The sequence below is a fragment of the Pteronotus mesoamericanus genome, unplaced genomic scaffold (genome assembly GCF_021234165.1).
Source record: "Pteronotus mesoamericanus isolate MK-2021 breed Mesoamerican mustached bat unplaced genomic scaffold, CSHL_Meso_final contig_591, whole genome shotgun sequence".
Classification (NCBI taxonomy): Eukaryota; Metazoa; Chordata; class Mammalia; order Chiroptera; family Mormoopidae; genus Pteronotus; species Pteronotus mesoamericanus.
The window spans coordinates 1,302,636-1,374,724 of NW_026555208.1; the positions used below are offsets into that span (position 1 = coordinate 1,302,636).

General features: G+C 34.3%; 5 protein-coding genes and 2 pseudogenes across 5 annotated transcripts; all 7 read left to right on the plus strand.

Annotated features, from left to right (window-relative positions):
• Positions 1–7,472: 7,472 nt before the first annotated feature.
• Positions 7,473–8,438, plus strand: LOC129076513 (olfactory receptor 52N4). The gene has a single exon (XM_054580671.1). It carries the CDS (start codon positions 7,473–7,475, stop codon positions 8,436–8,438), a length of 966 nt encoding a protein of 321 aa, XP_054436646.1.
• An 8,986-nt stretch (positions 8,439–17,424) lies between these two features.
• LOC129076449 (olfactory receptor 52N4-like) lies at positions 17,425–18,390 on the plus strand. Its single transcript, XM_054580616.1, has one exon. The coding sequence runs from the start codon at positions 17,425–17,427 to the stop codon at positions 18,388–18,390; it is 966 nt and encodes a 321-aa protein (XP_054436591.1).
• Positions 18,391–37,479: 19,089 nt separating this feature from the next.
• On the plus strand, positions 37,480–39,855 carry LOC129076450 (putative olfactory receptor 56B2; annotated as a pseudogene).
• A 2,107-nt stretch (positions 39,856–41,962) lies between these two features.
• Positions 41,963–42,925, plus strand: LOC129076451 (putative olfactory receptor 56B2). The gene has a single exon (XM_054580617.1). It carries the CDS (start codon positions 41,963–41,965, stop codon positions 42,923–42,925), a length of 963 nt encoding a protein of 320 aa, XP_054436592.1.
• A 14,320-nt stretch (positions 42,926–57,245) lies between these two features.
• LOC129076514 (olfactory receptor 52N2-like) lies at positions 57,246–58,208 on the plus strand. Its single transcript, XM_054580672.1, has one exon. It carries the CDS (start codon positions 57,246–57,248, stop codon positions 58,206–58,208), a length of 963 nt encoding a protein of 320 aa, XP_054436647.1.
• Positions 58,209–70,268: 12,060 nt separating this feature from the next.
• On the plus strand, positions 70,269–71,234 carry LOC129076515 (olfactory receptor 52N2). Its single transcript, XM_054580674.1, has one exon. The coding sequence runs from the start codon at positions 70,269–70,271 to the stop codon at positions 71,232–71,234; it is 966 nt and encodes a 321-aa protein (XP_054436649.1).
• Positions 71,235–71,341: 107 nt separating this feature from the next.
• Positions 71,342–72,089, plus strand: part of LOC129076452 (olfactory receptor 52N1-like) — a 13,013-nt pseudogene continuing 12,265 nt past the window's right edge.

Genomic DNA, 72,089 nt, shown 5'->3' on the forward strand with positions numbered 1-72,089 from the left:
CATTTTTTGTTAAAACATATAATAAATACATATTAATACATTTACATATATGTATATTTTATTTTTTTGTGTCTACATCAGTTTATTATTGTTATAACATTCTACCTCTTAACTGAACACATTTCTTAAAATATCCCCTAAATGGGAAAATGTTACAATTATTCTATTTTTAATAAAGTAAACCATAAAAATTGAATGGAGATCTCATAGAAAAAGATTGCTGTAGAAACAAACAGTAGTGGGTACATGGTAATAAAGTCATAGGTGTTTGTCACTCACAAAGATGGTAACCCACCTAAACTCTGTTCTGAAAAACTGCTAAAAATAAAAAAAGACCCTCCATCTAACCCTCCACAATGGGTAAGTAAGCAGAAAACCATGAATTTATGAGTGACAGGAATTCATGCTAGAGCAATACTATGACTATTTTTATTTATGTATCATTTGTACTCAAAATTTTAAATATTTTATGTTATACTTGAAAAATTAAAATATAGCTTCTTTATGAAAGAAATAAATCTTTTTTTTAGGTTCTTTTTCTTTCCTTTTTTTTTTTTTTTTGGTTGTTGCTCAGGTACAGTTGTCTCCATTTCCCCCCACCACTTTCTCCTGCCCCACCCACCCGCACCTCCCATGCTCAATCCTACCCCGCTTTGGCTTTGTCCGTGGGTCTTTTATACATATTCCTTGACAACCTTTCTTGTTCTTTGCCCCATTATTCCCTTCCCATCTCCCCTCTGGTTACTGTCAGTTTGTTCTTTATTTCCATGTGTCTGGTTACATTTTGCTCACTTACTTGTTTTGTTGATTAGATTCCACTTATAGGTGAGATCATATGGTATGTGTCTATCACTGCCTGGCTTATTTCACTTAGCGTCTTTCTAAATTGATATTTATGAATCAGAATATTGCAGCTTTAAAGTTTGTCAGTTTTGGTTCTTTTTTTCATTGTTGTTCAAGTACAGTTGTCTTCATTTCCTCCCCATCATTTCCCACCTCCCCGCCCAGATCCACCTTCCACCTTTGATCCTATCTTCCTTTGTCTTTGTCCATGTGTCTTTTAACATGCATGTATTTTTTAATCAAGATAAAAATATTAAAATATTCAAGATAAAGATAAAAAGTCCTAAGTCATAGAATTCTGAATGCTTTTTAGTCACTTTTAAAATACCTTTCTATTTTTCCAAATATATGGTGGCATTACATCCATCTATTTTAAGTAGATAAGAAATTAGAATCAGTTACTTTTTAAAATTATTGTTATCATGATAATCTTTATTTTAATGTATATATATTCATCTAACTCTTCTTCTAACTTCACAAGTAATTTCAATAAGCCTAAACTTTTGATTACTTGCTTTTCTACACTACCATATTATTCATCTTATTCCTCTCTTGAAAATAAGCTTTTTAAATCAGGAGCTATGTTTATGTATAATTTCCTAGCCTACCTTGGAGGGTAAAAAACTCTCAATAAATATTAATTAAATGGAGAGATGAAACAACACATAAATTTTTAAAAAAACAGAAGATGAATAAGAGTATGAATTTTAAAAGTACTATATTTCAATTTTTTTAATCTATTTTTTACAGAGCACTGAGCAAATAAATGGAGACAACAATGCTTGACCAATGATAAAAATAAAAATAAATTTAAAAAGATATAAATTGGTAATAAATATTAAATCATAGTTTTATTTAAAATAACTGTTCATTTTCATACTCTATCTTCTCAAATATACATGCTAATATACAAACACACACACAAATGTTTATTCACACATATGTGTATCATTATTTGGGCACTAGGAATGGAAATTTCTTGCTGTTTTTCTTCTTCCCATAGAGGTTAGCTTGATTCCCACATCAACACCTGTGTCTATAATACTTTGAAATAACCCCTTGGGACACATAACACATATTTTCATTTAAAGGCTCAGTTTAATAGTACAGCAAAAAAGGAAGTTAAGAATTTGGCGACTACATATACACATGTGTTCTAGAATTGTGATTTTTATAAACAAGATCCTGAATTATCTGGACAAGATTGTATTCAGCTATTTTGCTATCCAGAAACTAAGGTATTTAAGACATACAAAAGAGAGAGTAGTTGCAGGATTTTCTTTTCTTTCTTTCTTTTTCTTTTTTTTTGGAGTCAGTAAGATAAAGTGGAGAGAGGATTTGGATATATATCAATTGCTTAGTATTTTTTTTCAGATATGAATTTTTTATTTCATTCACACAATTTGAAGGCAGAAAGTGTGAAATTGGGTATTATCGGAAAATGGGTGTTTTCCAAAATATGGCAATAAAATGCAGTTGAATATTATACTGATCATGACTGTCTGTGTTATTTCTCCATACAAACAGGAATCTTTATTTCAGTAGTAGTGGAAGTCAGGGGTGAATCACCCTCCTATGACAAGGAAAAATAGGATACGAGAAAATAGTTCTTGATCATTAGACCAATCTTCAGATTACTTTTGCTTCTTGCTTGTCCCAGCCTTATTCCTCAAAATTATACTCTAGTTTCCTTTGATTATTTTGTAGAGAGATTAAGCAACAAATTTGTTTCATTTATTTGGGATAGTAAAAACTACAAGAAGCAAAAAGTCCTCATACGAAAAGAAAAACATGGTCCTAAAGGATCAAAGATGGTTTTATTAAAAAAAAAAAATAACGAAATGTTTACCTATGGGATTTAAGAATGAAGATCAGCAGGAGATATCAAAGTTGTATTTTATAAGTGATGATAGTCACGTGTTAGCTAATACTACTATTCTAGTAACCCTGTCTACATGCCAGCATGGTACGAGTCACGTTCTTTTCAGAAGAAATTAAATTCTGATGTATCAAAATTATTTTAAATTTGCTTTGAAAAATAAAACTACCTAAATTTGTATTTAATACCCAAATATTTAACTTAGATCTTGGAAAGCTTTGCAAATTTAAGGAAGGAGGGACCTAAATTATTATGTAAGCATAAAGCCAGCTTTTGTGGCTAAATCTATATGTATAAAAAGAAAATTGAGAAGTAAAAATAGAATGTTTAGTTAATATGAAAAAATACATCAGAAAGCCCATATGTAGTCCCAGAAAAATACTTCCAATTTTCAGTTAGTGGTACTTATGCTTACCTTATTTCCTCTACTTGTTTTTCATACATGGATCTATAATTAAAATGAAACAGACTAAGGAAACATACTTGGATAAAAACATAGTACCTTTTCTTCTAACCTAAGTAGTTTTTCTTTATGGGCAGAAATTATTAAGACACTGAACTAATATTGTCTGTTCTTGTTATGAGACCTTAAGTCTAATAGCTGTGATATTACATTAGGCCCTCCTATTTATAAAACAATGTATAGACAAAGTAGATATTGAACACAGTTAAGAGATACTGTTCAATGTATTAAAGTGGGATGGGGGAGAAAAGAATAGTGATTCTATTGACTAGTTTATACTAAATCATACATTATTGAAAAACTATAAATATTGCATTACAAATATAATTGTATGTGAGTATGTTCATATGTGTATACTGTTATGAACAGTACACATATATGTATACATATGTACATATACCTATATGTAAAACAGTATGAACATACATGCATACTGTTTTAAACTTATATAAATATCTTAATGATATGTGTGTAATAAAACTAGAAGATGCAATAATATCAGTATGAATTATGAATTTATGAACTCTAAAGACAGAACATTGTCAGCAGCCTTGAACTTCAAGAAAAAGTGTTTTTGATATCGTGAGGATCACATATTATGCTTTTATATAAAATGGGTATTAATACACGCCTTGAAACTCCAGAGTTAAACTTTAAATTAAAAATAAACTGCTTATTATAAGTAGGAAATTTAAAGTCAGTTTAATAAGCTGTCATGTGCTTTAAGTATAAATTTGAGTTCTCATTTCAGGACTTTCCCTCTGTATTATTAAAGTGAGAAAATGAATTTACTTGCTTTTCATGATCTGAGTTGTGAAGAAACCTTATCAAACCTGACAATGAAACAAATTTGTTACAATTAGCTTAAATTGCACACCACCAAACATTTTCTTTCCCCAAAGTGATCTTGACCCAAGTGATTTTGCTTTGAATTCTCTTTTTCTGCTATGAATAGATCCTCTTTAATTTTTTGGTATCTGTTCACCTAAAGTACATGTATGTATATACATTATTAAATCTTTTTGTATACTCTTCATTCTGATATAGTCTTGTAGTATATGTATAATTTTTAATTATGTTCAAATTAATAGTTTAAGTAATTAGTATTTGTTGCCAAAACCAAGATATTTGTTCTTCCTTTGTCTTCTTACTTTTTCTACCCTTTTTGTATTTTTTTGTTTCTCTAGTTTGCAGTAGAAATACTTTATCTTTTCTGATAAACTTGAGAAAGGCATTCTGTATTATTTTCCTCACAGTTTTTTTTTATCCATTCTAAGTAATATTGTTTAGATTATAATTCAATAACTCTAAAAGTAAGTATAAAATGTTACTCATTTCTTTATTCATTCATCCATGTATTTATTTATTATCTGATATGTACCAAATGATTTCTCAGACAGGATGCAAACATAAATAATATTTGCATATAAACAATATAAAAATATGAATTGATATTAAAGACAGTGTGTGATTATATTTGTCAACTGAGTTTGTCAATTGTCTTGAAATTATAGTCAAGGACATAGAATTGTCCTTGAAGAGCATGCTTACTGACATGTTCAATCTGTGTTTCCTTCTTATTTCCAAATCAAGCCAACTTTTGAAAAATCTGAGCTATCTTGGTGTCATTTTATGATGTAGAATTTTTCTTTGACTATATTTCTTGTCAGATGATGATTTTAAAATAGTTGGTTTTATTAATGAAGGATAGAATGACTATTTCCTCTGATGGAACACAATTCATTTAGTGGCACGCAATAGCTTTCTATGATGTTAGTTTTTGTAAGCATGCCAGGAATCTGCTCAGGTTGAGAGAATTTATAAAATTGCAATTTTAACTTAATTTAATCTACTTTTTTTTTAATGAGTAGCATTTTTTTTGTTTGTGTTTGGTTTTCAAATATTTGCCAACTACAGATATCAAAGAGGATGTTTGTTTTGCATTTTGCCTTTAGTTCTAATGTTTTTCTAAAATTGCTTTGTGTATGTCAGGGACCATAATGTGTTTTTTTTTTCCCCCACATATGTTCATTGTTTATTAACCCAGTAATACTTTTTTAAAAGATTTTATTTATTTTTAGAGAGGAGGAAGGGAGGGAGAAAGAGAAAAAGAAACATCATTGTGTGGTTGCCTCTTGTGCACCCCCAACTAGGAACCTGACCCACAATTCAGGCATGTGCCCTGACTGGGAATCTAACTGGCGACCCTTTGGTTCTCAGGCTGGCACTCAATCCACTGTGGCACACCAAGCAGGGCCCAGTAATACTTATTGAAAATAACATTTTTCCCCCCCATAATCTGCAGAAAAATCAGATTCACCATTTTCTGTTTCTGGTAACTCTAGTTTTTTGGGAAGATGTTTAATGGAAGCCAATTGGGTTATTTGGTAAATTTGGTCACAGTTTCTTTCTAGAATTCTACTGAGTAGAAAGCTTACATAAATTTCTTGTTGCATTATCAAAATAGTTATCTGCCATTCTAATCAACCTGAACCTCCCATTAATACTTATTTTGCTTTTTGTTGAAAGAGACTACAATAACTCAATAATTTTCCCCTTCCTTTTGTTCTCTAAGATGTGTGGATGGAGGGTGTTCTCTTGAGGTGTGGGTAGAAAGCGGATTCTGAATTCTTCAATGCTTAACAAGTTTTTTAAGCACCATTGAGTTAACTCATGGCCCTCTGGATTCTTGTGAATTATTTATTATTTATTCTCCATTACCAAGATATTTCTTATTACTTGATAATTATAAGATTCTTTATGATGTAGCTCCTGGCCAAATGTCTAACTTATCATTTTTCTTCAGTCAGTGAATTCTCACACACTTAATTGTTTTGATTTCTACATTTTAAGTGTTGATTCTTCTTTCCAAAAATCCTTTTACAAATATGTCCTCTCACAATTTGTCTTCCTTCAAAATAAGTATCAAATACTTTCTCTTCAACATAGTCAATAGTCTAGTCCTCATTTAGGGCCTTGCACATACTTCTCATTTAGCTCTTGTTACATTTGTTGTGATTATTTGTATGCATCTTGATCTCTCCATTAAATTCTGAGTTCCTTAAAAGATAAAAATGAGTCTGGTTCTCCATAATGTCTCATTGTAGGTGCTCAATAAATATTTCTGAGAAATACAGAGATTAATACCATTTCTTTACCCCCAAAACTGGAAAATAAGGTTATAGAATTTGAAATTAATTAATTTTGCTCTTGAGTGAAAAATTTGATGTGTGGTTAGAAATAAAAATGCAAAATTACATTACATTAACTCTCACTAAAACCCAAATAAGATAGTTTCCATTGTTAAAGTTATAAAAATGTAAACCCCAAAGATCAGAAAGAACAAGTGAGAAAATAATAAAAATTGTTATTTTAATATGAATGATAAATATTACTGGAGGAACTAGCATAACTGAGATAAAATACATCAGTCTTTCCAGTATGCTATAATAATATCATTTTACTTTTTTGTTTGTTTGTTTGATCTTTTGTTTTTGTATTTACTGTAGACACAAGATGATTTCAGAGAACAATGCCTGAAGATAAATCAGGAAGATTGCTGAAAAGACAGAATGAAAGAGATATTTGTTAGCTTCTTTCTGTTATTACTAAAAGTTTTTTCTGAGTAGTAATTTAAAAGTATTCCTATAAATTCATCTAGATGAGTTATAAAATGAGGTGTCTTAAAGTTGAAAAGACTAAATTAAACATTTTACTGAATTGTGAAACTTCAAGCTCAATAGAAGAATAAATAATTTAATATTTACAAATGCTTAGAACAGTATGTTAGTAATCAAAAATTTTCATCAGCTATTAATTAACAGTAAGAATAAAATTGTAATATTTGTTGGGTCTTTGATGAGGTGATCAAGGAACTTTTCTTCAAGACTACATCAACAGGGAGATGCATATAGTCATTAATAGTTGAGTAAGGTATCCTCAAAAAAATTCCTCTACAAAAGTCATAACATAATTACACTTTAATATAAATCTATGAGGATGAGAATCTTTCTTTCTTAAAGGTTAAAGTAAAATTATTGTCTTTAATGAGAACTTGGATTGCCTGACAATTTTTTTGAATGAACAGAAGAATTAGTCAAAAAATGGGACACAAATAAACAAAAGGGCTACTCCCTGGCACTAAGAAAATATGGTCATTTGATCATTAAAAGGCATTATAAAATTTTAAATCATGGAGTGAGAAGGGCATAGTAACCATAAATTATATTTCTCTCTTTTTTTTTTACTCTAGAAAAAAATCAACATAAATTTTAAGCCTAATTGATCATGTTAACACTGAATAAAACAGAACTGAACCCAACCTCATTTATTCTTAATGGAGTCCCAGGACTTGAAGACATACACATCTGGATTTCCTTCCCATTCTGCTCCATGTATGTTGTGGCTGTAGTGGGGAACTGTGGACTCCTTTACCTTATCTGGTATGAAGACTCACTGCATAAGCCCATGTACTACTTCCTGGCCATGCTTTCCCTAACTGACCTTGTCATGTGTTCTAGTACAATCCCGAAAGCCCTCTGCATCTTCTGGTTTCATCTCAAGAAAATTAGCTTTGATGAATGCCTCGTCCAGATGTTCTTCATCCACACCTTCACAGGAATGGAGTCTGGGGTGCTCATGCTTATGGCCTTGGACCGTTATGTAGCCATCTGTTACCCTCTGCACTATTCAACTATCCTCACCAATTCTGTCATTGCGAAGGCTGGGCTTGTCACTTTCCTGAGAGGGGTGTTGCTCATCATTCCCTTCGCTTTCCTCACCAAGCGCCTTCCCTATTGCAGAGGAAATATAATAGACCATACTTACTGTGACCACATGTCGTTAGCCAAGTTATCCTGTGGCAATGTCAAGGTCAATGCTATCTATGGTCTGATGGTTGCACTCCTGATTGGAGGCTTTGACATCCTGTGCATCACAGTCTCCTACACCATGATCCTCCGGGCAGTGGTCAGCCTTTCCTCAGCAGATGCTCGGCAGAAGGCCTTCAGCACCTGCACTGCCCACATCTGTGCCATCATCTTCTCCTACAGCCCAGCCTTTTTCTCCTTCTTTTCCCACCGCTTTGGGGGCCATACAATCCCTCCATCTTGTCACATCATTGTGGCCAATATTTATCTGCTCCTACCTCCCACTATGAATCCTGTTGTTTATGGGGTGAAAACCAAGCAGATACGAGACTGTGTCATCAGGATCCTTTCACGTTCTAAAGATACCAAATCCCATAGCATATGAAAGGAACATTTTCCAGGAGAAAGAAGAGCTCCTTTTCAGACAGGAGCCAGTAAAATATTTTGAGAAGTACTATTTTGAACATAGTAATAGAGCATGTTGAATGATGTATTTCTCAATAGTCTTTCTGTGCTTCCATTTGTAACCAAAAATTGCTTCTGCCAATTTCACTAGTGACTCCCATGTTAACAGGTTAAATAGACCTCTTCCTGGGCTCATCTAACACTACCTACCAAGAATATAAAATTCAATCCTGTATTACCCATATCTTGAAACATTTTTGTTTTTTCACTTTAAAAATTTATTTTTTATGTTTTTCTTCACTCCTAGTTAACTGGAAGACATACAAACGACCATCAGGTATATGAAAAGATGTTCAACATCACTAATTATCAAGGAAATTAAAATTAAAATCATAATGAAATATCACCTTACATCCTGTTAAGATGGCAATTATAAAATCAAACAAATTGTTGACAAAGATGTGGAGATATTAGAGCTCTTGTGCACATCAGTGGAAATGTAAAACTGTGCATCCACCATGGGAAATTGTATGGATGTTCCTCAAAAAATTAAAAATACAATTACCGTATGATCCAACAATCCCACCTCTGAGTATTTACCCAAAAGAATTGAAAGCAGGATCTCAATGAAATGTATATATTTCCATATTCATTGCAGTCTCATTCACAATATCCAAGATGTGGAAGCAACCTAAATGTCTATGTATGGATGAATCAGTAAAGAAATGTGGTATATACATACAATGGAATATCATTCAGGCATAAAAATAAGGATATTCTGTCATATGCTACATCATGTATGGACTATAAGGATATTATGCTAAGTTAAACAATCCAGTCATAAAGCATATGTTATATGATTCCACTTACATGAGGTACTTAATGTAGTCAAACTCATACAAATAGAAAGTAGAATAGTAATCTTTATATATTATATTTAAACTATATATTATAGTAGTATGTTATAATAATATTAATATTACTGTTAACAAAACTATATATTGCTCATGGAAAAAAATTAAAGATCCAATTAAATGGAGATTTATACAGTGTTCAGATATCAATTCTGCCCAAACTGATACATAAATGTGATGCAATTCCTATAAAAATTACAGGAAGATTTTTTTTGTTGACACAAATAAGATTATTCTAAAATTTATTTGGAACATCAAAAGAACTACAACAGCTAAAACAAGAAAACCACATAATAAAATGACAAAACAGTCTTCACAATCTCAAGACTTATATAGCTAAAGTAATCAATACTGTGGCATTGGCAGAGGATAGGCACACAGATCAATAGAACAGAATAGAGAGTCTAAAAATAGATACCCACAAATATACCAAAGAAAATTTTCGACAAATATGCCAAAACAATTCAATAAAGAAAATGTAGCCCAAAAAAAGGAAATAAAGCTCCTGGACTAGTTTGGCATCCTCAGTAAAAAACAAACAAAAAAACCCCCTTTTGACCTAAATCTCATTTGTGTCTTATACAAAAATGAACTCAAATAATGGATTATGAACTTAAATGTAAAATTTAAAGCTCAAAAAATATTCACAAGACACACACACACACACACACACAGTAAAAGAGATCCAATTAGAAAATGGACAAATATTATGAAGAGACAGTTACTGATAAGAATATACAAATGGCAGACACATGAAAAGTGTTCAACATCATTAGCCATAAACAAATGCAAATTGAGATCAGTATAGAACATCACTACACAATCACAACTATGGATAAAATAGGACCTAGTAACAACATGAAATTTTGGCAAGTATATGGAGAAAATAAATCACACTAGTGGGAATATAAAATGGTGCAACCATGCTGGAAAATATTTTGCCAGTTTCTTAAAAGACACAAATGTGAACTACCGTATGTTGCTACTTACACTTCCAAGCATTTTTCCTAGAAAAATGAATACTAAGGTTCACACAAAACCAGAAAATAGATGACATCAATGAAAATTGCAAACTAAGGATATTAAAAGTTGTTCTTAATAAAAGCGATAGATAAACTGGGATGGGGGAAACCTGTCATAATCAACTTTCTCATAACTCTAATCCTTTTTTTAAACTTTATTTTTATTTTTACACAATTAGAGTTGTCCCCATTTTCCCCCTTAGCCCACCTCCACCCAGTCCCCAACCCCCATTCCCTCTGGCCATCACCACACTGTTGTCTGTGTTTATGGGTTATGCATATATGTTCTTTGACTAATCCCTTTCCCTCCTTTCAAACAGCCTCCTCTTCCCCCTGCTCTCTAACAACTGTTCGTCTCTTCCTTGAATTTATGCCTCTGTTTCTATTTTGTTTGTCAGTTTATTTCATTCATCAGATTCAACATATAAGTGAGATCATATGATATTTGTCTTTCACTGCCTGGCTTATTTCATTTAGCATAATAATTTTCAGGTCTATCCATGTTGTCATGAAACTCCTGATACTAATCAAAAGCTTGCAGCAATTAGAGAAATGCTTAATCAAAAAATAGATGAGTCTCAGTAAGAGAACTTTATGGCATTTTACAAAATTGTGTTAAAAGTCGCAACATAAATTTGACCATTTTAATCATTTTAAATGTACAGATCAGCGATTTTTAGTACTTTCACAATGTTGTGCAGCCATCACCACTAATTCCACAACATTTTAATAATTCTCCTTAAAAGTAGCCCATGCATTTAAAACAGTCACTCCCTTTCCCCAGTTCCTTAAAACCATATATCTACTTTCTATTCTATGGATTTGTCTATTCTTAACACTTCATACAAGTGGAATAGTTCAATATGTGGCTGTTTGTCTCTGGGTTTTTTGACCTAGCATAAAATTTTCAAGGTTATGTTATTTGACCCATTTTCATAGTTCCTAGCCTTAGTTGGGAAGTACTAAGATATTTAATAATGTCATTTAATTAGAGGAATGAAAAAAAATAAACAAATAAAAGAAAAAATGGATGGATGTGTGAGTGACTGAAACATACTCTGCCTAAGTGTTCTCATCATGTGTCCAACAAGGCCTTACATAGAAAGTTACATTACTCTGCAATAAATACTGAAATCACCCATTTTCACTAAAATTAGTTTGCATTTATTTTAATTCCTTTCCATTAAATACATGCTCACACACATGTGGATACCTGCATTTGAAATAATTCACTTATTTCAAGTACTGTAACATAGCAGGTACAAACGGAAAGCTGTTATCCTTTTTCCTTGTCCCATAAGGGTCAGCATGATTGCTGCACAAGCACCTGTGTCTCTAATGTTTTGAAGTATCCCTTTGGAATAATAACACACATTTTCCTTCAATACTCTGTTCAATTGTATAAATATTATGGGATTTGATGCTGGGGACTGTGCATATACATATATTATGGAATCGTAATGTTATTGACCAAAATCTTAAACACCTGAACCAGTTTGTCTTCAGCTCACTGTTTTCCTATGTAGAAACGAAGGTTCTAAAGAATATATTAAGGTGGGACTACTAACAGGATATTTTTTAGTCAGAAAGATGAAGTGGAGAAAGGTTGTGAATGCATATGAATTGTTAATGATATTCTCAGAAATACTGATTTTAGTCCATTCATTATATTTGAAAGCAGACGTGTGTGTGTGGGGGCGGGGGGTGGTAACAGAAAATGCTTATTTCCCCAACTCTCAAATTACTATTCAGTTTCATCTTTCATCAAGATTATGAATATCTATGTCATTTCCTTAACTAAATCGGAGTCATTGGTTCTGTTATAGTGGAAGTCAGATATCAATCACCCCCATGACACAAAGAAATGGGAGAATAGCTAGAAAATAGCTCTCAGTTACGCTCAGAACACTATTGCTTTTTACCTGCCTTTCCTTGTTTCTCCAAATTAAAGTCTAATTTTTTTGTTCATTTCTAGAGAGAGTTAAGACTGTATTTCAATCATTTAAAATGTTTAGATTACTTTTTAATTTTTTAAATTTATTTTTAAATTAAATCTATTGGGTTGACATTGGTTAATAAAATTATAGGTTTCAAGTATAGAATTCTATGATACATCATCTGTATATTACATTGTGTGTCCACCATTCAATCATTTTAGAGAAGAACATAATCCTGGAAGGACCCACTGTCATATGAAGAGAAGACCATGGGTTTTAAAGGTTGAAGACAGTGTAATGATAAAACAAACTCATTCTCTATGGGGTTTGAGAATGAGATTAGACAGCAGATGATACCAATGTTGCACTTTATAAGTGATGGCATTCATGTGTCAATGTTCAATTTCAACATATAGATGCCCACACCCATAGCAAAATATTAGTTAATTTTCCTTGAAAGAAAAGTTGTGATGTTTTGAAATAATTTTAAATTTGTTTCAAAAAATTTCTTACTTATGGTTAATATGATATTACCTTGGTATAAGTGTGTATCTCTAAAAGAGTTTTACAGTGTATTAAAGATAAGACCTAAAATTATGTGCAACAAGAAAGTCAGTTTTAACAATTAAAGGTATATCTATAAAAAGAAAACACAAGGGATATAAATAAGATATTTATTTTATATTCATGAAAGATATTCTTCATAATCTCAAATAAATTGCCTATTTTAAAATTATGGATACCTCTAATTTTTAAAATTTACCTATTGTTTCTATTTCATGAATACATAGAGTTAAGAGTTGACTATTTACCAGTAAGTGTTTTAATAAAGGAAAAATAAATATTGATATTTTTCAACAATTTATGACAATTTTTATACACTAGTCTAAAATTTATCAAAATTAGATTTTAATGTCTATTTTATCTCAATGGTAATCAAAATATAAACATATATACCTATATAATTTTATATCTTTAATTTATTGTAATTATCTCTGTGAAAGTAATCAAGAAAATATTAAGTTGCATTCAAACATACATTATGTATTTACAAACCTAGCAGAAATAGGCTTCATGACGATTTTGGTGTTCATGGAAATACTATTCTTACATTGTAAATCCATAGTATTATGTTATCCAAAATGCAGATTTTAAAGCTTTTGTTGGCCTTTCATTAATATTTGAAGGCCTCACCAATGACATTAAAATAGGAAATTTAGGATCAGCTAATGCGCAGCTATATAATTTAAGTTATTGCCTCATTTTTAAATCTTCTATGATGCACAAAAAATAGTGAATTATTTCAGTAATGCTTTGGTTGTGGAGAAACTTTGCCCGTCCTGGATAGGAGAACATATAGTAATCATCTTTAATTGCACTGCATCAATTTTTCTCAAAAGTGATCTTGATCCAACTTTTTTTACTTTTATTCTTGCATTGTCTGAAATTAATCTTTCTTCCCAGAATTTTGGGTATGTTTTTATTCTTTTGGTACATTTTCTGTTTGCCAAACCCCCCCCCCTCAAAAACCCTTTATGTATGTTTTGAGTGTGGTCTTCTTTTTGATAAACCCTTTTTAAAAAAATACAAGGGGAGGCCTCCTCAAACTAACCAAAATTATGTTCTAGAGAGTGGGCCCCTTGAAGTACAGGCTTCCCCAACTAGGTGAGTGTTCTAGGAACCCATCTGTATCAGTGCACCAGCAGGTGTTGTGAGAGGCTATGTTTGGCTTCAGTGATTTTTTTTTTTTTGAAGACTTTTTCAGTGTGTTTGCTTATTTCATGATGGATGATTTATGAGGGCACCTGCCCACACAGTCCTGAGTGTTCAGCAGTTTTTGACCAAAAATGGCATGACCCCTGTTTCTTACCCTCCCCATTCACCCAATCTCTCCCTGAGAGACATTTTTGTTTCCCTGGATGAAAAAATTCCTTAAATGGAAGCATTTTGCCATATGGAAAAGTGAAACAAAAAACAGTGGAAGCACTGAAAGGTATCAAAATCAATGAGTTCAAAGACTGTTTTTGAGCAGTGGAAAAAATGTCTCAATAGGTGTATTGCATCAAATGGAGACTACTTTGAAGGTGACTGAAATTTAAAAGTGTAAGAATAAATACACAATTTTTTAAAATAAATATTGTTTTGGGGACGACCCCTTTGTACACAGATTTTATTTTAAAAATCACTCTTAATTAATACCAATGTATAGTATCATTTAAATAATTAATCCTTACTTGCAAATCAGTGTATTTATTTTGCCTAGCACATTATTTGCTTTCTTTTTTCTTAGGATTTCCTTTCTTTTGTCTTTTTCATGAATTTTTGGTAGTTTATGATTTCTGGTGTCTTATGAGTTAGACATTGTGGTTTTGTTTCTTCTTGTGGTTCCTTTGTGCTTCCTAGGTAATATTATTTAGACCACAGTATTTAATTTAATAATTCTTAAATTCAAGTATAAGTTATGATTTCTTAATTCATTAATCTGTTCATTCATTCAAAACATTTAGTGATATCCAATATGTATTCTCTTGATATTTGCTGCAGGTTTAAAATACAATCTGTTCTTATATGAGGGTTTTATAAAACTGTGGATGATGAAAGAATATAGATTTTTATAATACTATGATGTTAAAATAGTGAACGAAGTTGATTACATTAACAAATCTATTCTTTAATTGTAAGCCTGGTACTTTGCTAATTACGTTATATGAAAAGGCTTTAGAAGTTGGCTCTCTAATCTGTTCAGACAGTTGAATCTTCCAGAAATATGTTGCACTAGAATGTATTTTGGAGAGTCACAAACAGGGTAGATGATTGAAAAATCATAAAGTTAAAAACAACAACTTGAGTAGGAAAGAGCAACAAGAGAGAACAGCCCATTTTGATCTGCCAGAAACCTAAGTATGCTTCAAGTTTAAGAACAATTGTCCATTCCTCTTAGAAACTTTTCTTGATATGCTTCAGTTTACTTAGTTGTCATTTCTTTCTACTCTAAGATTTCTGTAATTGCAAAGAAAGGGCTTTGAAGAGCACTATTATGAATATGTTCATTCTGCATTGCTTTAATATTTCCAAAAATTTGTCTTTTGCAGTATTTAACCTGTCATAGTGAGGTGTAAATACATAAAGGTAATACATAATACATAAAGATAATACATAAGTAAAAACTAAATAAGGAAAAACTTGATATCTCTGTTTCATCAACCATCTTATTGTAAACTATCCTCTCATGATGACTGAACATGATTCTGGGAAGAAACTTTAATACTGTGAATGTGCATGTATCAGGTGTGATGAAAGTTAAGGATGATTATTAAAAGATGAGTGGTTTTAATCCAATACTTTTATTTAAATGTGAGACCCCCAGTTCCTTCTATTACTTAACTCAGAGAAGAGTTGCAGCCAGTCATAGAATCCTTGAGAGTTCAGATTAGTGTTTTTTTTTTTAATTAAAAATCCTTGGAGAAAAAACCTATGAACACTACTTACTAAGAATGTCTACAGTGAAGCAGAGGTCTCTTCTTGAGCATTCTAAGTAAATCGTATCAATGATGAAATTCACTCATAACCTGGAGTTTCAAATCAGCTTTTTAAAGGCTCTTCCTAAGTACAGGTTAATCATAAATGCATACCAGATATTTGAAAAACTCCAAAGCAAAATTTTAAAAATATATAAAACTAAATAATTAAAACTTAGATAATACATAAAAAATATGAAGCATATAATGTTATATATTACATATTATTGTCAATACATTACTCTGTAATTTATATTATAAAACATATAATTATATATAACATACAATTATATATAACAATTATATATCTGATGTTATCAAATATTATTATTATTAGATTCACAAGTTTCAGACAAAAATATGATCTTGGAAATTGGCAATATTAGACAACTAAAAAATGCCAAGATATTTGGAAGATATAGTTTAAGATTTTTTAAGGAAAATGGATAAAAAAACATATAATAAAAACATTCTTTTTAAAGAAAAGGACAGCATAAGCCCAGATGATCCATTATGTGACTAGAGGTAATTGTAAAATAATGAGGATACAGTTGGGAAGAAATTATCAAAAGTTAATGTAAGAATTATTCCAAAAATCAAAGGTTATGGATTTCCAAACTCAATAAGCCTTGTAAATGCCTGCTTTAAAAAAACCATACATGAACATATATACTTGTGTTATCACCATAATTGCCATTAAATACAAAAATATGGAAATTTTTAAATGTTTGTAAATATTGTAGAGCCAAAAAAAAACATTAAATGAAGAAAAAACAAGACAGATCAGTTCTTGTAAAAACGTTCAAAATCAGAACTGTGTTTTCAATATCTATATCTGTAGCTGGGAGATTGACTCTGTCTTTGAAATTCAAGCATAAGAAAGCTCATCTACATAAGGTTTCTATTAACTCAATTACAAACAGCTGATTGATAAAAATGCTTCCTGGCCTTGTAGTGAGGATTAGTGAGGTAATGTTTCTAAGATTCTTAAACTGTACCTGGTACATAGAAAGCATAAATAACACAAACTCTTATTAAGAATAGGAACAATAAAAACTTATCCTCATATCTGTTGTGTCACTGATGAGGTAATCAATGAGCTTTATCTTAACAAATTACCCAAAGGGGGTTTACATAGTAATTAACATTTAAATAAGATATAATAACAAATGTTAATCAGAAAGATCATAACATAATTACACTTGAGTATAAATTTATGAGAATTGTATCTATGTTCTTTTGTTTTAAAATAAGGTGGACACAATATCTGTGATAGAATCTCGCCCATAATAGTTGCTAAATATGTATTTGTTGAATGAATTGGTAAATTAATGAATTAACAAATAAGGCATACTTGGTTTAAACTATGTTTAAATAAACATTTCTTTGTATTTAAAATAATTGGTTCTTTGATTGAAAGTGCAATATTTAACAGAGGTGGGAGGGGAGAGAGCAGGAGAAAGTGAGAGACCACAACTAAGACTTTCTTTTCTATTTTTCCAAATCTAGGAGTATCAGCAATGAAACAAACAAAAATAAAACTACAAGCTTATTAATAGTTACACCAATCCAATCATGATAATTCTGAACCAAACATATGTGACACCAGCCTCATTCATTCTTAATGGAATCCCAGGACTGGAGGACCTGCATCTCTGGATTTCCTTCCCATTCTGCACAATGTATGTTGTAGCTATGGTAGGAAATTGTGGACTCCTCTATCTCATCCGCTATGAGGACTCCTTGCACAGGTCCATGTACTACTTCTTGGCCATGCTTTCCTTAACTGACCTTGTCATGTGCTCTAGTACAATCCCTAAAACCCTCTGTATTTTCTGGTTTCACCTTAAGGAAATCAGCTTTGAAGAATGCCTAGTCCAGATGTTCTTCATCCATACTTTCACGGGGATGGAGTCTGGGGTGCTCATGCTTATGGCCCTGGACCGTTACGTGGCCATCTGCTACCCTCTGCGCTACTCAAGTATTCTCACTAATTCTGTCATTACAAAGATTGGGCTTGCTACTTTCCTGAGAGCAGTGCTGCTCATCATTCCATTGATTTTCATCACCAAGAGACTACCCTACTGCAAAGGCAATATAATACAGCATACCTACTGTGATCAGCTATCGGTTGCCAAGTTATCCTGTGGAAATATCAAGACCAATGTTATCTATGGTCTGACGGCTGCCTTCCTGATTGGGGGCTTTGACATCCTGTGCATTGCAGTCTCCTACACCATGATCCTCCGGGCAGTGGTCAGCCTCTCCTCAGCAGATGCTCGGCAGAAGGCCTTCAGCACCTGCACTGCCCACATCTTTGCCATTGTTTTTTCCTACAGTCCAGCTTTCTTTTGCTTCTTTTTTAATCGCTTCGGGAGCCATACTATTCCTCCATCTTGCCACATTATTGTAGCCAATATTTATCTTCTCTTGCCTCCCACTATGAACCCTATTGTCTATGGGGTAAAAACTAAGCAGATACGTGATTGTGTTGTAAGAATCCTTTCAGGTTCTAAGGATACCCAGTCTCACAAAACATGAAAAGGATATTTTTTTATGGAAGAGATGAAAGGGGATGGCAACAAGGGAAGTAATATTCTGTTGGCTGTTTAGTCAAGGTCTAATGATGCCTTTTTAAGAGAGCAGTTTTGGTCATGACAATGTAAAGAGATAAGTGGGGAATTAAATGTCTTCAAAATTCCCAAATCATTGACATGGACCCCACACTGTACCATTTTACTTCCTCATGCCTGTTGAGTACTAGTTTCTTCATTAATCCAAGTTCCCATGAACAAAAGCAAGATGGAAGCTGGGTAAATTATCAAAAGAAATAAATAGTCAGAAAGAGATAATCTGTTGCTAGATGTCAGTTTGTCTTGTTTTCAAATAATGATTGGAATTTTCTGTTTGAAAGACCATTGTTGCTTTCCTTTGGGGAATATGTGCTTGTTTTTCTCATTGTTATCACAATTTCTCTATTTTCTTGATACTATTTTCCAATAAAAAGCTAGCAAATACACCATAAGATCATTATTTTAATGAGATTTCAGCTTCTTTGTTATAATTTGGACGTAAGTCATTTGACTATGTCTCCTCTAAAAAACTGCTAAATGGCCAAAGGAAGTTGTATAAATAGTAATTATATTAAAAAATAAACCTTGGGATATGAAAAGAAGAAAGAATATAGTAAGCAAAAACAAATGGATATATGCAAAAAAAATTTTTTTAATCTTGAATTCTCTAAATTATGTTTGACTACTAAAGGGAGATTTATAATTCTGTTGACATGGTTCTAAATTTATCTTGAAGAAACATTTAGAATTAGGGAGGGGAGAGGATGGGGTGGGGTGGTGTTAAAGATAGGGAGAAAAGGTGGGAATAACTGTAATAGAATAAGTAATAAAAATAAATTTATAAAAAAATTAAAATAATTACAAACTAGATGTGGTAAAACTATATAAAAGGAGTTAAGGTTTTCACACTTCACCTGAGCTGGTAAAATGATGTCATCAGGAGACTGTGATAAGTTATGCATATGAATACAGAACACAGAGTAACCACTAAAGATTCTAAAGAGATGCACTGTAAACCATAGATAAATCAAAATGAACTTCTGAAATATGTTCAGGACCTACAAAAAAAACATAATAATTAAAAGCAGAGACAATACATAGAAAGCAAAACATAAAATGCCAGACTTAAGTCCTAACATAGCAATAATTACATTAGATATAAATAGTCTAAGTACAACAATTAAAAGACATTAGTAGAGTGAATTAAATAACATCATTCAACTATATGCTGTTTACAAAAAGCTTATATCAAATATCATTTAATATATTTAATATATAAAATATTTTAAAAATATATCATGCAAATATTAATCAAAGGAAAATATGAATGGTTATCTTATTGCACAAAATAGACTTTATAACAGGAAATTACTAGATGGGTGGGAGGGGCATTATTTATGACAAGAATGTCAATCCACCAAAAAGCCCTAACAGTCATAAATATATGTTTACCAAACAACAGAGCTTAAAAACACACAAAAGAAAATTATTGGCTGAAAGAAGAAATTGGCATACCCATAATTAGAGTTGGAAACTCTAATAAACCTATCTCAACAATTGATGCAACAACTGTACAGAAAATCAGCAAGAATACGAGAGAACTCAGCATCATCAATCAACAGAAGTTTATGGATATTTATAGAACAATCTACCCAACATTACATATATTTTTCCAGTGTCTACAGAATACAAGAAAGATCTATCCTGTGTCATAAAATAAACCTGAACATTTTTTTAAAAAATTGAAAACATACTCATACACTGTGTATTTTCCAACTCCAATAGAATTGGTCAATAAATCAATAACAAAAAGATAGGAAAGTTCACAAACACATGAAAACTAAGCAGGGCACTTCTAAATAACCCATGAGTCAAAGAAGAACTCTGAAAGTAAATTTTAAAAATATATTAACTAAATAAAAACAAAATTTAATAAATCTAAATTTCTGCAGCACACTGAAGTGTTGCTGGAAGAGTAATTTAGAGCATTAAACACATATATTAAGAAAGAGAAAAAGTCTCCAAGCAATAATTTAAGCTCCCAACTCAAGAATCTATAAGAATGAGAATATATACCCAAAGCAAGTAGAAGGAAATACTTAAGATGATAGCAGGAACCAATAAAATGGAAAACTGAAAAATAAAATCAAAGAAGCACACAGCTTGTTATTGGAAAAGACCATTAAAATTGACAAACTTCTAGCAATATTGACAAGGAAAAAAGAAAAAAACAAATGAATATCAAAAATGAAAGAGGATATCACCTTTGACAATGTAGAAATTAAAGGATCAATTCTAAATAAATAAATTTGACAACTTCGATGAAATGGACCAATTCCTCAGAAAACACAAACTACCATAAGTTACTCCATATAGTTTTATTGTAGAACCTACAAACCCTTTAAGAATTAACAGCAACTCTATGTAGTATCTTCTAGGAAACAGAAAAGAAGTGAAAACTTAAGTATTTTTATAAAGCTAGTATTACTCTGATACCCAAACCAAAGAAAGAACAACAAACTCTCTAAAACAATATCACTCATGAATATAAATGCAAAAGTTCCTTTAAAAAATCAGACAAAATTCAACAATATATATAAACATTTTATACCAAGATTGAGTGGGATTTATACTCAGTGCACAAAACCTGCTTCTGTATTCAATATTCAACCATATAGTCAACCATATCAACAAGGTAAAGAATAAAAATCATATTATATCAATTGACGAAAAAACAGCATTTGATAAAATTCAACACCAATTCTTTTTTATTATTGTGATAAAAGGATACAAAAATTATTTTGGTCACTTTAACCGTACAGTACAGTAGTGCTAACTATATGTACATTGTTGTGTAACAGATACCCGGGATTTTTCACCTTGTAAGGTTGACTCTATATCCATTGAACAACTCCCCTTTTCTTCCTCTACCTATTTCTGACAACCACCATTTTACTTTCTGTTTCCAAGAGTGTGATTGCTTTTTAATTTTTTCAAATTGTGGTAGAAACACAAAACATAAAATCAATTATATTAACCATTTTTAAGGGTATAGTTCCGTAGGCTTAAATGTATTCACATTGTTGTAAAACATATCTCCAGAATTTTTCATCTTACAAAGTTGAAACTATACCCAGTGAACAGCAATTATTCCATTTCTCCTACCTCTCATCACCTTGCACCAACATCCTACTTTATTTTTTCTGAGTTTAAATACCTCATATGGATGAAATCATTCAATGTCTCTTTTTGCACTGGCTAGTTCTCAGAACACAATGTTTTCAAAGTTTATTCATATTGTAGCATGTGACAGAATTTCTTTTGTACAGTTGAATAACATTCTATTGTATGTTTATACCATATTTTTTTATATTCATTTTGAGGCGTCCCTATTTGGGCACCAGATGAGGGGGTACCCCATCCCTCAGAGTCCCCTCAGCCACTGCGAATGAGGAAATAAATCATTCCAGACACTCTCGGTCTGCCAGGAAAAGGGGATGGTGATTCCCTCTAGAGGAGAACCCCCAAGCCCTTTCCTTGAAGTAGCTTATTGAGAATGATATGCACAGGGGTATACAGCATGTATGCAAAACTTATCAATCAACGCCTAAGGCTATGTTTACAGAAAACAGAGATCATAGATAACAATTAAAGGAACACAGAGATATGCCTCAGGTCAGGGCCTGGTAGACAGGGTGGCACCCATTCGGTCCTGAAACCTGGGAAACTGATCTCATCCTGTGCTTGGGCCCCAAACATCAGTACTCATTAAGTCAAGGGCATTCTTAGCAAAGTAAGATTCATAGGATTTAATGCACTCCTTTTCCAGGCCTAATTGCCCCTGGGAACCACCTGATCAAGTTTAGGGCTGTACTTTAGTATTGTTTCACTGACCAGGTCAGGCAGGTGGAACAGAGCAGCCAAGAGGTAAGGAGATTCTTCAGATAGAACGAGGACTCCAGCCGTGACAAAGACAAGGGACGAGGATCTTTTCCCCTTCTCCATGTCCCCCAAGTCCTTCCCTGATGGCTTCCATGCAACTGTGCCTGCCTTAGGTTGCCCCTGCCATTGAGAGGTCTTACCAGTCTTTGACTAAACAGCCATCCTCTGGGGCCAAGCAGGGTGATGTGAGGGAGGCAGGAGCTGTGCCCTTGCCAAGGGGACAGGTTTTGTCTCTTCAGTGATCTATTTTCCCAAGGCTTCTTTGCTCAGATCCAGCCTTGGGGCCCTCTTACCTGTTGGCACAGGCTACAGTCCCTGAGACCTGGCAGGATGATTCCCAACACATTTAACTGTCTTTGGACATTTTGGCTGTTTCTGCTTGTTGTATACTGTGAATAATGCTGCGGTAAACATGGGTGTACAAAATATCTATTCCAGAGCCTGTTTTCACTTCATTTGGATATATGTACCAAGAAGTGGGGTTGCTGAATTATATGGTAATTCTATTGTTAATTTTTTGAGGCACTTTCACAGACTCTTTGAAATTTTTTTAGATTATTATTCTTTAGCTTATTTTTTAGTTATACTTGACAAACAATATTATATTAGTTTCAGGTGTACGACATAGTGATTCAACATTTTATATACCTTATGAAGAGATCAACATAAAAAACCTAGCACCTGGCACCATACATAGTTGTTACAATATTATTAACTATATTTCCTGTGCTTTACATCATGATGATTAATTTTATTCCTGAAGTTTGTACTTCTTAATCTATTTCATTGTTTTCTCCTATCTCCCACAACCTTCCCATATGGCAACCACCAGTTTACTTATATCTAGAGTTTGTTTCTGTTTTGTTTTGTTTGTTCATTTATTTTGTTTTTTAGATTCCACATATATGTGAAATCACACAGTATTTTTCTTTGATTTATTTCATTTAGCATATTATCTTTTAGGTCTATGCATGTCCTTTTAAATGGCAAGATTTTATTTTTCTTTATGGCTAGGTAACATTCCATTGTATATATGTATGTGTGTGTATGTGTGTGTGTGTGTGTGTGTGTGTGTGTACATACACACACACTATCTTTCTTATTTATTTATCTGTGAATGGATACCCAGGTTGCTTCTATGTTCTGACTATTGTAAATAATGCTGCAATAAACAAAAGGTTGTATATATCTTTGAATTTTTTTCTTTCAGATAAATACTCTAAAGTGGGCTTTCTAGGTCATGTGGTAGTTTTTAATTTTTTGAGGTATCTCCATATTTTTAAAAAGATTTTATTTATTTATTTTTAGAGAGAGGGGAAGGGAGGTAGGAAGAGAGAGAAAGAAACCTCAGTTTGTGGTTGCCTCTCGAGTACCCAGCCCAAAACCCAGGCACGTGCTCTGACTGGGAATCGAACCAGTGGCCCCTTGGTTTGCAGACCAGTATTCAGTCCACTGAGCCACACCAGCCAGGACTCCATACTGTTTTCTATAGTGACTACCAGTTTACAATCGCACCAACGGCCTTGACTTTTGACAATTTGTTTATAATGTATCTCCTTTTGGGGCCTTTGTAGGTTTATATTAGTTGGAGTCCTTTTAGCTTTTTGAAATTGGATTTCTATTTTCTTCCTCAGATTTAGAAACTTTTCAGCCATTATTTTTTCAGCTAATCTCACCATCTCTTTCTCTCTTTCCTCCTTCTAGGACTCCATAATGCATATATTGCTTTTCTTGCTCATTTCTCACAAGTTCCTTAGTGCTGAGATCTGTCTGCAGTACTCTTAAGTTCTCTGGCACTGCAACAAGACACTGAGTTCTTTATTTTTCTCATTTGCTTCTAGACATCCAAAGTATGCAGGTTCTGTCTGTTCTCACAACCATGTGGGACAGAAACCAGCTGCTCCAGCTGTCCCCTAAGAAATTGGAACATTAGATGCACATTTCACTCTTCTCTTTCCTTCCCCACCAAAAAAGCTGTCAGTTGGGTTTTCCTTCGGAGCTGCAGTGAACTACGCCAGTGTCAGAGAGGTGCTGATATAATTGAAATAAAATCACATTTTACTCATTTCAGTGTGGATTTTCTTGGCTTTGGGCTTACCTGGGGTGCTGTGGCTTCCTCAATGGTTTCTGGAGTTCTTCTAAAGGTTATTTAAACCATAACATTGTTGTTAAGACAATGTCTCTATAGTGGAATGAGGTCTGGGCTTTTCAATCCTTTCAATTTGCTGATAATCTCAAAACTTCTTCCTGATTCTTAAAAAAATCCCCCAAAAAGAGAAATAAAGAGGAATGTTCTCAACATGATTAAGATTATCTATAAATCTCCTGCAGCTAATATTATTCTGAAAGATAGAATATTTCCCATTATATTGGAAACATAGCCAGGATATTTGCTCTTGCCACTATTATTCAACATAGTGCTTGAAATTATGGCCAGTGAAATAAAGCAGGAGAAAAACAAAAGGCACACAAATAAAATAATAAAAGAAAACAAGAAAATTATAACATACTTATTTGCAGATATTAGAATTGCCTTTATAGAAACTACCAAGGAATCTATAAAAAAATTCTACAAATAGGAGTGTTGCATAAGGTATAGGTAAGAAAATACACTTACAAAAATCAGTTACAGTTTTATACACTGGCAATAAAATATTAAATTGAAAAATACAATAACTCATAATTGATAAAAAATACTTAGATGTAAATCTAAGAAAATTACAGAGGATTTGTATGCTGAACACTACACAGTCTTGATGAAAAAAAATCAAAACATATCTGAGTCAATAGAGAGACATACCATATTTTAGATGTAAAGATATCAATTCTCCTAAAACAGATGCATAGGTTTAATACAATTTTTATAAAAATTCCAACCATGTTTTTTGTTTATATAGATGAGATTTAAAAATATATAGGAAGTAAAATTATAATAGCTAAAATAATTTTAAAATAATAATAAAGAGAAAATAGCCTTCTTAATTTCAAGATTTATTATGTAACTATAGCAATCAAAACAATGTGTAATTGAAAAAGGATATATTCATAGATCAATATAACAGAACCCAGAAAGAGGGAAAAAAATTCTACCTCTTACAATTGCACTCATATAAAATAAGCTGAAAATGGTCATGGATGTAAATGTAAAATGTAAATCTTTAGAACATTTTTTTTCACTGTGGGAAAAATGTTCAGGATCTATGACTAAGTAATATATAGACTTGACACCAAAATAACAGTCTTAAAAAGAAAAGCTGATAAATTTAACTTTATAAAAAAATTTGCTCTACAAAGACTCTACTAAGGGTATGTAAATAAGACAATCTAGAGTTTGGGAAAAATATTTACAAACCACATATCTGAAAACAGGACTAGTCTGTGTGTGTGTGTGTGTATGTGTGTGTGTTCAACATTTAAATAGAAGATAGATTTAATGGGTTATAAAATTGACAAATACAGACATTGTACTGAAGAGGATATACAGTTGAAAAATAGAGACATGAATAGATGTTTTACATTATTAATCAGTAGTTACATAAAAGTTAAAATAATGGGGTACCACTACAAAACTATGACAATAGGTAACATAAAACTAGTCACAGTACCTACTGCTAGCAAGAATATGGAGATGGATAACTCATACACTGCTGTACATTTCTGGAGGCAATTAAATATGGTACAGGCACACTGGAAAATAATTTGGCAGCTTCTTAAAAATCTAAACACACTAACCCATATCATTGGCACTCCTGGACATTTAACTCAAAAAACTGAATACTTATACAAAACCCAGTAGTGAGTTACATCAGCCAAAACGACAATTAAAAACTCAGAAAGCATGTCCCTAACAAAAACAATTAAAAAGTAACAAAAACTATACATGTCAACTTTCTCAGGTCTTGATACTCTTTTTTTTCATACTTGGTTACAAATTTAATCAATTCTATATTGAATAATAAGAAAAATTTAATTGCATAAAGATAGCACATAACATTTCAAATATAAAATACAATTGGTAGTGTTATCAAAATACAGGCAACTTTTTTAAAGGATAAAAAAATTATCCTCAGGACCCAGAAGTCTTTTCCATTATAAGCAGATATAGTGATAGAGCAATTCATTCGTGTATGTTTTATATAGAGCGAGGATTTTTTTTCTTTTTGAAGAATTGAACCATAGCTATGAGGTGAGAAGTGCATTCATATAACAATATATTGTGGTAATGTTATATGGCCTTTTTCTATTTTGTTTTTAGTGTTAGGATAGCTAAAATCTTATTTAAAATATCCAACTGGTATAAGGCGTATAAATGTCGATGGAAGGAGACTTGGCTTGGGGTGGTAAACACACAATACAATATACAAATGATTGTGGGAAGTGGTGTTCGGGGCTCCTGCATCTGAGGGCTCCTGTCCAGGGGGCCAGCTGAGGTGGGAGCATGTCCTGGGGGTGTCATGGATGGGGGAATAAACACGAGTCGTGGCAAACACTTTTCTGTTTGTCAGGAGAGGGGTCATGGCTCTTCCCTCTAGAGAAGGCACCAAGCCCCTTTGCCCAAAGGCTTTTATTGAAAGGGTTATCAGTGGGGCTAGGTAATAGAAATGTACAACTGATCTCATTATATTAGTATGTTAATGTTTACAGAGAATAGATAATGTTTTGAAGAAAACAAATGGCAGGAACACACCGATTTACACGATTTACATGGGTCCGAGAGGAGTCTAGTAAACATGAGAGCGTAAACATGAGAGCACCACAGGGTTTAGCGTTAGGGTCTGTGAATAATGTAAATTTCCTTCCCAGCGCACACAATCTGGGCTTGACTGGAGCTTCTAGTCCTAGACCTGGGGTCATTTAGCAAGAGGTTTGGGGGCTGGGAGCTCACTGAGGCTGGCTGTTGCTTGTTTGCAAGGATTTAGGAAGTTGTGAAGCATGAGTCAGGACCAGCTATTCATATGGAAAAGCCACTGTGAACAGCTGTTAAGTTAGTGGACAAAACCTCAGGGGATTTCTAGGATGGGGCATGCAGTGTTAGCCAGGTTGATGCAGTCTCAGATATGGCACCTGCCTGCCAGCTCTATGGCTCTGTGGTGGGATGGTTCAGAAAAGGGACAATAGCCTCTGCTCACCTTTCTGTCTGGGAGAAATGTGTCCCCCAGCTCCTGCATGATGCCAGACACTTCAGTTCCTCCCTGTGTGCCACTGGTGTCTTTCAAGTTGCTACCCTGGTGCTGGAGCTCAGAGGGTATGAATCTGAGTAAGCCTGTTATGCGTTCTTCAGGAGGAACTCCTTGGGACTCTAGAGGTTTCTTCCATCAACTCTATCCCCACTGGTTTTTGTAGCCAGAAGTTATGAGACTTATCTTCCTGGTACTGGAACCCTGGGCTGGGGGGCCTAGTGTGGATCTGGGACTCCTTGTTCCTGAGATATCCTTCCGAATTTTTATCTACCACACGTGGATGTGGGACCAGCCTATTCTGTGTCAGTGCCCCTCCTACCAGTCTAGATGCATATGGTTTATTTAATCCCATAGTTGTCAGACTTCCATTCAACTCAATTTCTGATGATTCAGAATGATGGTTGTTCTATAATTTTTTTGTAATTTTGATGTGGTTGCGTGAGGAGGTGAGCTATATTTACATATGCTGCCATCTTCTGCATATTTTATATGAATAAGAGTATACAGTGCATGGTTATTTATCTCTGAATTCTTTGACTTAGTGCATATTTTCAGAATTTATCCATGCTGCATCATATCAGTGCTTCACCCCTTTGCAAGCCTGAATGATATTGTATTCATATATATACTAAGTTATATTTATCCATTCATCAGTTGATGTTAATTTTGGTCATTAATACATTTTGGCTAATGAAAAATGCTGCTATGAAATTTTAAGTACATGTTTTGTTTTTGGAATAGCTGTTTTCAATTCTCTATAGTTGGCAGGGGAATTACTGTACCACATAACAATTCTGTGTCTTACTTTTTGAAGAACCACCAAGCTCTTTTGTACATTGACTTCCTTATTTTACATTCCCTTCAGCAAGTGTGCAGGTCCTATTTTATCTAAATTTTTGCTGACATTTTTTATTTTTTGTTTTTGTTTTTTAACATAGTGTAACCATTCTAGTGAATATAGTGGTATCTCTTTGTGGTTTTCATTTGGATTTCCTAATGACTAATAATGATCATATTTTCATGTGCTTATTGACCATTTAGGTATATTACTTGGAAAAATGATTATTCAAGTTATTTGTTATTTAAATTAGGATATTTGTCTTTTTGTTGCTTAGTTGTAAGAGTATTTATATATTTTGGATACTAGACTCTTTTCAGATGTTATCTGCAAATATTTTCTCTTACTTTGTGAATTACCTTTTCTCTTTAATGTTTTTGTCATCACCTGAGGACATTTTTTAATTGCTTTTAGAGAGAAAGAAAGGGAGACAAGTGAGAGAGAAAAAGAGAGAGAGAGAAAGAGAGACATTGATGTAAAAGAGAAGCATCCATTGATTGCCTTCTATATGTGCCCTGGCTGGGGATTTAATCTGAAACCTAGATATGTGCCCTGATCAGAAATCAAACGTGCAAGCTTTCAGTGTATGGGATGTAACTCCAAGCAACTGAGCCACACCAGCCAGGCTTCTTTTCTTTTTCTTGATATTTTATATATAGAAATTTTTTCTGTTCTGTTACAGTTACCCCATGTTTTTCCCCATTTCTCTACCCTGCCTCATCACCCCTCACTACCAGTCAGCCCCACCCTGCCATTGTCCCTACCCATGAGTCCTCTATTCATATTCCTTGGCTTGCCCCTTCCCCTTCTTTCTCCCATATCCCCCTCACTTTTCCCTTCTGGTCACTGTCAGTCCCCTTCCCCTTCTTTCTCCCATATCCCCCTCGCCTTTCCCTTCTGGTCATTGTCAGTCTATTCCTTCTTTCCATGCCACTGGTTCTATTTTGCTTGTTTGTTCTGTTGATTAGGTTCCACTTATAGGTGAGATCATATGGTATGTGTCTTTCACCGCCTAACTTATTTCACTTAGCAAAATGATCTACACTTTCATCTAAGCAGGTGTGAAGGGTAGGAGTTCCTTCTTTTTTTCTGCTGCTTAGTATTCTATTGTGTAAATGTACCACAGTTTTTTGATCCACTCATTTATTGATGGGCACTTAGGCATTTCCAGCACTTGGCTATTGTAAATAATGCACCATTGAACAGCGGAGTGCACAGGTTCTTTTGAATTGGTGATTCAGGATTCTTAGGGTATAATCCCAGCAGTGGGATCATTGAAAGGCAGTTCCATCTCTAGTTTTTTGAGGAAATTCCATATTGTTTTCCACAGTGGCTGCACCAGTATGCATTCCCACCAACAAGGTGTCAGTATTCCTTTTTCTCCACAACTTCACCAGCACTTGTTTGCTATTTGTTCTTGATAATATTTTTAATGTACAAAAGTTGTGTTTTTTTATTTTCATGAATTCTGGTTTGTTTTTTTAATATATATTTTATTGATTATGCTATTACAGTTGTCCCATTTTTTTTCTCCCCTTTATACCTCTCTGCCCTGCACCCCCTCTCCCATTAGCATTACCCCTCATCTTAGTTCATGTCCATGGGTCGTACATATAAGTTCTTTGGCTTCTCCATTTACTATACTATTCTTAACCTCCCCCTGTCTATTTTGTACCTACTATTTATATTTCTTATTCCCTGTTCCTTTTTCCCTGTTCTCCCCACTCCCCTCTAATCTCCATTTCTGTGATTCTGTCCCTGTTCTAGTTGTTTACTTAGTTTGTTTTTGGGTTTTTTTTTTCAGGTTCAGTTGCTGATAATTGTGTTTGTTGTCATTTTACTATTCATAGTTCTTTTTCTTAGATCAGTCCTTTTAACATTTCATATAATAAGAGCTTGGTGATGATGGGCTCCTTTAAGTTTACCTTATCTGGGAAACACTTTGTCTGCCCTTCCATTCTAAATGATAGCTTTGCTGGATAGAGTAACCTTGGATGTAGGACCTTGCCTTTCATGACTTTGAACACTTCTTACCAGACTCTTCTTGTCTTCAAGGTTTCTTTTGAGAAATCAGCTGATAGTCTTATGGGAACTCCTTTGTAGGAAACTCCTTTGTAGGTATCTCCTTTTCTCTTGCTGTTTTTAAGATTCTGTCCTTATCTTTAATATTGGGTAATATAATTATGATGTGCCTTGGTGTGCGCTTCCTTGGGCCCAACTTCTTTGGGAATCTCTGAACTCCCTGGATCTCCTGGAAGTCTATTTCTTTTGCCAGACTGGGGAAGTTATCCTTCATTATTTTTTTCAAATAAGTTTTCAATCTCTTGCTCTTCCTCTTCTCCTTCTGGCACCCCTATGATTCAGATACTGGAACATATAAAGTTGTCCCAGAGGTTCCTAAGCCTCTGTTCTGGTTGAATGCTTACCTCTTCCTTCTGCTCCAGATTGTTGATTTGAGTCTTGGTTTCCTTCCCTTTACTGTTGGTTCCCTGTATATTTTTCTTTATTTCACTTTGCATAGCCTTCACTTTTTCCTCTATTCTGCAACCATAGTCAGCCAATTCTGTGAGCATCCTGATTACTAGTGTTTTGAACTGTGCATCTGAGAGGTTGGCTATCTATTCATCACTTAGTTCTATTTTTGGAGCTTTGATCTGTTCTTTCATTTGGGCCTTATTTCTTTGTCTCAGCATGCCTGTTACATTGGAAGGGGCAGAACCTTAGGTATTTTCCAAGACAGGGTAACCCAGGTCCCTGCATTATGATGCTGTACATGGGAGAGGGGTCTGAGAGGGAACAATAGCACTTACTCAGCTCTTGGCCAGCTTTCAGTCACTTCCTCTGCTACCAACAAGCAAATTGGGCCCTTCTGGTACTGATTCCTGGGTGAGTGGGTTTGTGTATAGTTCTAGGACCCTATGGGTCTCTCCAACAGACTTTCCTGTGAGGCTGGGAGTTTCTCCCAATGCCACATCCCCCACAGGTTTTTACAACCAGAGGTTTTGAGGTTTTCTTCTCCCACATGGGAACCCTGGATTGTGCGGTCTTTCTCACTCCCCAGCTGTTCCTCCCAGTTTATCTGCATGCAAATGTGGGACTGCCTGGTCCTCTAGCTATTGCCTTGCATCGCGCTCCCGCTGTCCATCTCCGCCCCTCCTACAAGTCTGGATGAATGTTCCTTCTTTAGCTCCTTGGTTGTTGGACTTCCATACAGTTCAATTCTCTGGTAGTTCTGGTTATTTTTTGTTTTTAAATTTGTTGTTGTTCTTTTGATTGTGTAAGAAGGCGAAGTGTATCTACCTACGCCTCCATCTTGGCTAACTAGTTTTTTCTTTAGTGCTCATGAATTTGGTCTTATATCTAATAAACCATTGCCAACACTAAGGTAAAAATTTACCTCTTTGTTTTTCTGTGTTTTATAATATAAGCTCTATATTTAGGTATTTGACCCATTGTTAGTTCATTTCTATGCTGAGTTTATTTTTATGCTGTTGTGCTGAGTCCAAATTTATTCTTATAGGTGTCTTGTTGTCCAAGCACTTTGCTGAAGGATACTCTCTCCTCATTAAATGGCCTTGGAACTAGAGTAAAACATAAATTGACCATAGATGTATGAATTTATTTCTGTACTTAAAAGAAATAATTTTATTGTATTTTTTCCATTACAATTTAGCCCCCTTATCCCCTCAACCCCCTGCAAACACCACACATTTGTCCATGCCATAACTCCTTTTTCCTTTTTGCTCAATCCCTCCATCCCTTAACCTCCCTCCCCCCATTAGCTGTCATCCTATTCTCTATCTATGAGTCTATTTCTATTCTGCTTGTTATTTCAGTTTGTTTGTTAGATTCCACATGTCAGTGAAATCATATGGTATTTGTCTTCTATGACTGGCTTAATTCAGTTAGCATAATGTTCTCCAAGTCAATCCATAATGTCACAAATGGTAAATTTTTCTTCCTTATTATGGCCAAATAGTATTCAATTGTGTAAATATCTCATAATTGTTTTGCCCACTCATCTACTGATGGACACTTGGGCTGCTTGCAACTTTGCTTTTCTTTCTCAGGATTGCTGTTATTATGCAGGGAATTTTGTGATTCTATGAACATTTTTGAAATGTTTGTTCTAGTCCTGTGAAATGTGTCATTGAAATCTTGATAAGAATTGCATTGTCCCTATAGATTTCTTGGGGTTGTATGAAAATTTTAGTGATGTTAATTCTTCCTACCCATGAACATGGTATGTGCTTCCATTTATTTGTATTTCTTAAATTGGAGGAATCATGGCCAAATATCAGACTATACTATGAGGCCATAGTAATAAAAATAGCATGGTACCAGCATAAAAAAAGACACATAGATCAATCAAATAGAATAGAGAGCCCAGAAATAAACCCACACTTTTATAGTCAGTATTTGACAGAGGAAGCAAACATGTACAATGGGTTAAGGATAGTTTATTCAATAAATGACATGGGGAAAATTGGACAGATACACACAGACAAATAAAACTAGATGACTTTTTTACACCACACACAAAGATAAATTCAATTGATGTTAAAGAGTTAAATTTTAGACACCAAATCATGAAAATTGTAGGAAAAAACATAGGCAGTAACACCTTGGGCATTTCTCATAGCACTGTTTTTTTTGATCTATCTTCCCAGGCAAGGGAAACAAAAGAAAAATAAATAAGCAAATGGAACTATATCAAACTAATAAGTTTTGCACAACAAGGGAGACCATCAACAAAATAAGACAACTTATGGAATGGGAGAACATGGTTAATATTCAAAATTAATAAAGTACTTACAAAACTCTCCATCAAAAAACAAACAACCTAATTAAAAAACGAGCATAAGACCTGAACAGAGACTTATCCAAAAAAGACATACAGATGGCCAATAGGTACATGCAAAAATGCTCAACGTCATCAGAGAAATGCAAGTTAAAACCACAATGAAGTTACCATCTCACACCTGTCAGAATGGCTATCATCAATAAATCAACAAATGAGAAGTGCTGGCAAGGATGTGGAGAAAGGAGAGCCCTTTTACACAGTTGATGGGACTGCAGACTGGTGCAACCACGGTGGAAGGCAGCATGGAAATACTTTAAAAATTAAGAATGGATCTGCCTTTTGATACAGTGATCTCACTTCTTGAAACATATCCAAAGGAACCCAAAACACAAATTTGAAAGAACATAAGCACCCCTATGTTTATTACAGCATTTTTTTTCAATTACTAAGATATGGAAGCAGCCCAACTGTCCATCAGTAGATGAGTGGATAAAATAACTATGAGACATTTACGCAATGGAATACTCCTTAGTCATAAAAAATGAAGAAAAACTTCACCCTTTGTAACAGTATGGATGGACCTGAAGAATATTATGCTAAGTGAAATAAGCAAGCCCTAGAAAGACAAATACCATATGATTTCACTTATATGTGGACTTTAATGAACAAGCTGAACTAACAAGCAAAATAGAGAGAGACTCATAGATAGAGACCAGGAGGTTGCACAATGGGAAAGTTGTCTGTCACTTGTGGGAAATAACTTGGAAAGACATGTGGACACCCTGTGCTATTAAAATATGCATATGTATTGATATGAAATATTATGAAATGTTGTGCTTATTTGTATGTTTGCATGAGGTGGATTGGAGGTTAGGTCTGGGTTCATTAAATGAACTTTTCCTGTAGATTATTCTTAGGGTTACAGAGAGAAAATCAGGCTACCCTGCAGCCTATCAGAGAGCTAAGCAGATAGTCTCCCCTTCCTTTATCTGACAGAACTCAGATTGCCTAAACCAACTACAACATAATGCAACAACTTCAAGTCTCTATTTTCTTGTGGTTTATCAATCACTTTGTATAATTTTATATCTAGAGCTTACCAACCTCCCCAATTATTTTCAGAGTGCCTCCTCTTTTCAAAATTGGACAAATCCAAGAGACAAAACTTGTGAGAAAATCCCTCTTCAATTTCTGAATATGCAAAACCTTAAAATGTAGTAAAGAAGACATCTTTTCCCTTACAAGAAGTCTCTTTTAAAAGGAGTGGGAGGGGCAGGGGAAAGTGGTGGCAGGTAAATGGAGAAAAATGTATTTGAACAATAAAAATTAAAAAAATAAAGAATAAAAGAGATTTTTTTTCCTTAAAAAAAAAACTTTTGGATTAAAAAGAGGAATGGGGAAAAGTCAATAATAGTGTGATGTTTCTACAGTGACAGATAATTAGAATTATTGGGGTAAGCACATGGTAAGGTATAAAGTGTCAAATCACTACATTGTATACTTGACACTAATATAACTAATATGATATTTATATAATATTCTATATGAACTTACATAAAGAAATAAATACACAAAAACTTCCAAAGCCTTACTTTAAAGAAAGATAACCTGAAACTTAGACATTTAAAGACAATTATGCCTATATCTCATGAAAGCCAGCTCCATCAAACCCTAAGTAGGATACTAGCTTAATGATGTGCTTATAATTCTTGTCCTTAATTACTCCTATGCCCTGGGTTTGATGGACTTGGGATTCACAACTCTAGGGAACCGGTTTTGTCTCCCCCACAGGCCCATGGAGTTTCTCTCAACTGCTCATAAAATCCAAAGTCTAGGTGCCATAGCTGTAAACCAGCTCTGTGTATCATGAAGTTCACACTTGAGACAAGTCGAGTACAGCACCCTTACTGTAAGTATACAGTTACTGGGACCACAGCCAATCTTGTACCTTTTTGCAGAGATTTGGGGATGCCTTGTTGAAGAAAAAGCATCTGCATAAAATCCCCCGATGACTCTAGAGAAATCATGAAGTGCACTCGGTGCCAAAGTAACTTAAATATCAGAAAATTTTATCAACCTCAATATAACAATGTGGTAGAATTTCTATAACCACTATGGTCTAAGATGTAAAAAAACAAACCAAAAAAAAAAAAAACAACAAACCCCAAATAAATTATAATAGCGCTGATTTTCTTTCTTTTTTTTTTTAAATTAATTTATTTACTTTTTAAATACATTTGTCTCTGCCTTCCCCCGACCTCTTTCCCTTGCCCCCTCCCACCTTCCCTCCCTCAGCTCTTCCCCTTTGGTTTTGTCCATGAGTCCTTGCTATATGTTCCTTGACTTTCCCCTTCCCTTCCCTTTCCCTGCCCCACCCCTACTTCCCTCTTGTCTCTGTTGATTTCTTTTCCTTTCAGTGTTGCTGGTAAATTATAATAGCACTGATTTTCTATAGAATTCTCTGCACTATTTTGTCAATTTTATTTTATAAAACACTTCCTATCTTTATAATACTTCACACAATGTTCTAAGCCTAAGGCTTAGCTGGATATATCAGAAGTCACCATTCTCCAGCTCCTTTGAGCTCCTAGACATATTTATACACATGTTTTTCTTAGCTTTCTGACTCCTATAAGCAATTTTATGGTATCAGGGATTGATGGTGACTGTCTTGACTGAGAAAACAGCCACCCAGGACTTCATTTAAATGAACCAAGTAAATGATAGATCTTTTTCTACCGTGCAATGGTTTTAATAAAATTTAATTCTTGATCCAACTCCAAGAGCTAGAAATGGATTATCTTATTCCATAGATTAGAACAGAGGATTCTAGAAGCTAAGATAATTTTCAAGTTTATGGGGCCACATCAAGCTGCATTTCCACCCAAAGTATTTGAATTTTTGCTGAACTATAAGAATGACAGTTTCGTGGGTATGGGTTTTAGTGGGATACCCAGTAACAGAGCAGGCACTTAGTTTATCTTAAACATCAGGAAAGATATAATATTTAGCACAAAGGAGTGGATAAATATAATCTAATGTAAGAATGCATTACAGAATTTTCATCCAAGTAATTTTTCATGCTTTAAATGGTTTTCTTAACGCTGCCTGGTATTTCCATTTAGATGATAACATTTTAAAAGATATCAGTTGATTTTTTTGTTTTACTAATTCTTTAGTTTTTGAATTTCCAAAATACAGGGAAATAGAAGTTGAGATAGTGGCCATCCCTGTCTTGTTCATTAAATAAGTAATCTTTGAACATTGTTAGACAACACCCTACTGAAGAAGTTCCTTTTTACCTGATTTAAATTGATTTTGGAAAACTTATAAATAGGCCCTGGCTATTGTGGCCTAATTGATTGGAGTGTCGTCCTGTACACCTAAAGGTCATGGGTTCTATTCCCAGTCAGAGCGCACACCTAGGTTGTTGGTTGTGTTCCCAGTCAGGACATGTGCAAGGTGCAGCTGATCATTGTGTCTCTTTCATATCGATGTTTCTTGTCCTCCCTCTCTTTCCACCCATCTCCTCTCTCTAAAATCAATAAACATATCCTTGGGTGAATATTAAAAATAAATTACAAATAGATAAACTAAATACTTCTTTCATCTCTCTGATTTATGTTGATTTTTTCTTTAATTTTTTAAAAATGACTTTGGGTGGCAAGCATACAATGCAATATACAGATAATGTATCGTAGAATTGTACACTTGAAACCTATATAATTTTATTAAACAATGTCACCTCAATAAATTTAATCAGAGTAATCACACTGTAAGGTATAAAATTTTGAATCACTGTGTTTTACACATGAAATTAATGTAACCATATAATATTATATACCAACTATACTTAAAAACTTTTTAAAAAAGAATAGCAGTTATAAATTTAGGATTGACATAAGATCCAGCAATTTCACTTCTTGGTATATACTCAAAAGAATCAAAAGCAGGGTCTGAAAGACATATTTGTGCATCCATGTTTATAGCAGCAGTATTCACAATAGTTAAAATGTGAAAGTAGCCCAAGAATCCAACTACTGATAAATAGATAAGCAAAATGAGGTGTATACACACACACACACACACATCTATATATAAAATGAAATATTTTCAGCCTTAAAACAGGATGAAATTTTGTAATATGCTACAATGTGGATGGACCTTGCGGATATTATGCTGCTTGCAGTATGCCAATCACAAAGCAACAAATACGGTATTATTCCCTGTGTATGACGTACCTTAGAGTAGTCAAAAGTATAAGACAAAAACTGTAATGGTGGTTGCCAGAGGATGCGGTGGGGAGATGATGGAGAATTGCTGTTTAATAGGTATAGAGTTTCAGTTTTACAGGATGGAAAAATTTATGAGGATGGGTGGGGTTTATTGATGCATAATAATGCATTTGATGTCACTGAACTATATACATCTAAAAATGGTCAAGATAGTTTTATGGTGTGTGGGCTTAACCCAAATTTAAAAAATTAAATGGAAGATACAGAGATATCACATGGAATCTTTGCTCCCATACATGCATTTTCTCTAATATTTTTAATGTAGTAATTACAACTAATGTATTTCTAATACTAAACTATATTTGGTCATGCATGATATATCTTTTCTTCATAGGCTGCATAATTAGATTTGTTACTATTTAAAATTTATAATCAAAAAAGTTCTAAGACATTTTTGAAATGTATTTTATGGTTTGAAATTGTTAGTATAACAGTTGAAATGTTTTCCTCCTTTTATAATTTATCTTAATTGATTTTAGAGATGGAGAGGAAGAGGCAAAAGGGAATTTGTTGTTCCACTCATTTATGCTTTCATTTACTGAGCAGTGATGAATTTGCAAACTTGGCTTATCTGGATGATGCTCTAATCAACTGAGCTACCCGACCAGGGTTTTATAATTTCTTGAGTATTGTACATAGAGTGGTAATTATATGTTCCAGTAAGTAAATTATGTCTAAGACATTACATCTTAAATTCTCTGGTATTTCTTTTTTGTATTCTGTACATTTCCTATGCCAGTTTTAATTTATCTGTGTTAGTCAGTTATAGTAAGTTATGCACACTTTAAAATATTGTATAGTTCCTAAATGTTAAATCTGGAGTCATAAAGTAACATTATATTCATTAAAATTGTAAGATAACTTTTCAAAATGCCATGTCTCAACTTTCACTTTAGTTTTCCAGTCAATAATATGTTGAATTGTCTATTTTATGATTCTCTTTCAGTAATGTCTTTCATTTTTTGGAAGTTTTAAAAACTTTTTTAAAATTTAATTTTACTGTTGTTCAAATACAGTTGTCCCAGTTTTTCCCTTCTTGTTCTCCCCTGCCCCACCCAAGCCCTGCTTCCACAGTCAATCTCTACCCTGTTGTCCATCTTCCTTCTTTCTGCTGCATAGTATTCCATTGTGTAAACGTAACAGTTTTTTGACCCACTCATTTACTGATGGACATTTACACTGCTTCCAGCACTTGCCTTTTGTAAATTGCACTGCTATGAACATGCAAAATATTTTTACTAAAAAAAGACTTCTTTTCACATATTCTATAACCTAATCTGCAACCCAAAAAGACTTCATGATTAAAAACTTCTACTCTGAGTTTTAAATTTGGTGTAAAAACTTCTACTCTGAGTTTTAAATTTGGTGTAAAAAGAAACCACCACATTAACAAAGACAAACTTAAGACCAGCTTCCATGACTTAAAAGATGGAAGATAATAAGCAAGATCCTGATTATTATAATATTCCATTCCTCAATTATAACACATTGGAAATAATATGAAAGTTTTTGATATTAGTTGAATTAACATATGAAACATGCTATCACAATTTCAGTTTCATAGTAGGTATTCTATAAATATTAGTGGTAGGAGGAGAACAATGAAGGATGATGTAACCCTTCCCCTTCAATATCATGAACCTAGGTTACTCCTTTAAAATATTGTCATAAATATTCTTAAGGCTAGTAAACTTGAATATTTTTCATTTTAGTGAAGGATTTTCCTTGTTCTCAGAGATTTTAACATCTCTAAGTTTCAGGTCTCAGAGTTCATTCTGTTAGGATTCCCAGGTATTCACAGCTGGCAGCACGTGATCTCCCTACCCCAGGCTCTGCTCTACTACTTAGTTCTCAGTGCCAATATTCTTGTTCTGATTGTCATCAATCAAGAGTCAACACTGCACCAACCAATGTACCATTTCCTGGGTATTCTGGCTGTGGTAGATGTGAACCTAGCTGCAATATCAGACCCAAGATATTGGCCATCTTATGGTTGAATGACAAGGCCATCAGTCACTCCAAGTGCCTTCTGCAGATGTTATTTTATGAGTATAGAGTCAGGCATCTTTGCCTGCGTGGTGATAGACAGATATGCAGCCATTACTGATCACTATACTATCTATCTGTAATTACTGAATCTTTTGTGGTCAAAGAAACTGTGTTCATAGCACTCAAAAACACCCTAACTACTATCCCTATGCCTGTTTTTGTTACTCAGAGACACTGCTATTCACATAACCAAAATTAGTACTCTTTGTGCTCTAATGTGAAGATCACTATCCAATCTTGTGATGATGACATAATAACTAAAACTATCTACCTGCTACTTCTGGCTCAAATGCTCAAAGGAGGTGTCCCAGGTTGGAAGATTTGATCATATATTTTGATGCTTCTCTCTGTAAACACTGATAATTAAAGATGTGAACAATGAAGCTAAGCAGTCCCTATGGAGCACTCAAAGTAAATCCTATCAATTGATGAAACTCACTTATCAACTTGTATTTCAAATCAGCTTTCTAATGACTGTGTTAATAATGAAGGATTGTATGGCATTTGTAAATAGATCCAAAATTAAAGGTAAAGAAACAAAACAAGCTATAAAAATAAACATTTGAAATTTGGGTGTTATAAAAAAATTATTGAAGCAGAATAGATATATTTATATAAAGTATATATCTTCTTTACCTTAGTAGTTACAAGTATAATGGAATGTAACTACTTGGGTTAAAATGAATATATCAACAAGACTATATCCACATTGCTCTGTGGGGGGACCTTGACCCGCAAAGTCCCCTGGAGCCACAGATGAAATAAATATACCAACACATGATCTGTGTGGGGAGAAAAGGCTGGCCAATCCCTCAGAGGAGAAAGGCCCTGATCTCCTTTTTCCCTAGGTTTTTATTGAGTTCAGCAGGTAAGGGAGCACACAGCATGCACAAATAGCTCATCAATCAATGTTACATAGTATTGATCAAAGACGAGTAGATATTGTTCAGAAGTAACAATTGCAAGAACATAAGGGTCTCTTTAAATCAGAGTCTGTTAGGCAGCATAACGCTAGGTGGTCAAGACAACCTTGTGCTTAGAAACCAAACATCCAGTGTATGTCAACTCTCTTAACTTGGAAGACACTATTCTTAGCAGGACAGGCTTCAAAGGAAATAATGCATTATTTTTCTTCAGGCCTGATTTTCCTGGTGGGACCTCCTGTGCCTGCATCTGTTCATGCCTGCTGGCCAGAATTCCTGGTTTTCCAGCTGAGCCTTCCTCACGCAGGGCTACAGTCCCCAATACCGTGCAAGGTGGTTCCCCATGTGCTTTTTTATGGCGTATAATTTTGAATCACAATATTTTTCAAATATTTTGTGTTTTTATATTAAGTCCATAATATTTCAAATTTTATAAGGAAACAAATATTAGCACACATTTGGTTAATACACATCATGAAAATCCATTTCAAATTTTTCATTAAAAATAAATTAATTATACATTTTTAGATACAGAGTACTTTAATTAGAGTAACTTGATTTTTAAAACATATCTCGTATTTTAAATGTCTACTTCATTACAGTGTGAGTATCAACATGACTACAAAAATAAAAAGTATCTTCAAGTAGAGAAAAAAGCCTCAAAACCAGAATCAATTGGATTTAAATACTGAGATACCTAAAACATATTTCTCTCTGCTATGACAACTTGGATTTAGACAGTTTTGAAAATTTTAGAATACAGTTTCCTCACTAAAAATTGGGTAAACTAACTCACAATATCATTTTAATTAAAGTTAAATATTCATGAATGGTTTGAAAAATTATATCTTCTTAGAAAAAAGTTATTGTCAATATTCTATTATCCAATCTGTTACCAAAGTGTTCCCATGTATAAATTTCTCTACTCTCAATTCTATACATTAAAACTCAAAATAAAGAAACTAACACTTTGCAAAACCCAACTTAAGAGGCCAGGTGTTTTGTTTTTTATTGAATTTATTGGGGTGACATTAGTTAGTAAAATTATTTAAATTTCAAAAGAAAAGCACCATGTTGTGATTTCAGATTATTTTCTCCTTGTCCACATTCCATGACTCAAAATATAGAAGACAGTGACCAAGGTCCTGATATTTCTAACATTTTAATCATCAAGTATGAGAGTGTGGGAATAATTTGACTTGTCTTATGGAGATTTTGTGATGATTAAAGAGGTAACCAGGATGTGCTACCACAGTTCTTGCTTCATTAGAATAATTTGACTTGTTTTATGGAGATTTTGTGATGATTAAAGAGGTAACCAGGATGTGCTACCACAGTTCTTGCTTCATTAGATATGCTCAGTAAATGTTAAAGGCAGAATGAGGATAATGAACAATGAGGAATTCCCCCAACTCCTTTGAAACAAATAATCTAAGTAACTCATTTGAAAATTCTGTCATAGATATTCTTAAGAATAGTAAGCTTAAATATTTTTCTTCTTAGTGTAGAATGTTCCAGAATCTCAAAGCCTCCAACATCTCTAAGCTCCAGGTCTCTGAGTTCATTCTGATGGGTTTCCCAGGCATTCATAGCTGGCAGCACTGGCTCTCCCTACCCCTCGCGTTGCTTTACCTCTTAGCTCTCGGTGCCAACATTCTTATCCTGATCGTCATCAATCAAGAGCCATCATTGCACCAGCCTATGTACCATTTCCTGGGCATCCTGGCTGTGGTAGACGTGGGTCTGGCTTCCACTATCATGCCCAAGATATTGGCCATCTTATGGTTCAATGCTAAGACCATCAGTCTCCCTGAGTGCTTTCTGCAGATGTATGTCATACATTGTTTTATGGGTATGGAGTCAGGTGTCTTAGCCTGCATGGCAATAGACAGATATGTAGCCATTTGTCGGCCACTACACTATCTATCAGTAATTAGTGACTCTTTTGTGGTCAAAGCAACTGTGTTAATGGCACTCAGAAACACCCTCACTACTATGCCCGTGCCTGTATTGGCTGCTCAGAGACTCTACTGCTCACAGAACCAAATAGAACATTGTGTGTGCTCTAATTCTGGAGTCACAAATCTATCCTGTGATGACAGGACAGTCAACAACATCTACCAACTACTTCTGGCTTGGACAATCATGGTATGTGATTTGGGGTTGACTATTTTCTCATATGCTTTGATACTTCACTCTGTTCTGAAGCTGAACTCAGTAGAAGCTGCATCCAAGGCCCTAACTACCTGCACATCCCACCTAATGCTAATCCTATTCTACTATTCAGCTGTCATTATTATTTCTGTCACTAACTATGCAGCAGTGAGAGTGCCCATCATTCCAGTGCTACTCATTGTACTAGAGATTACCATCCCTCCTGCCCTCAATCCCATGGTGTATACACTCAAAAACAAAGAGCTCAGGCAGGCTTTATACAAGCTTCTTAAACTACACATCAACAGCAACTACTGATAACATAGAGAAACTGTTCAGTTACATACTTTCATTATATATTTCTCTGTTATATTCTCCAAATGCTTCAAATCGCAGAAGAACTAAGGAGCATGGACACTGTGGCAACTTCTGTTAGTATAATGTATCAGTGGTTATAAATGAATCTGAAAAAGGAAAGAGGTATAACTAATATTTAAAATCTTTGTTATCAAGTGAAATTTATCAAGATGAATAACAATAATGCTGATTGTCTCAAGGAGATCATGAAGGGACAACAGCAATATGCATTTTATTTTCTTACCTATAACTTCCAGACAATGTTGATTATCGGTGGTTAGAGCTGATAGCTACTAATGGATTCACTGTAATTGGAGAATTTAATTCATGTTACTTAATGAAATTGTTATTAGCATAAGGCTTAATCCTGCTATTTCTCTGTTTGCTCTCTAAGGTGTCATATCTTTTTAATTAGACATAGGGGTTGAATAGACATTTTCTTAAGATGTGCAATTGCCAACAAGCAATGAAAGGATGTTCACCATCATTGGTCACTAGATAAATTCAAATGAAAAGCACAAGATTCCTCTATATCCTCTAAACCAGCTGCAATTTTTTAAATTGGTCAGCACTAAAGATTTTGTGGAAGCAGTAGAGTCCCAGCATATTGCTGGCAGGAATGCAAAATCATACAGGATATGTGGAAAACAGCATGACAATTTTACAAAAAGTTGAGCATGATTATGGTATGTCTCAGTAATCCAACTAAGTATACTCAAAATAATTCAAAGAAAATGCTACAACAAAAAAGTATGCAGACCTGACCCATGTGGCTCAGTAAATTGGCTGTTGTCCCACAAAGTGAAGCATGGAAGATTCAATTCTTAATCAGGTTACATACCTGAGTTGCAGGATTGGTAACTAACAGGGTTGTGTGTGGAAAGCAATCAACAAATGTTTCTCTCTTACATTGATGTTTCTCCCCCTCTCTTTCTCCATTCTTTCCCTTCTCTCCAAAAATAAATATGTAAGATATTTTTTAAAAACATGTATATAAATTTTCATGGTAGCATTATTAGCCTAAAATGGAAAAAAAAAAAACAAAAACAAGTGTCCATCAGCTGCTGAATGGATGATCATTTGAGCTTTACCTTAAAAGATTACTATTCATCTATAAAAAGAATGTAGTGCATGAACTTGGAAAGCGTTCTGTTAAGTAAAAAAAAAAAGGCAAACACAAAAGGCTACGTGTTGTATGTGTTATGTGATTTCACTTCCATGGAATATCCAGAATAGGTATAACCATCTAATCGGAAAGCAAATTAGCTTTGCCAGGGCCTGGAGAGAAAGGTCATTAAGGAGTGACTAATAAATGGTTATGGGGTTTCCTTTTGATGTAATGAAAATTTTCTAAAATTATATAGTACTGATTATTGTACAACATTGCAAATATAATAAAAGACACTCAAATGCAAATTTTCAAAAGGTTAAATGTGTGATTTTATGACATGTATTTCACTCCCCCACCAAAGGAAGATAAAATAGAAAAAAAATGAAGCTGAAATATTCTCTACATATATGTTTGTTGTATAATTTTCTGTAAAATAAAAATGTATGTCTAAGCATACAAAAAGGATTAAAGAAATTGTGTAAACATCAGTGATGTACATTTATTTAATAATAATATTACTGAACCATCCTATTTTGACTCTGATTATTATATAGCATTGATTGAAAATGGCAGAATTTTTGTTCTAATATGGTAAAATCCAGCCTTTTAAAAATTATGTATACCAATGATATATTAAGAAATGTGCCAGAAGATACCTCTACATTACAGAATATTAGTTCTGCTTATCTCTTTCTTACTCATTTTTTTCATTTAATGGAGATATACAGAATGACAGTTGCTATTTAAGTCATATAAAAATTAAATCAGTTATTGTATTTTTATTTTTGTTAAAATCACCATCATACAACCTCAAAATTTGAGTGTCAAGATATTTTTGACATATATGTGTGTATAACAACCTGAACATTTTAAGTATATTTTATTGATTATGCTATTACAGTTGTCCCATTTTTTTCTCCCCTTTATTCCCCTCCACCCTCCTCCAGTATCCCTCCCTCCCCTCCTGCTTAGTTCATATCCATGGGTCATATATATAAGTTATTTGGCTTCTCCATTTCCTAGAGTATTTGTAATATTCCCCTATTTTGTACCTGTCAATTATGCTTCTTATTCCCTGTACCTTTTCCACATTTTCCCACCTCCCCTTCCCCGCTGATAATCCTCCAAGTGATCTCCATTTCTATGATTCTGTTCCTGTTCTAGTTGTTTGCTCACTTTGTTTTTGTTTTTGTTTTTTTAGGTCCAGTTGTTGATAGTTCTGAATTTGTTTTCATTTTACTATTCATAGTTCTGATCTTTTTCTTAGATCAGTCCCTTTAACATTTCATATAATAAGGGCTTGGTGATGATGAACTCCTTTACCTTTACCTTATCTGGGGAATGCTCTATCTGCCCTTCCATTCTAAATGATAGTTTTGCTGGATAGAGTACCTTTCATCATTTTGAATACTTCTTCCCAGCCCCTTCTTGCCTGTAAGTTTTCTTTTGAGAAATCAACTGATTGTCTTATGGGAACTCCTTTGTAGTTTACTCTCTCCTTTTCTCTTGCTGCTTTTAAGATTCTCTCCTCATCTTTAATCTTGGATAATTTAATTATGATGTTCCTTGGTTTGTTCCTCCTTGGATCCAACTTCTTTGGGACTCTCTGAGCTTCTTGGACTTCCTGGAAGCCTATTTCCTTCACCAGATTGCGGAATTTCTCCTTAATTATTTTTTCAAATAAGTTTTCAATTCCTTGCTCTTCCTCTTCTCCTTCTGGCATCCTGGTGATTCAGACGCTGAAATGTTTAAAGTTGTCCCAGAGGTTCCCAAGCTTCTCCTCATGTTTTTGGAATTCTTGTTTCTTCATTCTGTTTCAGTTGAATGTTTATTTCTTCTTTGTGTTCCAAATTGTTGATTTGAGTCCTGGTTCCTTTCCTTTCACCGTTTGCAGAGCCTTCACTTCTTCCTTTATTTGCTACCACACTCCATCATTTCTGCGAGTATCCTTATTATCAGTGTTTTGAATTCTGCATCTGATAGGTTGGTTATCTCCTCATCACTTAGTTCTTTTTCTGGAATTTTGATCTGTTCTTTCATTTGGGCCATATTTCTTTGTCTCGGCACACCTGTTACCACCTATTGTGTTGCAAGGGGTGGAGCAACACATCTTGCTGTGTTCTGGTGCTGTATGTGGGGGAGAGGTCAGAAATGGAACAATGCCACTTGCTTGGCTCTCACCCCACTTTCAGTCACTTCCCCCACTCCCCACCAGCAGATTGTGCCTTTTCAGGTGCTTCCCTGGTGCTGATTCCCCAGGTTGGTGGGATTGTGTATGTTCTAGGATCCCATGGGCCCCTCCATTGACTATTCTGTGATATAGGGAGTTTCTCTCACTGCCACAATGCCCACAGGCTTTTACAGCCAGAGGTTTTGAAGTTTTAGTTTTCCATGTTGGAACCCTGCAGTCTGTCTCACTCCCCAGTTGCTCCTCCTGGCTTACCCACAAGCAAATGTGGGACCTCCCTGTCCACCAGTCACTGCCATTTTGCACTTCCCTTCTGTCCCAGCTTCCTGCCTCCACCCCTCCTACCAGATTGGATAAACGTTTCTTCTTTAATTCCTTGGTTGTCAGATTTCTATACAGCTCAATTTTCTAGCAGTTTGGATTGTCTTTTATTTTTAAATGGTTGTTACTGTCTTTTGGTTGTGCAAGGAAGCAAAACTTGTCTATCTACACCTCCATCTTGGCCAGAAGCTTCCAATTTGAACTTCTGATAAATTTCTAAAATGACATGATATTCATCTACATTAGTTAAAAGAAAAATAAATAGAACACATGAATATGTGTGATAGTGATTGAAATTTTCTGAAACACTGATAAGTTCTTTCCGCTCGTGTTCTAAAGGGCATTACACAGAAATAAACAAAGCTCTTCAATAAATATTAAAATCACTAATTTCCCTTATAATTTATTGTGTTCATTCTTTTTTCCCATTTCTAGTTATAATTCTTCACACACAAGCACACTGATATAGATACATGCAAATTAAATCATTCTCTCATTTATGGATCATCTTATAAGCAGTAGAGATGTAAAACTTTCACTCTTTTCCTCCTCTGATAGTTTTTATCTAGATTCCTATACCAGCACCTGTGTCTTTAATATTGTGCAATAACCCCTTGAAATATATAGCTCATGTTTCTTTAAAAATTCACCTCAATAATATGATAGCTAGGGAGTTAGAGGTTGATGGTTGTGCAATGACAAGGTCTGTCTAGAAAAAGTTCAACCATTGTTAATACAAAGAGAATTGTTTGCAAGACATCAACGTAACATGGCAGACAAGGAGAGTGGACTGGGATACACATGCATGAATAATGACGGCTTCACTGTACCAGTCAGTGGGGGCTGTAGAGGCTGTTCAGTGAGCATGTGTACTGCGTGACCATAATATTCAAAGTAACTAAGCAAGTAGAGCAATGGACCTGAATCAATATTTGTGTTAAGATTGAACATTCCTCTGCAGGATTATTAAGTTGATTCTTTTGATTCAGAAGTCTGCAACTATGGACAACTGGTGAATGTCAGCTTCATCATGATAATGTGCTTACTCATGCATCATATCTCATGCAGCATTTTTTGGCAAAACATCAAATCACCCAGGTGAATCAGTCCCCCTACAGCGCAGGTTTGGTGCCCTGTGACTTCTGGCTTTTCCCAAAAGTAAAATCACCTTTGCAAGGGAAGAAATTTCAGACCATCAAGGTTCAGAAAAATATGACAGGACAGCTGATGGCGATTGGGAGGACTGTGCAAGATCACAAAATGCCTAATTTGAAGGGGACTTAGACATCATTTCCCTAAGTTTCTCACATGTTGTATCTTCTTCAATAAATGTCTCTATTTTTCATAGTACATAGCTGGATACTTTCTGGACAGACATTTCTTCATATATGTGGTTTATAGTCATGAGGTTTTCTAACCAATACCCTGAACACCTGGACCTAATTACACTCAATCCATTGTTTCACTATCAAAGAAGATCAGGTACTAAAGAGCACACAAAGTGGGACTACTGAAAAAATTGTTGTTGTTAGTACTAAGATAAATTGCATACAGACATTGAGTGTTTATGAATTTATTGTAGTCTCAGTAATGCAGATTAGATTCTTTCCACACTTTTAAAGGCATGAGTGTTATAAAAGATTGAAGGGTGTTCTTTTTTTTGAAAATGTTAATTCCCCAAATCTCAGACTGCAATTTAGTGTCTCTTTCCATCATGACTATGGACATTTTTGTTATTTGCCTAACCCAATAGGAATTATTGTCTGATGTATTGGATGTCAGGTATGATTCACAAGAAGAAATGGAACAGCTAGAGAAGAGTTCTCAGTTATGGTCCAGACACTATTGCTTTTTAGCTGTCCTCCAATGGATCTCAGAAAGAGAAGCTAATTTCTTTGCTTTATTTCTAGAGAGTTATGATGACTCTTTTATCCACTTTCTATAACAGTAAATACTTGGAGGAATGAACTGTCAAAACAAAAGAACTGAAACAAAAAACATGGATTATAAAATTGAAGACCATCTAGTAAGGAAAGACGAGGCTTGGAAATGAGAATAGAGAGCAGAAAATATTAAACTGTACTTTATAAATGGTAATATTTGCAAGTTAATGTTACTACTTCAACATACCTGCCCACCCATGGTATGAGTTCATTTTTCATGCAGAAAAATTAAGCTTTAAAGTATCAAAAATTTTTAAATTTATTTTGAAATCTAACATAGTTTGTGGTTAATACAATATTACTTGGTATGAACACTATATTTCATTTGGTTCTTTGAGAGTTTTGCAAACATATTGAAGATGAATGTAAACTTCTCATATAACAATAACATCAGTTTTATTAATCAACTCTGGAACTATCAAAATAAAATAAGAGGGACATAAATAAGATACATATATACAAAATATCTTCTTCAGAATAGAATTGAAGTAATCTCACAGATATATTTTCTGTTCTCCAGTTATAGGTATCCATGATTTCTTCACACATAGCACTAAGGGTCGACTGTTCAAAAGTAATATAAGGAAGTGATGAGTGATGATACTATTTTCCTAACATTGGGACAATTTGTATGCAGTAGACAAATATTGGTAATTTTATAAATAGTCAAATATTTATCAGTAATACACTTCAAAGTTTTATTCCCACTCTATTCAATTATAAGTGTGTGTAGGTCTGTCCAGACAGTATCCAGTCATGTAATATGAAAAAATGGAGACATTTATCGAAAAAGGAACAAGATACAAGAAACATTGTACATAGGACAATGATGCCTCAGTCCCCTTCAAAGTAGGCACCTTGGGACCTCACACAGTTCTCCCAGTATTTCTCGCATCGTTCAAAACACTCTGCAAAATCCATTGTTGGAATCTCCATCAGCTGCCCAGTCTTATTTTCTTGACTCTCACTGACAGCCTGAAATCTCTTCCCTTTCAAAGGTGATTTTACTTTTGGGAAAAGCCAGAAGTTGCAGGGCACCACTTCTGGATGTAGTAGGGCTGAGTCACCTGGGTTATCTGATATTTCACCAAAATACTCTGCATGAGATATAATGCATAACTAGGTGCATTGTCATGATGAAGCTGCAAGTCACAAGTTGCCCATAGCTGTGGTTGTTTTTGTTATATTGCATCTCTCAACTGATGAAGAATACTGATGCAGTACTCCTTATTAATTGCTTGGCCTAGAGGGTCATACTCATGATGGACAATACCCTCCTAATAAAAAAAAATAGTTAACATGGTCTTGATCTTGCTGTGACTTTTTTGTGTTTTCTTTGGGTGTGGAGAACCAGGCGACTTCCATTGGGATGATTGGGTCTTTATTTCCAGATCATAGCCATAAACCCCACATTCATTTCTGGTATGACCTTCTTGACTTTAACTCATTCACTAGTAGAAGATTGAATCAAACCATTAGCAGCTGAAGCATGCTGTCCTGCTGCTCTGGTAACAGAAGCCATGGAACAAATTTTGCCACGACACGTTACATGCCAAGATGGTGCATCAAAATCTCAGACCCAGTGGTTTTTGGAATTCCCAAATCAGCTTCTCCTTTTCCCTCTGTCAGTCTGGTCTTTGTTGATTTAGCCCATACACGTTTGACATTCTCAGGTGTTCCGCTTGTTTTAGGCCTTCCAGAACATGGGTCACTTTCAACAGATTCTTGGCCATCTTTGAAGCACTTGCACCACACTTTTATTTGTGCTGTACTCATTACATCATTCCCCAAATCCTCCTCAATCATCCAGTTTCTGCAGAAGAATGTTTAAGCTTAGCACAAAATTTAATGCAGACTCATTGCTCTACTCACTCACTCATATTGAATGTAATGGCCGCACAGTGCACATGCTCACTCAATGGCCTCTACTGTCCCTACTGACTAGTATGGTGAAGTTGTCATTGTTTACACATGTACATTCCAGTTCACTCTTCTTGGCTGTCATGTTATATTGATGTTGTGAAAATTGTTCTCATTATATTAACAATGGTAGGACTTTTCCAGGCAGACCTCAAATTCCTCTATAGGTTTTCATCTTAAGGTTCTGTAATTTTAGCTTTTAGATTAATTTTGTCCTCCACGTTGAGTTAATTTTTGTATATGGGGTGAGGTGAAGGCAGTGATTCATGTATACCTGTGGACACTATTATTCTAGCACCAACTGGAAAACTTTTTATCTCATTACATACTTTGATCTTATTATTGAAAACTGATTGGCCATATAATGTGTGACTATTTCTGGACTCTCTTGTCTGTTTCATTTAATTATATTCTTATTCTTGTACTATCACCACTCTATTTTTATTACTAAATTAATATTTAAAAATCAATCAATGGTTCTTGATATTAACAAAATAAAAGAGAAAAGCCAGATGATATTCTTTAGATGAATTCTCTTATTGAAAACTTAAAACACTGAACATAAATACTATTGTGATAATCTCATAGAGATTAAAATTGTTTAGTACCAGTAGAAGTCTGCAGATGATGATGAATAACATAACTTATAGGGCTGTCAAACAGAATATAAGAATTTTAGTTCAGATATACGCATTGGACAAAGAATGTTATTCACAACGGCATTGCACTCATTGTTACACACCAGTTTTCTGCCTCCTGTTATAGTTAATACTGAAATTTACAATCAACCCTACAAGCCATAACCTAGGAGTCTCATTCATATACTAGGGAACTTTTGGCAAACAGAGCCTTAGGGCAATCTCTCAACAATATGAAAAATCTCAGGCAATATTTTAAACCAAGCTTGACTCAGAGAAGCTTTCCCAAATTAAGCGGTATTAACATAAATTTCCAGTCCCTCTCACATCCATTTTTATCTCATTTACCTAATACTAAACTTGTTTTCAGTTATATAACAGGAAAAAATAAGTTTCTAATACCTTCTTATCTGTTGGAACTCTATCTATTTCTTTGCTTCTGAGTCCACTCATAAACATAGATGAATCATCTCTACAAGACACCTTAGCACATATTTTTGTACCCTCAGAGTTGATATTAAGAACTATATATAGATAAACAGATTTTATTTCACCTTTCACACCTATGTATTATTTATATCATAAGACTATAGTATATAATATATGCATATTATTTATAAGCATGCACACTTGCTTAATACAGCTTTTAATTAGAAAAACAGACAAAAAACAAAAAGTATTTGAAGCAAGTATATGTCAAAGATTCTCTACCTTGAGAAACTTGGGGCATGTTTGCTATGTTCTAGTTTACTATTTGTGTAATTTAATTATTATGTTTACTTAATGCTAGTAATATTGAAGCTCATAGTTCAAGAGGAAAACTTGCCTCTAAGCTTTTCATTTATTATAACTGTCTGCTTTTGAATGAAGCTGTACCTCCTGGATTTCTAATGATTAAAGATTCACTATGGGTAGAAGATCTGTTATGTAGAGCTTGTTCGGTTTTATTTTATGTGCTTTGGGGAATGGTTTCATTCACTACAAAAGATAAATCTAAACTTGCTAAGTTTTGCCCTATTGTGGCTGAATGTTCTAAAAGAACGATGTACCATTACAACAGATTCCTTCTTACTGTCTTCCCTTCCAATATAGCTGGCACTCACTTCTATAAATACAAGGGATATTAAATTATTGTCATAATGTTCTCTGCTTCTTTCCTCAAATCCCTTCACTATTGGGAGAGTTTCAAAACAGTTTTAAATATTTCCTTAGATTTGATCAAGATCTACTAAAATAAACTACAACTTTAAATAAATCTGTATTTCTACTGAGGTAGACGGGAGCAGAAATGGGAAACAATGCATTTAACAGTAAAATGTTTCAAATAAACATAAAATTTGACCACTCAGCCACACAGTTAATTACATAAACTGAATTTTAGTAAGTTTCTAGTACAGGTGATTCTGAAATTGTTTATAAAATATTTTGAGAAAAGAGGGGATACTTAATGCATGCAATGTAGATAAAGCTGTGACAAAAGTTATAAAACTGGAATTGAAGTGTTCTGGGAAGTCAGACATAATTCCAGGTTTATATTTCAATGGATATCAGATGTAATCCACATATTTATTCTGAAAAAATGTTGTTAAAATTTGAGAATAATTATCGAAACCTTTTATTCCCTGCTCAAATATATTTTAAATGTAGATCTAGTTTCAACAAAGCTAAATTTATCTCCTCTCCCATCAGAGACCTGTGGAACATTTATCTGTGAAACCCCAAACAAAGATTAATTCCCTTTTTGCTTGGAAAATCCCCAGAGAAGACACTAAATGTTGTTAAATAGAATTCCTAACCATTACTATGCAATTTTCTGAGCAATGCCATCATAAATGGAAATCTTAAAACATCAGGCGTCAGGGTGAGTTTGGGTGATAAAGAAAATAATATATAAGATGCACAGAAAATTTGCAACTGAATAGTAGGAATTTGAATCAGAGGGTGGCTGAATAAGGAAAACTGGGTTATGTAACTCTTCAGACTTCTGAAACCAAAACGCATGGCAAACTGCCTTGAAAAGGGAGAAGGAGAAGGGGGCAAATATTAAATGTAATTGAAGCACTGGAGGAAGGAGACTCCATTATGCTTACGTGACAAGGACAAAGAGATAATGTTACAGGCAAGCACATTTCTGTACAATAATAGCAGCACTTCTATTCTCTCCATAGATGAAGGAGTCTTCCTTTGGAAGTGACAATGACAATGACAATGAATTAGTGCAAGAGTTGGGAGGAATCTCAGTGACCTTATAGCCCAACTTCTTGACAACATAGCACATTCATGGCACATGTCATTCTCCCCTTGCTGGAATGCATCTGCTGGTGGTAATCTTGTTACCTTTCTAGAGATTTCTATCTGCATGAATCAATATTTCTTGAACCCAAATCTGTTTTCATGACTTTTCCTATTCATCATATGTATGCCCTTAGAGTGTGAAAAATAATAGAAAAGGCAGTTATTTGCATCTAATTTGTGTAATTATCCCAATTCTAAATATCTCCAAATTCACTTTTTAAAATATTTTAGATTCCAGACATCTTGTAACCATGTTTGCCTTCCTCTAACACACTCTCATTTCTCAATAAGCATACTAGTTTGTTAAGATATTTATGTAAAAGCAAGAAGACCAACCAAAAAGTTTTTGAAATTTATTCCTTTATTATACAACATTTTTCTTTTGCCAGTCATTATTTTAAGTCCCAGAGATATAGCAGTGAACAAAATAGAAATCCCTGGAGGGACTACAGACAATACTAATTTCAGTGGAATAAGGAAAATCTGGAAAGAAAGATGTTATATCAAAATTTGCTGGGGTCTGGGGGTTACAATTTTAAATTGGGAGGTAAGGAAAATCTCTAGGTAAGGAAAAGCCTTACCTAGAAATTGATCTTGAGTCAAGACTGAAAACCATTGATGGTATGTGCCCTTGTATCATCAGGGAAAGGACAATACACATAGTGAAAATAGCAAGTGAAAATGTCCTGAATTGGGTACATGTTTTCTGAGTTTGAGAAACCAGCCGTATGAATAAACTGAGGGGGTCAGAGTGCGAGCAGTGGGAGACACATTCAGAGATTTAAAAGGGTCCTAATTGCGTAGGATGTTATAAAACAAGTATAAAGATATGGCTTTTTCTCTGAGTGAGATGTAAGAATACTGGAGGTTTAAGGAATGGCTAGGTGTGGTTTTACTTACATTTACATTATAAGGCAAAATAATCGTAGTAATACTTCTAATAACGTGAATGCATTGTATATTTTGTTTGTTCCAGGCTGTAGTGAAAACCTCCATGGTTTACTCTATTTGGTGTTAAAAAGCATTTTAAAGTTGAGCAAATTGCTTTTTAAAGACAGTGCTAATCTTTTCCTATTTTCTAGAAAAATTTGCTTTTATTTATTTTATATGTTGATATTATTTATATAGCATCATTTGAAAAGTTCCCTACTGTTTAAAACTAGTGGTTTAATAAAAACACTTATATAGAAAACCTACACTAAATCATGGCCTTCCCTTAAAAAATATAGAGAAGAGAAACAATCAGAATTAAAACTTTGGAAAAGGCTATTATATGGAAGAGATTAAATCATAACAGAATTTATAACATAATTTTGAAAATGTTATAAAATATATGATATAATGCTGTGGTAAAATGAATGACTTAAGTTGATGATCTCAAAGAAGTAATATCTAAGGAAAAACTTTTAGAAACATAGGATAAAGAAGAATTTTCTCAAAAATAAAATGTCCTGGATTTTCATTACTTAAATCAAAGAGCTTTGAGGCTAGATCCTTGTTTCAGAATATAGAAAAAATGTGGAAAGCTAAGTGTTCTCAAAAAAAATTAATTAATGAACATTCCATCTTATCAATAAATTTTCATAATTATTTGGGGATTAAAAATAATACACCAAAAGAAGACATAAAAAATATGAACATTTAGAGTAACATTTAGAGATATGACATACTTATTTATATAGAGATTTAAGAAAATTAATAGAAACTATGAGAATTAATCAGAGCTTCAACAATGTTATTGGTGAAAAGCAAATATTAAAATCTTTCATGTTTACCAATAAGAAACAACTAGATATATTTTAGATATCAAACCCTTGTCTGAAGTATCAGTGGCAAATATATTTCCCCATACATTTGGTTCCCTTTACAATTTGTTGACGTTTTCTTTAGCCATGCAAAAGATTTTTAATTTGATGTAGTCCCATTTGTTTACTCTTTCCTTTATATTCCTTGCCCTAGAGAACGTATCGGTGAAAATGTTGGTGTGTGGGGTACCTGAAGTTTTCCTGCCTATGTTTTCCTTTAGGACTTTTATGTTTTTACTACTTATATTTAAGTCTTATCCATCTTGACTTTATTTTGGCATATGGTGTAAGTTGGTGGTCTAGTTTAATTTTTTTTTTTTTTGCATGTACTTGTCCAGATCTCCCAACACCATTTGTTGAAGAGGCATTTTTAATCCAATTTATGTGCCTGCACCTTTTTCAAGTATTAATTGACCATATTGACATGGGTGTATTTCTGGGCTCTCTATTCTGTTCCATTGTTCTATGTGTCCCACAGTCAATCCCCCTCTCCCACTGTCCATACCCATGAGTCCTTTATTCATGTTCGTTGGCTGGCCCCCCTTCATTCCCCCGTTATTCCCCTCCCCCCTCTTCTCTGGTCCCTGTGAGTTTGTTCTTTATTTCCAAGTCTCTGGTTCTATTTTTCTCATTTACTTGTTTTGTTGATTAGATTCCACTTACAGGTGAGATCATATGGTATTTGTCTTATGCAACCTGGCTTATTTCACTTAGCATAGTGCTCTCCAGTTCCATCCATGCTGTCATGAAGGGTAGGAGCTCCTTCTTTCTTTCTGCCATGTAGTATTCCATTGTGTAAATATACCATAGTTTTTTTGATCCATTCATTTACTGATGGGTGCTTAGGATGTTTGCAGCACTTGGGTATTATAAATAATGCTACTATGAACATTGAGGTGCATAGGTTCTTTTGAATTGGTGTTTCATGATTCTTAGGGTATAACCCCAGCTGTGGAGTTGCTGGGTCAAAAGGCAGTTCCATCTTTAGTTTTTTGAGGAAATTCCATACTGTTTTCCACAGTGGCTGCACCAGTCTGCATTCCTACCAACAATGTACTAGGGTTCCCTTTTCTCCACAACCTCACCAGCACTTGTTGTTTGCTAATTTATTAATGATAGCTATTCTGACTAGTGTGAAGTGGTATCTCATTGTGGTTTTAATTTGCATCTCTCTAATGGTTAGTGATGTTGAGCATTTTTCCATGCGTCTGTGGGCCTTCTGCATGTCCTTGTTGGCGAAGTGTCTGTTCAGGTCCTATGCCCATTTTTTAATTGGGTTGTTGGGGTGGATTGACTCTGGTAGTGGGGATGATGGGGCAGGGGAGAGCAATGGGAAAAAAGATAGGACAACTGTAACCGAATAACAAAAACATTAAAAAAAGAAACTGAAAAAGAGAAACAACTAGAGATAAAATGCAAAATGTACATAGCCATGTTTTGTTAAGTAGAACTTAATATATAAATTTTTGGCCTGTCAAATCTTCTCTCCTTAATTATTCTGATTTGAAACATACAGACTTGTCAGGTTTAGACATGTAGATAGATTATCCTCAGCCCCACAATACCTGTGCGGATTCAGTAGGTGCTCACATAATTTGATGGCCTATAACCAAGTGGACATATCTAAAAGGACTTCATGGAAGATGGAAAATTATGTAAGGAAAAGAGGATCAGTGTTATTTAAACAAAGTCTATAATTTTAAAATTGGTCAAGGGGGCAAAAGCAGGTAGTAGTGACTAACCTGGGAATTTAAGCAGGTACATATAGACAGAGTTTATAGTGCAGTATAAAAGTAAGTAAAGCCAGTGCTTTGTTACTATGTTTGCACTATGTTTACATTCTTTTGATTCAGTAACATACTTAAGACCTCTAAGTAGGATCAAAGAACACAGTCTGGGGAAAAAAAGTTGATTTTTCTCCTAAAATTATTATTTATAGTGTACAAAAAAATACTTGTTCATCTTTTGTCTTTGGATGAAAGTAAAACCGCTACTATCTTCTTGTATAGGACATCTTTCTCAGTAAATGTGAACAGTAACTTGCTTTGCAATTTGTCGTCATGCATGGAGCCAATAGTACCAGCCTGACACCAAGATACTTCATTCTTAGTGGGATTCCTGGGCTGGAAGCTGCACACATCTGGATCTCCCTGCCATTCTGCTTCATGTACATCATTGCTGTCATGGGGAACTGTGGGCTTATCTACCTCATCAGCCATGAAGAGGCCCTGCACCGGCCCATGTACTACTTCCTAGCCTTGCTGTCACTCACAGATGTTAGTGGGTGTACTTCATTTGTCCCCAATATGTTATGTATCTTTTGGCTTAGTCTCAAAAAGATTGACTTTAATGCTTGCCTTGTGCAGATGTTTTTCATTCACATGCTGACAGGCATGGAGTCTGGAGTGCTCATGCTTATGGCCTTGGATCGTTATGTAGCTATTTGCTACCCTCTACACTATTCCACCATCCTCACCAACACCACAATTACCAAGGTAGGGCTTGCCACCTTCTCTCGAAGTGTGTTAGTCATGATCCCATTTACTTTCCTAATCAAGCGTCTTCCTTACTGTAGAGGCAACATCATTCTTCATACCTACTGTGACCATATGTCTGTGGCCAAATTATCCTGTGGCAACACCAAGATTAATGCTATCTATGGTCTCATAGCTGCCATAGTGATTGGGGGGTTTGATATGTTTTTTATCTCTATGTCTTACACCATGATTATTCGTACTGTCCTGAATCTATCATCTGTAGATGCTCGACACAAAGCCTTCAGCACATGTACTTCACACATATGTGCTATTGTCATCACCTATGTCCCAGCCTTCTTCAACTTCTTCACTCATCGCTTTGGGCAACACACAGTACCTCACCATATCCACATTTTAATAGCTAACCTCTACTTGTTGTTGCCTCCCACCTTGAATCCAATTATCTATGGAGTGAAGACCAGGCAGATCCGCAAAGAAGTTATCAGACTGTTTTTTAGAGAGAAAAATATTTTGAGTATGAAATAAATCTATAAGAGCAGAATTCTGAATTTAGCATAAAGAAAAAGAAAAATGTTATAGTAGAAAAGGAATATATGCAAAATTCAATCACCATGAGGTTAGAAGAAAATACATTAATATTTTGTTATAAAATTTAATGGTTATATCATTTTTAATCTAAGACCTCTAATTACATAGAACAATAAAAGACAAGAAATAATTATATTTTTGTCACAGTTTGACATTAATTAAACCTTGTGAAATGGACAAAGAGTGGAATATTTAAGATATTCAGCTACAAGTAAACTCTTAATGATCCATGCGCTTTGCTCTAATCACTGTAGAGAATATGTAGGAAGAATATAGATAGTCATGTGGCCTAGGGAATTACCAGAAGATTGAGGAAGGCACATAAGCAAACTGTTCTGTTTTTTATATATAATAACTTAAGTTTTTCCTTTATTTTTCATTGTTTACACTATTGCTGTTGTCCCTACTTTTTCTCCCTTTTCCCACCTCCACCCAGTCCCTGTTCATGCCCTCAGGCCATCACCAAACCATTGTTCATGTCCAAAGATCGTGCATATGTGTTCTTTGGCTACTCTCTTCACCTTCTTTCATCCTGTTGTCCCTCACCCTGCCCCTCTGACAACTGTCAGTCTGTCCTGCATATCTTTGCTTCTGTCTCTATTTTGTTCATTAGTTTATTCTATTCACTAGATCCTACATATAAATGAGATAATATGGTTATTTCACTTAGCATAATTTTTTTCAAGTCCATCTATGTTATAGCAAATGGTAAGATTTCTTTCTTTTTTTACAGCTGAGTAGTATTCCATTGTGCAAACGTATTTTACCACAGCTTTTTTACCCATTCGCCTACTGATGGACACTTGGGCTGTTTCCAGATCTTGGCAATGGAAAACAACATTCCAGTGAAATAGGGCTGCTTACATTCTTTTGAAGCAAACTGCTCTCATGTGTTACAGGGCAGCAAGAAAACCTTCTCCGGAATGTCTGTGCTGAATTTGAGGAATCTTTTTAATTTCATATTTATGTAAAACTTGTATGACCTTAGAAAAAAATCCTTGTCTGTTCATTTATCTCTGGCATTTGCTGCCTAGGTAATTATTTGAATTCTTATGGCTATACCAATGTACATAAAAATGGAGCTAGAAGAAATAAGATTATTGAAGTTTATCATAATCTGGGAAGTATTCCATGGAGTTAACATGAAGCAGAATTTCAAAAGACATAATAGATACAATTTGACAGCTATTTGAGAAAAGGATCTATAAATAGAGGAAAAGAGACTTGAAGAAAATTGATATAATTTGCCAATCAAGGATGCCTGGGCTTGGCTGCTGTATTTGACTTTAATATAAAGGGAAAAACACTTGAGTGCTCAGGCACAATGGAGAAAGGAGTGCCTTATTTACATTTCTAGGAATAACAGAGAAAAAATGAAAGTGGTATGATAAATGTCTGTGCAAAAATAGCCAGGTTTAATGAATAGTGGGAAAGAATAAAGGCATAGTTAAGAACTGGAGTAATAGAATATGATCAGGTTTGGATACAAATAGCTATGTATCTAAAAATATTAGTAATATTAAGATTATATTTTTATTTGCTAATATTAAAATATATTTTAATATGTTACATATAGTCAAAAGATTGTGAAATATACTAATCATACCATGTATTTTTATAATATAATTTTTACATGTTTGGAAGCAAAACCCATGTTTAAAATATACATGAGCTGTGTATTTTTTATTTTAAAAAATAAAAAAGCTGTGATACATTTACACAATGTAATACTCTTCAGCCATAAAAATGAAAGAAATCTTACCTTTTGCAACTGTATTGATTGACATGGAGGGTATTATACTAAGTGAAATACGTCAGTCAGAGAAAGACAAATACGATATGATTTCATTTATATGTGGAATCTACTGGACAAAATAAAATAACAATCAAAATAGAAACAGACTCATAGATACAGAAAAGAGACTGACAGCTGTCAGAGGGGTGGGGATTGGGAGGCTGGGTGAAAAAGATGAAAGGATTAAGCAAAATAAAACTCATAGACACAAATAACAGTATGGTGATCACAAGAGGGAAAAGAGTCGGGGGAAGCTACAGAAGGGTAAAGGAGGGGTAAATCATAGTAAAAAGAGTCTTGACTTTGGATGGTAGACACACACTACAATATACAGATGATGTATTATAGAATTGTACATTTTAAGCCTATATAATTTTATTAACTGTTACCCAAATAAATTCAATAAAAATAAAAGATAAAATAAAATAAAAATATTTAGTTTACAAAAGTGCCTCTGTGATACAAATAATAAACTTATAATCAGTACAGTTGCTGTCTTATGGAATTATATTTTGGATTTAGTAGATTTTGTTCATCAGATATTCTCATTTAAACCACACCAAAATAGTAGCAAACAAACCAAGAAGTTATTTTTCCTAATTTACTGTTTTTAAAAACATTTTGTCAGATATTGTAATAATGTTTCATGTAAAATATCCTTAAGCTTTTGTCAGATATTATAATAATGTTTCTCATATGATATGTTCTTAAACTTCTTCTTCCAAACAATGGGATAGCTGTAATTATTTTCATTTTATCAATGACGAATATGAGTTACAAAAATAGCAGACTGTATTAATCTCAAAACATTAAGAGATTACAATTTAAATGCTACATATATGTTAATAGGCTTATGCTGTGTGGGAGGGTGTGGGGGGCAGCAACAACAGCATAACCAACACAATAAAACTGGGACATAAAATTCTGAAGAAATAAAATGTAATAAATAAAATTTATTTGATGAACAATCTCCAATTAATTTTGTCATCTTTCCCACTACAAACTCAAAAAAGGATTTCATGGGGAAAAAAACCACAACTCTAAAAGCTAAGAGTCACAGCTGACCTAGGGTCAGTCGACCAGATCGTTAAGAAGTTTAAAAATAATTATAAGGTAGATGGTGATGGAAGAAAATTCTACTCAGTATTCTTGGGAAGAGAGAGAGAATAAAGAGGGGAGAAAAGAAAAGGAGAGGAGAAATGGAAACTGAAAAAAATGGGCAAGGACACTTCATTTCAAATTTCCTATCCTGACCTAGAAACTAAGGCAGAGCTCAGTGGGCTTGGGGAAAAAAGTCTAACTCTCCCACATCCACCTCACATCATTTGATTAGAACCTACCAAGGTATCAGGTATCAGGTATAGAGAACTCATGTTAAGATTTCAATTTAGTTAAATCATATTTTTTCAAATTATGAGATATTAATATTCCCAAAGGAAAAGAAGTGGGAGGAAATTACAGCATAATACCACTGCTAGTGAAAATTATCTTGCTCCTGCAGACTCTCTAGAACCATTTGAACAACCATTTCAGATAGGTCATATGTATAGATTTACAAAGATACAGAAAATTGAACAACAAAGCCAGAACAAATGGAGAGGCAAAATACAATGATCATTCCACATAAACCTCTCAAAAGTCTCTATGGACAGTTTTGTTTCATGCTTTATTGAATGGCAATATTAAGTCAAAACATACAACTGGAATCTTATCTCACTCTTTCCTGAGTTCTGTCTCAGCAATGAATGACAAATGTAATTTTTCTTGAAATTAAAAATACCATAGATATAGCTTCTCTAAAAAAAAAACAAAAAACCCTCAAACTGTTTCCTAAGTCGTGGTATAGAAAAACTACCAGGACTGCATAAGGATGACTTTTGCGGGGCGAGAATTAGAGATGAGAATTATTAATTTAACATTCTTATACTAGAGATCAGAAATCAAAGTATTTCAGTCAAGAGAAAAGGAGTTTGACACTTATCTGGGGTTCTCCCTTGATTCTTTTGGAACAATTAGTATCTGTAGAAACTAGACAATTGTTCATATCTGTCTATGTTTTGGGTAGTTCTATGTTAGATGGTCAAGGCACATATTTCTTTTTCCAACTAATGCTACATTTATGCACCCAAATACACACTATACCCTCAGATAGCAGTAGAGAATAAAGAGTTTGTAGGCACATGTGTATTGGTTTGAGGGTGCAAAATGGTGCCAGGAGGTAGAGAGGTGCTGTAGGGGAAGGGCTGTATGTGTGGAGTAAGGTATTTTCCTAAGTATGAACAAAGATGACAGATTATAGGGTACATTATTATCTATTTTGTAAAAAGGTCCCTGGATCTCGATACAGATGAGCATAACCGGTGTGGACACCATGGTCTCGAAATTAGGAAGCTCTTCTCTGTATTTAGCCAATGTTTCAAATTCTTACTTCCCTAAATTTTAAAGTTCAAAAATAGGACTTATGCTAAAACCCATATATGATTTTGGAATACAGTTGCATTGATTTAAATTTTATAAAAATAATTTTATGTGTATTATATTGGTTTTTAACAAAACCAGATATTTTTATTTAAATTAAAGTTGTATTTTCAAGTTATCAACTTTGAAATTTTTGTACTCTTTTCTAGTAATATTGCTAATGCAAAAAGATAAACAAAACAAAAACAACCACAAAGTCAATACATCAAAATATAATTAAATACTTGTATAAGAAACTCTGGAAATACATACACCAGAATTTAGAAGTTTTTTTCTTTTTAAAAAATCAGTTTTAACTTTCCAATTTATGTAGATGTACAATGTTATGTTAGTTTAAGGTGTATAAAAAGACTCATAGATACAGAGAACATTTTGACAGTTGCAAGAATTTAGGCTTTTATAACATTTACTTTAGAGGGGTTAGGTGTGAGGTAAGTTTGTGAGGGTATTCCATGAAGCAACATTTTCACTGCTATGTCCCTTAGAGCAAGGGACATAAAGAAAAGAATAGACAAATGGGGCCTCATCAAAATAAAAACCTTCTGCATCGCTAAAGGCGACATTACCAAAATGAAATGCAACCAACTGTATGGGAAAATATATTTGCCAATGATACCTGTGACAAGGGTTTGATCTCCAAAATATATAAAGAACTCACATGACTCTACTCCAGGAAGGCAAACAACCCAATTAAAAAATGTTTAATGAACCTGAACAGACACTTCTCCAAGGAGGACATACAGAGGGCCCAGAGACATATGAAAGGATGCTCAGCATCACTAGTCATCAGGGAGACGCAAATTAAAACCACAATGAGATACCACTTCACACCAATCAAAATAGCCATCATAAACAAGCCAACAAACAAATGCTGGTGAGGTTGTCAAAAAAAGGGAACCCTTGTACACTGCTCCTGCTGGTGGGAATGCAGACTGGTCCAGCTTCTGTGAAAAACAGTATGGAAATTCCTCAGAAAATGGAACTGCCTTTTAACCCAGAAATTTCACCGTTGGGATTTTACCCTAAGAATCCTGAAGCACTAATTCAAAAGAACCTATGCACCCCAATGTTCATAGCAGCACAATTTACCAAGTGTTTAATAACCAAGTGTTGGAAGCAACCTAAGTGCCCATCAGTAAATGAGTGGATCAAGAAACTATGGTACATTTTCACAATGAAATACTACACAGCAGAAAGAAAGAAGGAGCTCCTACCCTTTGCAACAGCATGGATGGATCTGGAGAACATTATGCTAGGTGAAATAAGCCAGGGGGTGAAAGACTAATACTATATGATCTTACCTATAAGTGGTACCTAATCAACAAAACAAACAAGCAAGCAAAATATAACCAGAGACATTGAAATAAAGAACAAATTGACAGTAACCAGAGAGGAGGGCGGAGGGGAATAACATAGGAAAGAAGAGGAGAGGTTGTCAAAGAACATGTATGAAGGACCCATGGACAAAACCAAAGGGGGGTAGGATCGAGGGTGGGAGGTGGCAATGGGTGGGGAGGGGGAGTGGTGGTGGAAAATGGAGACAACTGTACTTGAAGAACAATGAAAAAATGGTTAATATTGATGCATGTGTGCAAGATTGAAGTGTGTACCCTGTACTAAGGAAAGAAAAACACTTCAAAAGACTCACCACAATATACAGTTTAAAAAAAACCCCCCTTAAAAAAAACCCCCAAACCCAAAAAACCCCCCCCCCCCCCCCCCCCCCCCCCCAAAAAAATTTATTTTTAATTAAATAAATAAAATAAATTAAAATATCTGAAGTACAATAATGATAAAAGAAAAATCATATCTCCAGAATCTCCTTTATGAATGATTGCCAAAATCAATATTCTTTATGAATATGATGACAGAAAAGTCCTGTTCCTCAATCTTGCCAGGTCATTCTTTTTAACTTCATGTTTTTAAAAATTAAAAAAAAAAAGAGTAATAATTGTTGAAGTTTGACATTTTATTAAATTTATAAATCATTTGTGATTAGGTTACCTCTGTACCATATTTATTTTTTATTGAATTTACTTGGATGGAAATGGTTAATAAAATTATATAAATTTCAGATGCATAATTCTATATCATCTGTATATTGTCTTGTGTGTTCACCACCCACAGTCAAATCTCCTTCTGTCACCCTTCATCCTCCCTTTACCCTCATCTTCCTCCCCCGACACCTCCTTCTCTCTGGTAATAACCACGCTATTGTCTTGTACTATATTTAATCTCCTAATTTATAAACATAGTTGTTTTTTCTTTTCCTTATGGCATTCAGCGGAGGTTTTTCAATCGTTGGTTAAATTAAATTCTAGGTGTTTTAAATTACTGTAAAAGGTGTCACTTTTTAATTTTCATTTTCTATTGTGTTACTAGAAATAAAACTTATTTTTAATAAAAATAATGGCACCTTATTATTAATAAAATTTATTTTTACTAACTCTATTTTCACTGACATTCTTAATATAATAAGACTAATAATTCATTTGTAGCTTTAGCTTTCCTGTGTACATAATCTGCAAGAATCATAGTTTCAATTGTTTGTTCACTTCTTACCATTTTTGGCCTTATTTCGCTAATGGAACTTTATTTTTTAAGTATATTTTATTAATTATGCCATTAGTGTTGTCTCCTTTTCTCCCTCCCCCCTTGATTCCCCTCTGCCCCGCATCCCCTGAATAGAAATTATTGTTATAACCCTAGGTTAGATCTGATCTCAGAAGGATGCCTTCAACATTTTACTCAGTGGGGTACTTTTTGTGCATGTTATACTCCTTTCGTTAGACCAGTTTAGGGGATGTTTTATGCAATTAAGGAATAATTCACATACAAGAAAGTACACTTCATTTAAAATTTCTTTTTTTATTGTTCAAGTACACTTGTCTCTATTTTCCCACCATCACTTTCCCTCACCCCACACACCCCCACCTCCCACTCTCAATCCTAACCCCCTTTGGCTTTGTCCATGGGTCCTTTATAAACATTTAGCTTTGTCCATGGGTCCTTTATAAACATTTAGCTTTGTCCATGGGTCCTTTATAAACATTTAGCTTTGTCCATGGGTCCTTTATAAACATTTAGCTTTGTCCATGGGTCCTTTATAAACATTTAGCTTTGTCCATGGGTCCTTTATAAACATTCCCTGACAACCCTTCCTCATCTTTCTCCCCTTATGTCCAAATTTGATAAGCTTTAACAGAAATGCCACACAAAACAAAATAAAAGAGATGTCTCTCATCCCAGAAATTTTTCTTTTGCTCCTATGAATCATTATCTCTCCCTAGGAGGGAACCTCCTCAGGTTACTTCTATCACCTTAGTTTTGCCAGATGTTGCACTGCATACAGCTGAAATCATACCATATTTTGTGTGTTTACGTCTGCGTTTATTGGCTCAACAATGTTTTTGAAATTTATACATACTGTTGCATAAAAAATAATGTTTTATTATTTCTGTTATATTCCAGTATATGAATATACTACACATTTTTGTTTCTTTCATTAATAGTTGTGTTGTATAAACACTCATAAAGTCCTTTCTATGGACATGTGTTTTTATTTACCTTCTTCAAAAACCTAAGAAGGGAATTTCTGGATCATGGAATTAATATGTGTATAACTTAATAAGAACCTGCTGAACTGTTCTGCCAAGTAGTTATACAATTTTACATTTTACCCAATAATGCGTTAGGAGTTACAGTATTGAGAGTTTTGTGATACACTTTCAATGACTCAAAGAGACTTTCAACATTTGCTCTTCCTCTGAGTTTAACAGGAATTTTTATATAGTCACCATCTAGAATGATAAAAAATTATTGTAATTTGTTTTCTAATCCTTTTGGGATCAATATTCTTCACAATAAAATATTAAGGGAAAAACTCAAGTAATAAAATATATGTAAGGTATATGCAAAACTCTTTTGCCACAATCTTCAAAAAACAAATACACATACAACTGCCTGTGCACATGTACATTTGTGTATTCATTAGTTTATCCAATAAACTCAGGACATAGTAAAAACTGGAGACAGAACTGTTCTATTTATTATTCTAATATGACACATATTGTCTCTTTTTTCCTGCCTGTCTCTCTATATACTGTCACTTTCACTTTTTCTCTCTACATAGATAGATGATATAGATATTGGTAGTTATAGGTATATAGTTTCATAAAATTTATTACATATAAAATACACATGTAGTTCCATGAAACTTTATGGAGGTTATATGTATATATTATATATATATGTATGCATTGAACACATATATATTTATGGATATGGGACAGTTAAGATTGTTATTATCTGTCAATATATTTTGGGTATTTTATGATTATATTCTTAGACCATTATTTTATAAATCAAAGTTATTTAAATATAATCCTTATGACTATCAGAACACTATCAGAATACACACCTGGGGGAAGATATTTAATATTCTTACTGTTTTGTATTTTTACTAATGCTTAAAAAGTTGATAAACATAGAGATAAAATAAAAAATCCCAGAGGATCCTTACTCTCACCAGAGCCTTTTGAGACATTTACTGTGGAGATCCAATCAGGTGTAGACTCTCAAGTCCAGAGGATCCTTAAAGGGTATAGAAATGCTATGCAGAGGAGGAACTGATCATTGTAGAACTCTCTGATGCCCAGAAGCCTCAGCCATGCCCACGAGTCTGGTCTTTGCTAACACTGAGGTGAGTACGGCTGATTAACGAACACTTGTCTTTTTCCCAAATGTAAATAAAGCTTGTAGTACAAGAAATACAAGTGTTTGAGATGTGGTAGATTGGAGACTCAACATTCCTTCTTGATTCCAGCTGGAAGAGATGACCATTTGTTTGGGGATTAAGAAAAAAGGCAACATGCCCCTAATTCTGAAATAAATTTTAAACTACTTCATAATTTAATGAAGATAGAGAGGTCTAGGCAACAGTGGACTCCAATAAGAGGGAAAAAAAAAGGTTTTTCCTGAAATTAATGGATATCTCCATTCAGAACAGCTTTTATCGGAAATGGCCTTTGTGGGCAAGTAACTGAAGATGAAATTTGAATCCTAGAATCCAGTGAGAGGAATTTCTGAAAGGGGCTTCCCTATAGAAATCTTTCCATACAACTCTGTCTCTGTGAATAAGTTCCGGAATAGGACTCTGGCTATCTCACAGAAAGGTTCTTTCTATTAGGCAAGCTCTCTCTGTGTAGAGAGTTTCCTTAGTTAAAGACTGACTTTCTGCAAATTTATACATTTATTCTGTCTCTTTGCTAAGATGTTATTAAGAATAAGCTTTCTCCTATGTCATCATGATTTATTTTAGCTATGTCAGCATGATTTGTTTATGCTCCTATTAGGCAGTTATATTTCAGAATTAGAATAAGTTAGGACAACAGATATATATTGATTAAACCCATTGGCTTCAATGTCAAAATCACTTGGATTTGAATCATGGTTCTACTAGCTTTTAAAATTTGTGGACTTTGATATGCTATTTTCTCACCCTGAACTTATATTTCCTCATATATAAAATGAGGATAATAATTTATGTTCATGATATTTTTGTAACTTTGAATATAGGATTCAACCCCCATAAAATATTAGCTCCATGAGTGGAAAGGGTTTTGTCTGTTTGGTTCACTATTGCATACCTAGAAACTAGAATGACACCTGACATGTAAAAGACAATTAATGAACATCTGTTAAATATGTTTTAGTACATAATGCAGCAATTATCTGTTATTATAACAGATGACATACATTGATTACTTACTAGATGCCACATACCGCATGGAGGACTAATTCTCACAAAACCATTCTGCCACCTCTATATGCATTACCATCACTCCCCCAACCCCTTTAAAAGTCATGAAAATTGTAAAAAGAAAGGTTGAGACTTGTTCAAGTCAATCCAGCTAGATATCATTGGAAACTCATAGAGTCTGAGTGTCCATGTCTCTATAAGTAAGCATGCACTAAAGCTCTGCTCTCATATTTTCAGAGAGAAGACACTCATCTCTTTATTTTTCCTTCTTTTGAATATATTCTATTAGCAGAATTCATGTGCATCTTTCAGAAAGAACTATCAGGAAGAGTGTAAAGAGAAATTACATATAAAGAGAGGGGGGAAAGTACTGGCATTCAGTTTATCTGTTTGCCTGTTTGTTTAGGATTTGAGTGGGGATAAATTGTTTGGTTACATGGTGTTGATGCATGGAAGAACCTGAGAGCTTTCTGTGACAGATGATCAGTTTTAGTTTCCTAGCCAAATGTGCAGAGCCACAGTCTCTTCTTCCACTGATACACTCTCTGGTCTTTTCTTTTGTATAGTGGCTTTAGTGCCCTCTAGCTACCTTAGAAAGAGGTAGACATTAGAGATGTCATCTCATGCATACCAGTTCTCATTGCAGAAGTTTCAATGTCTGCATGCTTAATTACCTAGACTAGCAGGAGCCCTTCAGGGATCTAACTGGACAAGATGCCCTGGATTTCAACACAGGGTTGAGACATTTATAATATTTTCTGTCTAAACATGAAAATATATTTTAGTTTCCATATGCAGCCATTCCAGGAATCCAGGGACCCAAGTGTCCGTGACCCACTGTGGATTCTTAGCTTTGTACAGGAAAGACTTCAAACACAAGCCAACATGAAGTTTAAAGTGATAATGAGTTTATTAGTGAAGCAGGGAGGCAGACAGAGAACTACTTCACAGAAGAGCAGCCCCCCTTTATCAGAATTTGCTTCCTCTATTGAAGTTCATTTAATTGGGGGAGGGTATTAAATAAAAGACAGGTATATTCAGGATCTTCCCAGGAAAAGGTGGAGATTTCTCAGAAGAGCTCTGTGAGCCATTTTGTGTTTTTTTATGGGCTTTCTGTTTCTCATCATGGTGTTTCCAAAGTGTGCCATTTAGCATGCTGATATGTTACAATGAATGTTTAATGAGGCTAGGGGTTACTAGCCTCATTAGTCACCATGTTGGAATTAGGTTAGGTGGAATTAGTCACCATGTTGGATCAAGCTGATCTCTACCGTTTTAAGCCATAAATCCAGTAGGGTGTGGTCTTTCTTCTTGACAGTTCCTGTAAAATTATCAATTGCAGCTGTTCTGCCACATACACTATCTCATCTTGGAGACCCTAGTAATTACCATTTGTTTTACAATGTTTATTTACCAATCATCCAATATAATTGCAATTATCAAAATCTCAAAATCTACCTTTCCCACCCTAAAGTACAAAATAGCATTTGAGTTACATGGCTTCATTTGCATTTCCTTAATATATTAATCAAGGTAAGTTCAGTCACATGAGATGCTGCATACTGAGGTAGGAAATGATAATAATAGTATTGCAATAACAATTGTAGCATTACTGCTAATATTTATTGAGTATTCCCTATGTACTACACAGTTTTAACATATTATGTAAACTGTCAATAAAACTTTCTGAGCTTGTACAATTATTATCTCATTTTAGACTGAGAAAACTGTGGCATAAAATGATTAAACCTGTCACTGTCACATACTAGGCATAGAATACACAGCTTGACAATGTGACTTCAAGGAAATTTAATCACTTCTCATTCAAAATATTATTGGGATATTTGTTTGTTGTTTGTTTTACATTTGGTTTCCAAACCCTTTACTCACATTTGAATCATTTCCTTGTACAGGAAACTACCACTTTTAAAGAAAATAAAATGCCCACCTGTTGTCAGCCATTATGTGTGGAGCCAACAGCTCCAGCCTGATCCCTAAATTCTTTATCTTGAATGGTGTTCCTGGGCTGGAAGCTGCACACATCTGGATCTCCTTGCCATTCTGCTTCATGTACATCATTGCTGTCCTGGGGAACTGTGGGCTCATCTACCTCATCAGTCATGAGGAGGCCCTGCACCGGCCCATGTATTACTTCCTGGCCCTGCTTTCCTTCACAGATGTCACCTTGTGTACCACCACTGTCCCTAATATGCTGTGCATATTCTGGTTCAACCTCAAGCAGATTGATTTTAACGCCTGTTTGGCCCAGATGTTTTTTGTCCACATGTTGACTGGGATGGAGTCTGGGGTGCTTATGCTCATGGCCCTGGACCGTTATGTGGCCATCTGCTACCCTTTACGTTATTCTACCATCCTCACCAACTCTGTCATTGCAAAGGCTGGCCTTGCCACCTTTCTAAGGGGTGTGATGCTCATCATCCCATTCACACTTCTCACCAAGTGCCTGCCCTATTGCCATGGCAACTCCATTCCCCATACATACTGTGACCACATGTCTGTTGCCAAGGTGTCCTGTGGCAATTTCAAGATTAATGCTATTTATGGTCTGATGGTTGCTCTCCTTATTGGTGTGTTTGACATCTGCTGTATTTCCGTGTCTTACACTATGATCTTGCGAGCTGTTGTGAGCCTGTCATCCGCAGATGCTCGTCACAAAGCCTTTAGCACCTGTACATCTCATATCTGTGCCATTGTGATCACTTATGTCCCAGCTTTTTTCACTTTTTTCACCCACCGTTTCGGAGGGCACAGTATCCCACACCACATACACATCATTGTAGCCAACCTTTATTTGCTCTTGCCCCCTACAATGAACCCAATTGTTTATGGAGTCAAAACCAAACAGATTAGGGAAGGTGTGATCAAATTTTTACTTGGTGACAAGGTTGTCTTTAACCAAGACAAATAAATGATAAAATAGGCATGTTGCTGGGTGATTGGAGGTTAAAAAAAAAAAAAAAAAGAAAGGAGTGGAGGATAAATTTGTAAAAGATGTGAGAAAGTGGCATTAAAAACATGAGTCCTCTAATGAGAGATATTCTGAAGCATTTGCAGGTATATATTAAGAAATATTTCTTATGTGTAAAAATCTGCCAAAGAAGAGAATGTAGAAAAAAGAAATAATGTATCTATTCCTCATACATTTAATGTTTTATATAAGAGTTTACAGATTCATGTTTCTTGAAAACAGACTGGTAAGAAAATGAGGGTTATAGGCCTCGTGTCAGCATATGCATTGTGTGTTAAGAAGAAGAGGTTGTGGTGATATGGAGCAAGCATGTCCTCACTGTAAAGTGTAATTCTTCAAGTCAAGCATTCAAGCACACTGTTGCCGTGGGCCCAGTGTTGCAAAATTTCCAGTATCTTTTAAGACAAGCTAGATTTAGAGGTTCTGCGAAATCTCCCAATTTTAATTATTTGCAAAATGTTTTTTAAAAAATGTGTGTCTACATTTCATTCAAGACACATCTAAGAGTTCTGCTTTTTCCATTTCTCAGGTTGGGACCTCAATGATTTTATACTTAAAAAATATAATTGTAATATTATTACCAGTGAAGCAGGCAAAAGAATTGACTAAATTATTAGTATGTGTTATAACTTAATAACTCATTCACTCATTCATTCATTTCTGAGACATTTATTTAGGTTATATTATTGGTCATACTTTGGGTTTAATATGAGAGAGGGAGAGAGAGAGAGATGCAGATTTGCATACGATGCAATCCCTGGCCTCATGTAGCTCAGAGTCTGGACTCTGGCCAGG

Coding starts and splice junctions, on each gene's coding strand:
- LOC129076451 (XM_054580617.1), top strand. CDS start 41,963: ATGTTCCAGAATCTCAAAGCCTCCAACATCTCTAAGCTCCAGGTCTCT.
- LOC129076513 (XM_054580671.1), top strand. CDS start 7,473: ATGTTAACACTGAATAAAACAGAACTGAACCCAACCTCATTTATTCTT.
- LOC129076515 (XM_054580674.1), top strand. CDS start 70,269: ATGTGTGGAGCCAACAGCTCCAGCCTGATCCCTAAATTCTTTATCTTG.
- LOC129076514 (XM_054580672.1), top strand. CDS start 57,246: ATGCATGGAGCCAATAGTACCAGCCTGACACCAAGATACTTCATTCTT.
- LOC129076449 (XM_054580616.1), top strand. CDS start 17,425: ATGATAATTCTGAACCAAACATATGTGACACCAGCCTCATTCATTCTT.